This window comes from Somniosus microcephalus, chromosome 11, assembly GCF_052327205.1.
Source record: "Somniosus microcephalus isolate GS21.2 chromosome 11, FLI_Smic_1.0, whole genome shotgun sequence".
Taxonomy (NCBI): domain Eukaryota; kingdom Metazoa; phylum Chordata; class Chondrichthyes; order Squaliformes; family Somniosidae; genus Somniosus; species Somniosus microcephalus.
The window spans coordinates 106,837,927-106,910,015 of record NC_140997.1 but is presented as its reverse complement, the minus strand read 5'-3'; positions in this window follow the sequence as shown (position 1 = coordinate 106,910,015).

Sequence of the window (72,089 nt, the reverse complement as noted above, 5' to 3'; positions counted from 1 at the left end):
AATGAGAGGAGAGAGCGAATGTGGGATAGAATGAGAGGAGAGTGGGAACGTGGGATAGAATGAGAGGAGAGAGGGAACGTGGGATTGAATGAGCAGAGAGAGGGAACGTGGGATAGAATGAGAGGAGAGAGGGAACATGGGATAGAATGAGAGGAGAGAGGGAATGTGGGATAGAATGAGAAGAGAGAGGGAACATGGGATAGAATGAGAGGAGAGAGCGAATGTGGAATAGAATGAGTGGAGAGTGGGAACGTGGGATAGAATGAGAGGAGAGAGGGAACATGGTTTGAATGAGAGGAGAGAGGGAACGTGGGATAGAATGAGAGGAGAGAGGGAACGTGGGATAGAATGAGAGGAGAGAGGGAGCGTGGGATACAATGAGAGGAGAGAGGGAACGTGGGATAGAATGAGAGGAGAGAGGGAACGAGGGATAGAATGAGAGGCGAGAGGGAACGTGGGATAGAATGAGAGGAGAGATGGAACGTGGCATCGAATGAGAGGAGATCGGAACGTGGGATAGAATGAGAGGAGAGAGGGAGCGCGGGATAGAATGAGAGGAGAGAGGGGACGTGGGATAGAATGAGAGGAGAGAGGGAACGTGGGATAGAATGAGAGGAGAGAGCGAATGTGGGATAGAATGAGAGGAGAGTGGGAACGTGGGATAGAATGAGAGGAGAGAGGGAACGTGGGATTGAATGAGCAGAGAGAGGGAACGTGGGATAGAATGAGAGGAGAGAGGGAACGTGGGATAGAATGAGAGGAGAGAGGGAATGTGGGATAGAATGAGAAGAGAGAGGGAACATGGGATAGAATGAGAGGAGAGAGCGAATGTGGAATAGAATGAGTGGAGAGTGGGAACGTGGGATAGAATGAGAGGAGAGAGGGAACATGGTTTGAATGAGAGGAGAGAGGGAACGTGGGATAGAATGAGAGGAGAGAGGGAACGTGGGATAGAATGAGAGGAGAGAGGGAGCGTGGGATACAATGAGAGGAGAGAGGGAACGTGGGATAGAATGAGAGGAGAGAGGGAACGAGGGATAGAATGAGAGGCGAGAGGGAACGTGGGATAGAATGAGAGGAGAGATGGAACGTGGCATCGAATGAGAGGAGATCGGAACGTGGGATAGAATGAGAGGAGAGAGGGAGCGCGGGATAGAATGAGAGGAGAGAGGGGACGTGGGATAGAATGAGAGGAGAGAGGGAACGTGGGATAGAATGAGAGGAGAGGGAACGTGGGATAGAATGAGAGGAGAGAGGGAACGTAGGATAGAATGAGAGGAGAGGGGGAACGTGGGATAGAATGAAAGGAGAGAGGGAACGTGGGATAGAATGAGAGGAGAGAGGGAAAGTGGGATAGAATGAGAGGAGAGAGGGAAAGTGGGATAGAATGAGAGGAGGGAGGGAATGTGGGATAGAATGAGTGGAGAGAGGGAATGAGGAATAGAATGAGGAGAGAATGAACGTGGGATAGAATGAGAGGAGAGAGGGTACGTAGGATAGAATGAGAGGAGAGAGGGAACGTGGGATAGAATGGGAGGAGAGAGAGAACGTGGGATAGAATGAGAGGAGAGAGGGAACGTGGAATAGAATGAGAAGAGAGAGGGAATGTGGGATAGAATGAGAGGAGAGAGGGAATGTGGGATAGAATGAGCGGAGAGAGGGAACGTGGGATAGAATGAGAGGAGAGAGGGAACGTGGGATAGAATGAGAGGTGAGAGGGAATGTGGGATTGAATGAGAGGAGAGAGGGAACGTGGGATAGAATGAGAGGAGAGAGGGAACGTGGGATATTATGTGAGGAGAGAGGGAACGCGGGATAGAATGAGAGGAGATGGAAACGTAGGAGAGAATGAGAGGAGAGAGGGAACGTGGAAACGAATGAGAGGAAAGAGGGAACGTAGATACAATGAGAGGAGAGGAGCAACGTGGGATAGAATGAGAGGAGAGAGGGAACGTGGGATAGAATGAGAGGAGAGAGTGAACTTGGGATAGAATGAGCAGAGAGAGGGGACGTGGGATAGAATGAGAGGAGAGAGGGAACGTGGGATAGAATGAGAGGAGAGAGGGAACGTGGGATAGAATGAGAAGAGAGAGGGAACGTGGGATAGAATGAGTGGAGAGTGGGAACGTGGGATAGAATGAGAGGAGAGAGGGAACGTGGGATTGAATGAGAGGAGAGAGGGGACGTGGGATAGAATGAGAGGAGAGAGGGAACGTGGGATAGAATGAGAGGAGAGAGGGAACGAGGGATAGAATGAGGCGAGAGAGAACGTGGGATAGAATGAGAGGAGAGATGGAACGTGGCATCGAATGAGAGGAGATCGGAACGTGGGATAGAATGAGAGGAGAGAGGGAACGTGGGATAGAATGAGAGGCGAGAGAGAACGTGGGATAGAATGAGAGGAGAGATGGAACGTGGCATCGAATGAGAGGAGATCGGAACGTGGGATAGAATGAGAGGAGAGAGGGAACGTGGGATAGAATGAGAGGAGAGAGGGGACGTGGGATAGGATGAGAAGTGAGGAGGAACATGGGAAAGAATGAGAGGAGAGAGGGAACGTGGGATAGAATGAGAGGAGAGAGGGAACGTGGGATCGAATGAGAGGAAAGAGGAAACGTAGCATAGAATGAGAGGAGAGAGGGAACGTGGGATAGAATGAGAGGAGAGAGGGGACGTGATATAGAATGACAGGAGAGAGGGAATGTAGGATAGAATGAGAGGAGAGAGGGAACGTGGGATAGAATGAGAGGAGAGTGGGAACGTGGGATAGAATGAGAGGAGATAGGGAAAGTGGGATAGAATGAGAGGAGAGAGGGAACGTAGGATAGAATGAGAGGAGAGAGGGAACGTGGGATAGAATGAGAGGAGAGAGGGAACGTGGGATAGAATGTGAGGAGCAAGGGAACGTGGGATAGAATGAGAGGAGAGGGGGAACGTGGGATAGAATGAGAGGAGAGAGGGAATGTGGGATAGAATGAGAGGAGAGAGGGAAAGTGGGATAGAATGAGAGGAGAGAGGGGAATGTGGGATAGAATGAGAGGAGAGAGGGGAATGTGGGATAGAATGAGTGGAGAGAGGGAACGTGGGATAGAATGAGAGGAGAGGAGGAACGTGGGATAGAATGAGAGGAGAGAGGGAACGTGGGATAGAATGAGAGGAGAGAGCGAACGTGGGATAGAATGAGTGGAGAGAGGGAACGTGGGATAGAATGAGAGGAGAGAGGGAACGTGGGATTGAATGAGAGGAGAGAGGGAACGTGGGATAGATTGAGAGGAGAGAGGGAACATGGGATAGAATGAGAGGAGAGAGGGAACGTGGAATAGAATGAGAGGAGAGAGAGAACGTGGGATATAATGAGAGGAGCGAGGGAACGTGGGATAGAATGAGAGGAGAGAGGGAACGTGGGATAGAATGAGAGGAGAGAGGGAACGTGGGATAGAATGAGTGGAGAGAGGGAACGTGGGATAGAATGAGAGGGAATGTGGGATAGAATGAGAGGAGAGAGGGAACGTGGAATAGAATGAGAGGAGAGTGGGAACGTGGGATAGAATGAGAGGAGATAGGGAAAGTGGGATAGAATGAGAGGAGAGAGGGAACATGGGATAGAATGAGGAGAGGAAGAACTTGGGATAGAATGAGAGGAGAAAGGGAACGTGGGATAGAATGAGAGGAGAGAGGGAACGTGGGATATTATGAGAGGAGAGAGGGAATGTAGAATAGAATGAGAGGAGAGAGGGAACGTGGGATAGAATGAGAGGAGAGTGGGAACGTGGGATAGAATGAGAGGAGAGAGGGAACGTAGGATAGAATGAGAGTAGAGAGGGAACGTGGGATAGAATGAGAGGAGAGAGGGGACGTGGGATAGAATGAGAAGAGAGAGGGAATGTGGGATAGAATGAGAGGAGAGAGGGAACGTGGGATAGAATGAGAGGAGATCGGGAAAGTGGGATAGAATGAGAGGAGAGAGGGAACGTGGGATAGAATGAGGAGAGGAGGAACTTGGGATAGAATGAGAGGAGAAAGGGAACGTGGGATAGAATGAGAGGAGAGAGGGAACGTGGGATAGAATGAGGAGAGTGGGAACGTGGGAAAGAATGAGAAGAGAGTGGGAATGTGGGATAGAATGAGAGGAGATGGAAACGTAGGATAGAATGAGAGGAGAGAGGGAACGTGGAAACGAATGAGAGGAAAGAGGGAACGTAGATTGAATGAGAGGAGAGAGGGAACGTGGGAAAGAATGAGAGGTGAGGGAAACGTAGGATAGAATGAGAGGAGAGAGGGAACGTGGAAAGGAATGAGAGGAGAGAGGGAACTTAGATAGAATGAGAGGAGAGAGGGAACATGGGAAAAAATGAGAGGAGAGGTGGAACGTGGAATACAATGAGAGGAGAGTGGGAACGTGACATATTTGAGTGGAGAGAGGGAACGTGAGATAAAATGAGGAGAGGAGGAACTTGGGATAGAATGAGAGGAGAAAGGGAACGTGGGATAGGATGAGAAGTGAGGAGGAACATGGGAAAGAATGAGAGGAGAGAGGGAACGTGGGATAGAATGAGAGGAGAGAGGGAACGTGGGATCGAATGAGAGGAGAGAGGAAACGGAGCATAGAATGAGAGGAGAGAGGGAATGTGGGATAGAATGAGAGGAGAGGGGGAACGTGGGATAGAATGAGAGGCGAGAGGGAACGTGGGATAGAATGAGAGGAGAGAGGGAACGTAGGATAGAATGAGAGGAGAGAGGGAACGTGGATAAGAATGAGAGGAGAGAGGGAACGTAGCATAGAATGAGAGGAGAGAGGGAACGTGGGATAGAATGAGAGGAGAGAGGGACCGTGGGATAGAATGAGAGGCGAGAGGGAACGTGGGATAGAATGAGAGGAGAGAGGGAACGTAGGATGGAATGAGAGGAGAGAGGGAACGTGGATAAGAATGAGAGGAGAGAGGGAACGTGGGATAGAATGAGAGGAGAGATGGAACGTGGCATCGAATGAGAGGAGATCGGAACGTGGGATAGAATGAGAGGAGAGAGGGAACGTACGATAGAATGAGAGGAGAGAGGGAACGTAGGATAGAATGAGAGGAGAGAGGGAACGTGGGATAGAATGAGGGAAGAGAGGGGACGTGGGATAGAATGACAGGAGAGAGGGAATGTAGGATAGGATGAGAGGAGAGAGGGAACGTGGGATAGAATGAGAGAAGAGTGGGAACGTGGGATAGAATGAGAGGAGATAGGGAAAGTGGGATAGAATGAGAGGAGAGAGGGAACGGTGGATAGAATGAGAGGAGAGAGGGAACGTGGGATAGAATGAGAAGAGAGAGGTAACGTGGGATAGAATGAGTGGAGAGTGGGAACGTGGGATAGAATGAGAGGAGAGAGGGAACGTGGGATTGAATGAGAGGAGAGAGGGAACGTGGGATAGAATGAGAGGAGAGAGGGAACGTGGGATAGAATGAGAGGAGAGAGGGAACGAGGGATAGAATGAGAGGCGAGAGAGAACGTGGGATAGAATGAGAGGAGAGATGGAACGTGGCATCGAATGAGAGGAGATCGGAACGTGGGATAGAATGAGAGGCGAGAGAGAACGTGGGATAGAATGAGAGGAGAGATGGAACGTGGCATCGAATGAGAGGAGATCGGAACGTGGGATAGAATGAGAGGAGAGAGGGAACGTGGGATAGAATGAGAGGAGAGAGGGGACGTGGGATAGGGTGAGGAGGAACATGGGAAAGAATGAGAGGAGAGAGGGAACGTGGGATAGAATGAGAGGAGAGAGGGAACGTGGGATCGAATGAGAGGAAAGAGGAAACGTAGCATAGAATGAGAGGAGAGAGGGAACGTGGGATAGAATGAGAGGAGAGAGGGGACGTGATATAGAATGACAGGAGAGAGGGAATGTAGGATAGAATGACAGGAGAGAGGGAACGTGGGATAGAATGAGAGGAGAGTGGGAACGTGGGATAGAATGAGAGGAGATAGGGAAAGTGGGATAGAATGAGAGGAGAGAGGGAACGTAGGATAGAATGAGAGGAGAGAGGGAATGTGGGATAGAATGAGAGGAGAGAGGGAACGTGGGATAGAATGTGAGGAGCAAGGGAACGTGGGATAGAATGAGAGGAGAGGGGGAACGTGGGATAGAATGAGAGGAGAGAGGGAATGTGGGATAGAATGAGAGGAGAGAGGGAAAGTGGGATAGAATGAGAGGAGAGAGGGGAATGTGGGATAGAATGAGAGGAGAGAGGGGAATGTGGGATAGAATGAGTGGAGAGAGGGAATGTGGGATAGAATGAGAGGAGAGAGTGAACGTGGGATAGAATGAGAGGAGAGAGGGAACGCGGGATAGAATGAGAGGAGAGGGAACGTGGGATAGAATGGGAGGAGAGAGGAAACGTGGGATAGAATGAGAGGAGAGAGGGAACGTGGGATTGAATGAGAGGAGAGAGGGAACGTGGGATAGATTGAGAGGAGAGAGGGAACATGGGATAGAATGAGAGGAGAGAGGGAACGTGGAATAGAATGAGAGGAGAGAGAGAACGTGGGATATAATGAGAGGAGCGAGGGAACGTGGGATAGAATGAGAGGAGAGAGGGAACGTGGGATAGAATGAGAGGAGAGAGGGAACGTGGGATAGAATGAGTGGAGAGAGGGAACGTGGGATAGAATGAGAGGGAATGTGGGATAGAATGAGAGGAGATAGGGAAAGTGGGATAGAATGAGAGGAGAGAGGGAACATGGGATAGAATGAGGAGAGGAAGAACTTGGGATAGAATGAGAGGAGAAAGGGAACGTGGGATAGAATGAGAGGAGAGAGGGAACGTGGGATATTATGAGAGGAGAGAGGGAATGTAGAATAGAATGAGAGGAGAGAGGGAACGTGGGATAGAATGAGAGGAGAGTGGGAACGTGGGATAGAATGAGAGGAGAGAGGGAACGTAGGATAGAATGAGAGTAGAGAGGGAACGTGGGATAGAATGAGAGGAGAGAGGGGACGTGGGATAGAATGAGAAGAGAGAGGGAATGTGGGATAGAATGAGAGGAGAGAGGGAACGTGGGATAGAATGAGAGGAGAGAGGGAACGTGGGATAGAATGAGATGAGATCGGGAAAGTGGGATAGAATGAGAGGAGAGAGGGAACGTGGGATAGAATGAGGAGAGGAGGAACTTGGGATAGAATGAGAGGAGAAAGGGAACGTGGGATAGAATGAGAGGAGAGAGGGAACGTGGGATATTATGAGAGGAGAGAGGGAATGTAGAATAGAATGAGGAGAGAGGGAACGTGGGATAGAATGAGAGGAGAGTGGGAATGTGGGAAAGAATGAGAAGAGAGTGGGAATGTGGGATAGAATGAGAGGAGATGGAAACGTAGGATAGAATGAGAGGAGAGAGGGAACGTGGAAACGAATGAGAGGAAAGAGGGAACGTAGATTGAATGAGAGGAGAGAGGGAACGTGGGAAAGAATGAGAGGTGAGGGAAACGTAGGATAGAATGAGAGGAGAGAGGGAACGTGGAAAGGAATGAGAGGAGAGAGGGAACTTAGATAGAATGAGAGGAGAGAGGGAACATGGGAAAAAATGAGAGGAGAGGTGGAACGTGGAATACAATGAGAGGAGAGTGGGAACGTGACATATTTGAGTGGAGAGAGGGAACGTGAGATAAAATGAGGAGAGGAGGAACTTGGGATAGAATGAGAGGAGAAAGGGAACGTGGGATAGGATGAGAAGTGAGGAGGAACATGGGAAAGAATGAGAGGAGAGAGGGAACGTGGGATAGAATGAGAGGAGAGAGGGAACGTGGGATCGAATGAGAGGAGAGAGGAAACGGAGCATAGAATGAGAGGAGAGAGGGAATGTGGGATAGAATGAGAGGAGAGGGGGAACGTGGGATAGAATGAGAGGCGAGAGGGAACGTGGGATAGAATGAGAGGAGAGAGGGAACGTAGGATAGAATGAGAGGAGAGAGGGAACGTAGCATAGAATGAGAGGAGAGAGGGAACGTGGGATAGAATGAGAGGAGAGAGGGACCGTGGGATAGAATGAGAGGCGAGAGGGAACGTGGGATAGAATGAGAGGAGAGAGGGAACGTAGGATGGAATGAGAGGAGAGAGGGAACGTGGATAAGAATGAGAGGAGAGGGGGAACGTGGGATAGAATGAGAGGAGAGATGGAACGTGGCATCGAATGAGAGGAGATCGGAACGTGGGATAGAATGAGAGGAGAGAGGGAACGTACGATAGAATGAGAGGAGAGAGGGAACGTAGGATAGAATGAGAGGAGAGAGGGAACATGGGATAGAATGACAGGAGAGAGGGAATGTAGGATAGGATGAGAGGAGAGAGGGAACGTGGGATAGAATGAGAGGAGAGTGGGAACGTGGGATAGAATGAGAGGAGATAGGGAAAGTGGGATAGAATGAGAGGAGAGAGGGAACGGTGGATAGAATGAGAGGAGAGTGGGAATGTGGGATAGAATGAGAGGAGAGAGGGAACGTGGGATAGAATGAGAGGAGCAAGGGAACGTGGGATAGAATGAGAGGAGAGAGGGAACGTGGGATAGAATGAGAGGAGAGAGGGAACGTGGGATAGAATGAGAGGAGAGGGAACGTAGGATAGAATGAGAGGAGAGAGGGAACATGGGATAGAATGAGAGAGAGGGAACGTGGGATAGAATGAGAGGAGAGAGGGGAATGTGGGATAGAATGAGTGGAGAGAGGGAATGTGGGATAGAATGAGAGGAGAGAGTGAACGTGGGATAGAATGAGAGGAGCGAGGGAACGTAGGATAGAATGAGAGGAGAGGGAACGTGGAATAGAATGGGAGGAGAGAGGAAACGTGGGATAGAATGAGAGCAGAGAGGGGACGTAGGATAGAATGAGGAGAGGGGGAACGTGGGATAGAATGAGAGGAGAGAGGGAACGTGGGATAGAATGAGAGGAGAGGAGGAACGTGGGATAGAATGAGAGGAGAGAGGGTACGTGGGAGAGAATGAGAGGAGAGAGGGAACGTGGGACAGAATGAGAAGAGAGAGGGAACGTGGGATAGAATGAGAGGAGAGAGCGAACGTGGGATAGAATGAGTGGAGAGAGGGAACGTGGGATAGAATGAGAGGAGAGGAGGAACGTGGGATAGAATGAGAGGAGAGAGGGTACGTGGGAGAGAATGAGAGGAGAGAGGGAACGTGGGACAGAATGAGAAGAGAGAGGGAACGTGGGATAGAATGAGAGGAGAGAGCGAACGTGGGATAGAATGAGTGGAGAGAGGGAACGTGGGATAGAATGAGAGGAGAGAGGGAACGTGGGATTGAATGAGAGGAGAGAGGGAACGTGGGATAGATTGAGAGGAGAGAGGGAACATGGGATAGAATGAGAGGAGAGAGGGAACGTGGAATAGAATGAGAGGAGAGAGGGAACGTGGGATATAATGAGAGGAACGAGGGAACGTGGGAAAGAATGAGAGGTGAGGGAAACGTAGGATAGAATGAGAGGAGAGAGGGAACATGGAAAGGAATGAGAGGAGAGAGGGAACTTAGATAGAATGAGAGGAGAGAGGGAACATGGGAAAAAATGAGAGGAGAGGTGGAACGTGGAATACAATGAGAGGAGAGTGGGAACGTGACATATTCTGAGTGGAGAGAGGGAACGTGAGATAAAATGAGGAGAGGAGGAACTTGGGATAGAATGAGAGGAGAAAGGGAACGTGGGATAGGATGAGAAGTGAGGAGGAACATGGGAAAGAATGAGAGGAGAGAGGGAACGTGGGATAGAATGAGAGGAGAGGGGGAACGTGGGATCGAATGAGAGGAGAGAGGAAACGGAGCATAGAATGAGAGGAGAGAGGGAATGTGGGATAGAATGAGAGGAGAGGGGGAACGTGGGATAGAATGAGAGGCGAGAGGGAACGTGGGATAGAATGAGAGGAGAGAGGGAACGTAGGATAGAATGAGAGGAGAGAGGGAACGTGGATAAGAATGAGAGGAGAGAGGGAACGTAGCATAGAATGAGAGGAGAGAGGGAACGTGGGATAGAATGAGAGGAGAGAGGGACCGTGGGATAGAATGAGAGGCGAGAGGGAACGTGGGATAGAATGAGAGGAGAGAGGGAACGTAGGATGGAATGAGAGGAGAGAGGGAACGTGGATAAGAATGAGAGGAGAGAGGGAACGTGGGATAGAATGAGAGGAGAGATGGAACGTGGCATCGAATGAGAGGAGATCGGAACGTGGGATAGAATGAGAGGAGAGAGGGAACGTACGATAGAATGAGAGGAGAGAGGGAACGTAGGATAGAATGAGAGGAGAGAGGGAACATGGGATAGAATGAGAGAAGAGAGGGGACGTGGGATAGAATGACAGGAGAGAGGGAATGTAGGATAGGATGAGAGGAGAGAGGGAACGTGGGATAGAATGAGAGGAGAGTGGGAACGTGGGATAGAATGAGAGGAGATAGGGAAAGTGGGATAGAATGAGAGGAGAGAGGGAACGGTGGATAGAATGAGAGGAGAGTGGGAATGTGGGATAGAATGAGAGGAGAGAGGGAACGTGGGATAGAATGAGAGGAGAGAGGGAACGTGGGATAGAATGAGAGGAGCAAGGGAACGTGGGATAGAATGAGAGGAGAGAGGGAACGTGGGATAGAATGAGAGGAGAGGGAACGTAGGATAGAATGAGAGGAGAGAGGGAACATGGGATAGAATGAGAGAGAGGGAACGTGGGATAGAATGAGAGGAGAGAGGGGAATGTGGGATAGAATGAGTGGAGAGAGGGAATGTGGGATAGAATGAGAGGAGAGAGTGAACGTGGGATAGAATGAGAGGAGCGAGGGAACGTAGGATAGAATGAGAGGAGAGGGAACGTGGAATAGAATGGGAGGAGAGAGGAAACGTGGGATAGAATGAGAGCAGAGAGGGGACGTAGGATAGAATGAGGAGAGAGGGAACGTGGGATAGAATGAGAGGAGAGAGGGAACGTGGGATAGAATGAGAGGAGAGGAGGAACGTGGGATAGAATGAGAGGAGAGAGGGTACGTGGGAGAGAATGAGAGGAGAGAGGGAACGTGGGACAGAATGAGAAGAGAGAGGGAACGTGGGATAGAATGAGAGGAGAGAGCGAACGTGGGATAGAATGAGTGGAGAGAGGGAACGTGGGATAGAATGAGAGGAGAGGAGGAACGTGGGATAGAATGAGAGGAGAGAGGGTACGTGGGAGAGAATGAGAGGAGAGAGGGAACGTGGGACAGAATGAGAAGAGAGAGGGAACGTGGGATAGAATGAGAGGAGAGAGCGAACGTGGGATAGAATGAGTGGAGAGAGGGAACGTGGGATAGAATGAGAGGAGAGAGGGAACGTGGGATTGAATGAGAGGAGAGAGGGAACGTGGGATAGATTGAGAGGAGAGAGGGAACATGGGATAGAATGAGAGGAGAGAGGGAACGTGGAATAGAATGAGAGGAGAGAGGGAACGTGGGATATAATGAGAGGAACGAGGGAACGTGGGAAAGAATGAGAGGTGAGGGAAACGTAGGATAGAATGAGAGGAGAGAGGGAACATGGAAAGGAATGAGAGGAGAGAGGGAACTTAGATAGAATGAGAGGAGAGAGGGAACATGGGAAAAAATGAGAGGAGAGGTGGAACGTGGAATACAATGAGAGGAGAGTGGGAACGTGACATATTCTGAGTGGAGAGAGGGAACGTGAGATAAAATGAGGAGAGGAGGAACTTGGGATAGAATGAGAGGAGAAAGGGAACGTGGGATAGGATGAGAAGTGAGGAGGAACATGGGAAAGAATGAGAGGAGAGAGGGAACGTGGGATAGAATGAGAGGAGAGAGGGAACGTGGGATCGAATGAGAGGAGAGAGGAAACGTAGCATAGAATGAGAGGAGAGAGGGAACGTGGGATAGAATGAGAGGAGAGAGGGGACGTGGGATAGAATGACAGGAGAGAGGGAATGTAGGATAGAATGAGAGGAGAGAGGGAACGTGGGATAGAATGAGAGGAGAGTGGGAACGTGGGATAGAATGAGAGGAGATAGGGAAAGTGGGATAGAATGAGAGGAGAGAGGGAACGTAGGATAGAATGAGAGGAGAGAGGGAACGTGGGATAGAATGGGAGGAGAGAGGGAACGTGGGATAGAATGAGAGGAGCGAGGGAACGTGGGATAGAATGAGAGGAGGGAGGGAACGTGGGATAGAATGAGAGGAGAGAGGGAACGTGGGATAGAATGAGAGGAGAGGGAACGTGGGATAGAATGAGAGGAGAGAGGGAACGTAGGATAGAATGAGAGGAGAGAGGGAACGTGGGATAGAATGAGAGGAGAGAGGGAACGTAGGATAGAATGAGAGGAGAGAGGGAACATTGAATAGAATGAGAGGAGAGAGGGAACGTGGGATAGAATGAGAGGAGAGAGGGGAATGTGGGATAGAATGAGTGGAGAGAGGGAATGTGGGATAGAATGAGAGGAGAGAGTGAACGTGGGATAGAATGAGAGGAGAGAGGGAACGTAGGATAGAATGAGAGGAGAGGGAACGTGGGATAGAATGGGAGGAGAGAGGAAACGTGGGATAGAATGAGAGGAGAGAGGGGACGTAGGATAGAATGAGGAGAGAGGGAACGTGGGATAGAATGAGAGGAGAGAGGGAACGTGGGATAGAATGAGAGGAGAGGAGGAACCTGGGATAGAATGAGAGGAGAGAGGGAACGTGGGATAGAATGAGAGGAGAGAGCGAACGTGGGATAGAATGAGTGGAGAGAGGGAACGTGGGATAGAATGAGAGGAGAGAGGGAACGTGGGATTGAATGAGAGGAGAGAGGGAACGTGGGATAGAATGAGAGGAGAGAGGGAACGTGGGATTGAATGAGAGGAGAGAGGGAACGTGGGATAGATTGAGAGGAGAGAGGGAACGTGGGATAGAATGAGAGGAGAAAGGGAACGTGGGATAGAATGAGAGGAGAGAGGGAACGTGGGATATTATGAGAGGAGAGAGGGAATGTAGAATAGAATGAGAGGAGAGTGGGAACGTGGGATAGAATGAGAGGAGATAGGGAAAGTGGGATAGAATGAGAGGAGAGAGGGAACGTGGGATAGAATGAGGAGAGGAGGAACTTGGGATAGAATGAGAGGAGAAAGGGAACGTGGGATAGAATGAGAGGAGAGAGGGAACGTGGGATATTATGAGAGGATAGAGGGAATGTCGAATAGAATGAGAGGAGAGAGGGAACGTGGGATAGAATGAGAGGAGAGTGGGAACGTGGGATAGAATGAGAGGAGAGAGGGAATGTGGGATAGAATGAGAGGTGAGAGGGAATGTGGGATTGAATGAGAGGAGAGAGGGAACGTGGGATAGAATGAGAGGAGAGAGGGAACGTGGGAAAGAATGAGAAGAGAGTGGGAATGTGGGATAGAATGAGAGGAGATGGAAACGTAGGATAGAATGAGAGGAGAGAGGGAACGTGGAAACGAATGAGAGGAAAGAGGGAACGTAGATAGAATGAGAGGAGTGAGGGAACGTGGGACAGAATGAGAGGTGAGGGAAACGTAGGATAGAATGAGAGGAGAGAGGGAACGTGGAAAGGAATGAGAGGAGAGAGGGAACTTAGATAGAATGAGAGGAGAGAGGGAACATGGGAAAAAATGAGAGGAGAGGTGGAACGTGGAATACAATGAGAGGAGAGAGGGACCGTGGGATAGAATGAGAGGTGAGAGGGAACGTGGGATAGAATGAGAGGAGAGAGGGAACGTGGGATAGAATGAGAGGAGAGAGGGAACGAGGGATAGAATGAGAGGAGAGATGGAACGTGGCATCGAATGAGAGGAGATCGGAACGTGGGATAGAATGAGAGGAGAGAGGGAACGTACGATAGAATGAGAGGAGAGAGGGAACGTAGGATAGAATGAGAGGAGAGAGGGAACATGGGATAGAATGAGAGGAGAGAGGGGACGTGGGATAGAATGACAGGAGAGAGGGAATGTAGGATAGAATGAGAGGAGAGAGAACGTGGGATAGAATGAGAGGAGAGTGGGAACGTGGGATAGAATGAGAGGAGATAGGGAAAGTGGGATAGAATGAGAGGAGAGAGGGAACGTAGGATAGAATGAGAGGAGAGAGGGAATGTGGGATAGAATGAGAGGAGAGAGGGAACGTGGGATAGAATGAGAGGAGCGAGGGAACGTGGGATAGAATGAGAGGAGAGAGGGAACGTGGGATAGAATGAGAGGAGAGGGAACGTAGGATAGAATGAGAGGAGAGAGGGAACATGGGATAGAATGAGAGGAGAGAGGGAACGTGGGATAGAATGAGTGGAGAGAGGGAATGTGGGATAGAATGAGAGGAGAGAGTGAACGTGGGATAGAATGAGAGGAGAGAGGGAACGTAGGATAGAATGAGAGGAGAGAGGGAACATGGGATAGAATGAGAGGAGAGAGGGGAATGTGGGATAGAATGAGTGGAGAGAGGGAATGTGGGATAGAATGAGAGGAGAGAGTGAACGTGGGATAGAATGAGAGGAGAGAGGGAACGTAGGATAGAATGAGAGGAGAGGGAACGTGGAATAGAATGGGAGGAGAGAGGAAACGTGGGATAGAATGAGAGGAGAGGGGGGACGTTGGATAGAATGAGGAGAGAGGGAACGTGGGATAGAATGAGAGGAGAGAGGGAACGTGGGATAGAATGAGAGGAGAGGAGGAACGTGGGATAGAATGAGAGGAGAGAGGGTACGTGGGACAGAATGAGAAGAGAGAGGGAACGTGGGATAGAATGAGAGAAGAGAGCGAACGTGGGATAGAATGAGTGGAGAGAGGGAACGTGGGATAGAATGAGAGGAGAGAGGGAACGTGGGATAGAATGAGAGGGAACGTGGGATTGAATGAGAGGAGAGAGGGAACGTGGGATAGATTGAGAGGAGAGAGGGAACATGGGATAGAATGAGAGGAGAGAGGGAACGTGGAATAGAATGGGAGGAGAGAGGGAACGTGGGATATAATGAGAGGAACGAGGGAACGTGGGATAGAATGAGAGGAGAGAGGGAACGTGGGATAGAATGAGAGGAGAGAGGGAACTTGGGATAGAATGAGAGGAGAGAGGGAACGTGGGATAGAATGAGAGGAGGGAGGGAATGTGGGATAGAATGAGAGGAGAGAGGGAACGTGGGATAGAATGAGAGGAGAGTGGGAACGTGGGATAGAATGAGAGGAGATAGGGAAAGTGGGATAGAATGAGAGGAGAGAGGGAACGTGGGATAGAATGAGGAGAGGAGGAACTTGGGATAGAATGAGAGGAGAAAGGGAACGTGGGATAGAATGAGAGGAGAGGGGGAACGTGGGATATTATGAGAGGAGAGAGGGAATGTAGAATAGAATGAGAGGAGAGAGGGAACGTGGGATAGAATGAGAGGAGAGTGGGAACGTGGGATCGAATGAGAGGAGAGAGGGAACGTAGGATAGAATGAGAGGAGAGAGGGAACGTGGGATAGAATGAGAGGAGAGGGGGACGTGGGATAGAATGAGAGGAGAGAGGGAATGTGGGATTGAATGAGAGGAGAGAGGGAACGTGGGATAGAATGAGAGGAGAGAGGGAACGTGGGAAAGAATGAGAAGAGAGTGGGAATGTGGGATAGAATGAGAGGAGATGGAAACGTAGGATAGAATGAGAGGAGAGAGGGAACGTGGAAACGAATGAGAGGAAAGAGGGAACGGAGATAGAATGAGAGGAGGAAGGGAACGTGTGAAAGAATGAGAGGTGAGGGAAACGTAGGATAGAATGAGAGGAGAGAGGGAACGTGGAAAGGAATGAGAGGAGAGAGGGAACATGGGAAAAAATGAGAGGAGTGGTGGAACGTGGAATACAATGAGAGGAGAGTGGGAACGTGACACATTCTGAGTGGAGAGAGGGAACGTGAGATAAAATGAGGAGAGGAGGAACTTGGGATAGAATGAGAGGAGAAAGGGAACGTGGGCTAGGATGAGAAGTGAGGAGGAACATGGGAAAGAATGAGAGGAGAGAGGGAACGTGGGATCGAATGAGAGGAGAGAGGAAACGTAGCATAGAATGAGAGGAGAGAGGGAATGTGGGATAGAATGAGAGGAGAGAGGGAACGTGGGATAGAATGAGAGGCGAGAGGGAAAGTGGGATAGAATGAGAGGAGAGAGGGAACGTAGCATAGAATGAGAGGAGAGAGGGACCGTGGGATAGAATGAGAGAAGGGAGGGACCGTGGGATAGAATGAGAGGTGAGAGGGAACGTGGTATAGAATGAGAGGAGAGAGGGAACGTAGGATAGAATGAGAGGAGAGAGGGAACGTTGATAAGAATGAGAGGAGAGAGGGAACGTGGGATAGAATGAGAGGAGAGATGGAACGTGGCATCGAATGAGAGGAGATCGGAACATGGGATAGAATGAGAGGAGAGAGGGAACGTACGATAGAATGAGAGGAGAGAGGGAACGTAGGATAGAATGAGAGGAGAGAGGGAACATGGGATAGAATGAGAGGAGAGAGGGGACGTGGGATAGAATGACAGGAGAGAGGGAATGTAGGATAGAATGAGAGGAGAGAGGGAACGTGGGATAGAATGAGAGGAGAGTGGGAACGTGGGATAGAATGAGAGGAGATAGGGAAAGTGGGATAGAATGAGAGGAGAGAGGGAACGTAGGATAGAATGAGAGGAGAGAGGGAACGTGGGATAGAATGAGAGGAGCAAGGGAACATGGGATAGAATGAGAGGAGAGAGGGAACGTGGGATAGAATGAGAGGAGAGAGGGAATGTGGGATAGAATGAGAGGAGAGGGAACGTAGGATAGAATGAGAGGAGAGAGGGAACATGGGATAGAATGAGAGGAGAGAGGGAACGTGGGATAGAATGAGAGGAGAGAGGGGAATGTGGGATAGAATAAGTGGAGAGAGGGAATGTGGGATAGAATGAGAGGAGAGAGGAGTGAACGTGGGATAGAATGAGAGGAGAGAGGGAACGTAGGATAGAATGAGAGGAGAGGGAACGTGGAATAGAATGGGAGGAGAGAGGAAACGTGGGATAGAATGAGAGGAGAGAGCGAACGTGGGATAGAATGAGTGGAGAGAGGGAACGTGGGATAGAATGAGAGGAGAGAAGGAACGTGGGATTGAATGAGAGGAGAGAGGGAACGTGGGATAGATTGAGAGGAGAGAGGGAACATGGGATAGAATGAGAGGAGAGAGGGAACGTGGAATAGAATGAGAGGAGAGAGGGAACGTGGGATATAATGAGAGGAGCGAGGGAACGTGGGATAGAATGAGAGGAGAGAGGGAACGTGGGATAGAATGAGAGGAGAGAGGGAACGTGGGATAGAATGAGAGGAGTGGGAACGTGGGATAGAATGAGAGGAGAGAGGGAACGTAGGATAGAATGAGAGGAGAGAGGGAACGTGGAATAGAATGAAAGGAGAGAGGGAATGTGGGATAGAATGAGTGGAGAGAATGAACGTGGAACAGAATGAGAGGAGAGAGTGAACGTGGGATAGAATGAGAGGAGAGAGGGAACGTAGGATAGAATGAGAGGAGAGAGGGAACGTGGGATAGAATGGGAGGAGTGAGGAAACGTGGGATAGAATGAGAGGAGTGAGGGGACGTAGGATAGAATGAGGAGTGAGGGAACGTGGGATAGAATGAGAGGAGAGGGGGAACGTGGGATAGAATGAGAGGAGAGGAGGAACGTGGGATAGAATGAAAGGAGAGAGGGAACGTGGGATAGAATGAGAGGAGAGAGTGATCGTGGGATAGAATGAGCGGAGAGTGGGAACGTGGGATAGAATGAGAGGAGAGAGGGAACGTGGGATGGAATGAGAGGAGAGAGGGAATGTGGGATAGAATAAGAGAGAGGGAACGTGGGATAGAATGAGAGGAGAGTGGGAACGTGGGATAGAATGAGAGGAGAGATGGAACGTGAGATTGAATGAGAGGAGAGAGGGAACGTGGGATAGAATGAGAGGAGTGAGGGAACGTGGGATAGAATGAGAGGAGAGAGGGAACGTGGGATACAATGAGAGGAGAGAGGGAACGTGGGATAGAATGAGAGGAGAGTGGGAACGTGGGATAGAATGAGAGGAGATAGGGAAAGTGGGATAGAATGAGAGGAGAGAGGGAACGTGGGATAGAATGAGGAGAGGAGGAACTTGGGATAGAACGAGAGGAGAAAGGGAACATGGGGTAGGATGAGAGGTGAGGAGGAACATGGGAAAGAATGAGAGGAGAGAGGGAACGTGGGATAGAATGAGAGGAGAGACGGAACGTGGGATAGAATGAGAGGCGAGAGGGAACGTGGGATAGAATGAGAGGAGAGTGGGAATGTGGGATAGAATGAGAGGAGAGATGGAACGTGGCATCGAATGAGAGGAGATCAGAACGTGGGATAGAATGAGAGGAGAGAGGGAACGTAGGATAGAATGAGAGGAGAGAGGGAACGTGGGATAGAATGAGAGGAGAGGGGACGTGGGATAGAATGAGAGGAGAGGGGGAATGTAGGATAGAATGAGAGGAGAGAGGGAACCTGGGATAGAACGAGAGGAGAGTGGGAACGTGGGATAGAATGAGAGGAGAGAGGGAACGTGGGAAAGAATGAGAAGAGAGTGGGAATGTGGGATAGAATGAGAGGAGATGGAAACGTAGGATAGAATGAGAGGAGAGAGGGAACGTGGAAAGGAATGAGAGGAGAGAGGGAACATGGGAAAAAATGAGAGGAGTGGTGGAACGTGGAATACAATGAGAGGAGAGTGGGAACGTGACACATTCTGAGTGGAGAGAGGGAACGTGAGATAAAATGAGGAGAGGAGGAACTTGGGATAGAATGAGAGGAGAAAGGGAACGTGGGCTAGGATGAGAAGTTAGGAGGAACATGGGAAAGAATGAGAGGAGAGAGGGAACGTGGGATAGAATGAGAGGAGAGAGGGAACGTGGGATCGAATGAGAGGAGAGAGGAAACGTAGCATAGAATGAGAGGAGAGAGGGAATGTGGGATAGAATGAGAGGAGAGAGGGAACGTGGGATAGAATGAGAGGCGAGAGGGAAAGTGGGATAGAATGAGAGGAGAGAGGGAACGTAGCATAGAATGAGAGGAGAGAGGGAACGTGGGATAGAATGAGAGAAGGGAGGGACCGTGGGATAGAATGAGAGGAGAGAGCGAACGTAGGATAGAATGAGAGGAGAGAGGGAACGTTGATAAGAATGAGAGGAGAGAGGGAACGTGGGATAGAATGAGAGGAGAGATGGAACGTGGCATCGAATGAGAGGAGATCGGAACATGGGATAGAATGAGAGGAGAGAGGGAACGTACGATAGAATGAGAGGAGAGAGGGAACGTAGGATAGAATGAGAGGAGAGAGGGAACGTGGGATAGAATGAGAGGAGAGAGGGGACGTGGGATAGAATGACAGGAGAGAGGGAATGTAGGATAGAATGAGAGGAGAGAGGGAACGTGGGATAGAATGAGAGGAGAGTGGGAACGTGGGATAGAATGAGAGGAGATAGGGAAAGTGGGATAGAATGAGAGGAGAGAGGGAACGTGGGATAGAATGAGAGGAGCAAGGGAACATGGGATAGAATGAGAGGAGAGAGGGAACGTGGGATAGAATGAGAGGAGAGAGGGAATGTGGGATAGAATGAGAGGAGAGGGAACGTAGGATAGAATGAGAGGAGAGAGGGAACATGGGATAGAATGAGAGGAGAGGGAACGTGGGATAGAATGAGAGGAGAGAGGGGAATGTGGGATAGAATAAGTGGAGAGAGGGAATGTGGGATAGAATGAGAGGAGAGAGTGAACGTGGGATAGAATGAGAGGAGAGAGGGAACGTAGGATAGAATGAGAGGAGAGGGAACGTGGAATAGAATGGGAGGAGAGAGGAAACGTGGGATAGAATGAGAGGAGGGGACGTAGGATAGAATGAGGAGAGAGGGAACGTGGGATAGAATGATAGGAGAGAGCGAACGTGGGATAGAATGAGTGGAGAGAGGGAACGTGGGATAGAATGAGAGGAGAGAGGGAACGTGGGATTGAATGAGAGGAGAGAGGGAACGTGGGATAGATTGAGAGGAGAGGGGGAACATGGGATAGAATGAGAGGAGAGAGGGAACGTGGAATAGAATGAGAGGAGAGAGGGAACGTGGGATATAATGAGAGGAGCGAGGGAACGTGGGATAGAATGAGAGGAGAGGAGAGAGAACGTGGGATAGAATGAGAGGAGAGAGGGAACGTGGGATAGAATGAGAGGAGTGGGAACGTGGGATAGAATGAGAGGAGAGAGGGAACGTAGGATAGAATGAGAGGAGAGAGGGAATGTGGAATAGAATGAAAGGAGAGAGGGAATGTGGGATAGAATGAGTGGAGAGAATGAATGTGGAACAGAATGAGAGGAGAGAGTGAACGTGGGATAGAATGAGAGGAGAGAGGGAACGTAGGATAGAATGAGAGGAGAGAGGGAACGTGGGATAGAATGAGAGGAGGAGGAACGTGGGATAGAATGAAAGGAGAGAGGGAACGTGGGATAGAATGAGAGGAGAGAGTGATCGTGGGATAGAATGAGAGGAGAGAGGGAACGTGGGATGGAATGAGAGGAGAGAGGGAATGTGGGATAGAATGAGTGGAGAGTGGGAACGTGGGATAGAATGAGAGGAGAGAGGGAACGTGGATAAGAATGAGGAGAGGGAACGTGGGATAGAATGAGAGGAGAGAGCGAACGTGGGATAGAATGAGTGGAGAGTGGGAACGTGGGATAGAATGAGAGGAGAGAGGGAACGTGGATAAGAATGAGGAGAGGGAACGTGGGATAGAATGAGAGGAGAGATGGAACGCGGCATCGAATGAGAGGAGATCGGAACATGGGATAGAATGAGAGGAGAGAGGGAACGTGGGATAGAATGACAGGAGAGAGGGAATGTAGGATAGAATGAGAGGAGAGAGAACGTGGGATAGAATGAGAGGAGAGTGGGAACGTGGGATAGAATGAGAGGAGATAGGGAAAGTGGGATAGAATGAGAGGAGAGAGGGAACGTAGGATAGAATGAGAGGAGAGAGGGAATGTGGGATAGAATGAGAGGAGAGAGGGAACGTGGGATAGAATGAGAGGAGCGAGGGAACGTGGGATAGAATGAGAGGAGAGAGGGAACGTGGGATAGAATGAGAGGAGAGGGAACGTAGGATAGAATGAGAGGAGAGAGGGAACATGGGATAGAATGAGAGGAGAGAGGGAACGTGGGATAGAATGAGTGGAGAGAGGGAATGTGGGATAGAATGAGAGGAGAGAGTGAACGTGGGATAGAATGAGAGGAGAGAGGGAACGTAGGATAGAATGAGAGGAGAGAGGGAACATGGGATAGAATGAGAGGAGAGAGGGGAATGTGGGATAGAATGAGTGGAGAGAGGGAATGTGGGATAGAATGAGAGGAGAGAGTGAACGTGGGATAGAATGAGAGGAGAGAGGGAACGTAGGATAGAATGAGAGGAGAGGGAACGTGGAATAGAATGGGAGGAGAGAGGAAACGTGGGATAGAATGAGAGGAGAGGGGGGACGTTGGATAGAATGAGGAGAGAGGGAACGTGGGATAGAATGAGAGGAGAGAGGGAACGTGGGATAGAATGAGAGGAGAGGAGGAACGTGGGATAGAATGAGAGGAGAGAGGGTACGTGGGACAGAATGAGAAGAGAGAGGGAACGTGGGATAGAATGAGAGAAGAGAGCGAACGTGGGATAGAATGAGTGGAGAGAGGGAACGTGGGATAGAATGAGAGGAGAGAGGGAACGTGGGATAGAATGAGAGGAGAGAGGGAACGTGGGATTGAATGAGAGGAGAGAGGGAACGTGGGATAGATTGAGAGGAGAGAGGGAACATGGGATAGAATGAGAGGAGAGAGGGAACGTGGAATAGAATGGGAGGAGAGAGGGAACGTGGGATATAATGAGAGGAACGAGGGAACGTGGGATAGAATGAGAGGAGAGAGGGAACGTGGGATAGAATGAGAGGAGAGAGGGAACTTGGGATAGAATGAGAGGAGAGAGGGAACGTGGGATAGAATGAGAGGAGGGAGGGAATGTGGGATAGAATGAGAGGAGAGAGGGAACGTGGGATAGAATGAGAGGAGAGTGGGAACGTGGGATAGAATGAGAGGAGATAGGGAAAGTGGGATAGAATGAGAGGAGAGAGGGAACGTGGGATAGAATGAGGAGAGGAGGAACTTGGGATAGAATGAGAGGAGAAAGGGAACGTGGGATAGAATGAGAGGAGAGGGGGAACGTGGGATATTATGAGAGGAGAGAGGGAATGTAGAATAGAATGAGAGGAGAGAGGGAACGTGGGATAGAATGAGAGGAGAGTGGGAACGTGGGATCGAATGAGAGGAGAGAGGGAACGTAGGATAGAATAAGAGGAGAGAGGGAACGTGGGATAGAATGAGAGGAGAGGGGGACGTGGGATAGAATGAGAGGAGAGAGGGAATGTGGGATTGAATGAGAGGAGAGAGGGAACGTGGGATAGAATGAGAGGAGAGAGGGAACGTGGGAAAGAATGAGAAGAGAGTGGGAATGTGGGATAGAATGAGAGGAGATGGAAACGTAGGATAGAATGAGAGGAGAGAGGGAACGTGGAAACGAATGAGAGGAAAGAGGGAACGGAGATAGAATGAGAGGAGGGAGGGAACGTGTGAAAGAATGAGAGGTGAGGGAAACGTAGGATAGAATGAGAGGAGAGAGGGAACGTGGAAAGGAATGAGAGGAGAGAGGGAACATGGGAAAAAATGAGAGGAGTGGTGGAACGTGGAATACAATGAGAGGAGAGTGGGAACGTGACACATTCTGAGTGGAGAGAGGGAACGTGAGATAAAATGAGGAGAGGAGGAACTTGGGATAGAATGAGAGGAGAAAGGGAACGTGGGCTAGGATGAGAAGTGAGGAGGAACATGGGAAAGAATGAGAGGAGAGAGGGAACGTGGGATCGAATGAGAGGAGAGAGGAAACGTAGCATAGAATGAGAGGAGAGAGGGAATGTGGGATAGAATGAGAGGAGAGAGGGAACGTGGGATAGAATGAGAGGCGAGAGGGAAAGTGGGATAGAATGAGAGGAGAGAGGGAACGTAGCATAGAATGAGAGGAGAGAGGGACCGTGGGATAGAATGAGAGAAGGGAGGGACCGTGGGATAGAATGAGAGGTGAGAGGGAACGTGGTATAGAATGAGAGGAGAGAGGGAACGTAGGATAGAATGAGAGGAGAGAGGGAACGTTGATAAGAATGAGAGGAGAGAGGGAACGTGGGATAGAATGAGAGGAGAGATGGAACGTGGCATCGAATGAGAGGAGATCGGAACATGGGATAGAATGAGAGGAGAGAGGGAACGTACGATAGAATGAGAGGAGAGAGGGAACGTAGGATAGAATGAGAGGAGAGAGGGAACATGGGATAGAATGAGAGGAGAGAGGGGACGTGGGATAGAATGACAGGAGAGAGGGAATGTAGGATAGAATGAGAGGAGAGAGGGAACGTGGGATAGAATGAGAGGAGAGTGGGAACGTGGGATAGAATGAGAGGAGATAGGGAAAGTGGGATAGAATGAGAGGAGAGAGGGAACGTAGGATAGAATGAGAGGAGAGAGGGAACGTGGGATAGAATGAGAGGAGCAAGGGAACATGGGATAGAATGAGAGGAGAGAGGGAACGTGGGATAGAATGAGAGGAGAGAGGGAATGTGGGATAGAATGAGAGGAGAGGGAACGTAGGATAGAATGAGAGGAGAGAGGGAACATGGGATAGAATGAGAGGAGAGAGGGAACGTGGGATAGAATGAGAGGAGAGAGGGGAATGTGGGATAGAATAAGTGGAGAGAGGGAATGTGGGATAGAATGAGAGGAGAGAGGAGTGAACGTGGGATAGAATGAGAGGAGAGAGGGAACGTAGGATAGAATGAGAGGAGAGGGAACGTGGAATAGAATGGGAGGAGAGAGGAAACGTGGGATAGAATGAGAGGAGAGAGCGAACGTGGGATAGAATGAGTGGAGAGAGGGAACGTGGGATAGAATGAGAGGAGAGAAGGAACGTGGGATTGAATGAGAGGAGAGAGGGAACGTGGGATAGATTGAGAGGAGAGAGGGAACATGGGATAGAATGAGAGGAGAGAGGGAACGTGGGATAGAATGATAGGAGAGAGCGAACGTGGGATAGAATGAGTGGAGAGAGGGAACGTGGGATAGAATGAGAGGAGAGAGGGAACGTGGGATTGAATGAGAGGAGAGAGGGAACGTGGGATAGATTGAGAGGAGAGGGGGAACATGGGATAGAATGAGAGGAGAGAGGGAACGTGGAATAGAATGAGAGGAGAGAGGGAACGTGGGATATAATGAGAGGAGCGAGGGAACGTGGGATAGAATGAGAGGAGAGGAGAGAGAACGTGGGATAGAATGAGAGGAGAGAGGGAACGTGGGATAGAATGAGAGGAGTGGGAACGTGGGATAGAATGAGAGGAGAGAGGGAACGTAGGATAGAATGAGAGGAGAGAGGGAATGTGGAATAGAATGAAAGGAGAGAGGGAATGTGGGATAGAATGAGTGGAGAGAATGAATGTGGAACAGAATGAGAGGAGAGAGTGAACGTGGGATAGAATGAGAGGAGAGAGGGAACGTAGGATAGAATGAGAGGAGAGAGGGAACGTGGGATAGAATGAGAGGAGGAGGAACGTGGGATAGAATGAAAGGAGAGAGGGAACGTGGGATAGAATGAGAGGAGAGAGTGATCGTGGGATAGAATGAGAGGAGAGAGGGAACGTGGGATGGAATGAGAGGAGAGAGGGAATGTGGGATAGAATGAGTGGAGAGTGGGAACGTGGGATAGAATGAGAGGAGAGAGGGAACGTGGATAAGAATGAGGAGAGGGAACGTGGGATAGAATGAGAGGAGAGAGCGAACGTGGGATAGAATGAGTGGAGAGTGGGAACGTGGGATAGAATGAGAGGAGAGAGGGAACGTGGATAAGAATGAGGAGAGGGAACGTGGGATAGAATGAGAGGAGAGATGGAACGCGGCATCGAATGAGAGGAGATCGGAACATGGGATAGAATGAGAGGAGAGAGGGAACGTGGGATAGAATGACAGGAGAGAGGGAATGTAGGATAGAATGAGAGGAGAGAGAACGTGGGATAGAATGAGAGGAGAGTGGGAACGTGGGATAGAATGAGAGGAGATAGGGAAAGTGGGATAGAATGAGAGGAGAGAGGGAACGTAGGATAGAATGAGAGGAGAGAGGGAATGTGGGATAGAATGAGAGGAGAGAGGGAACGTGGGATAGAATGAGAGGAGCGAGGGAACGTGGGATAGAATGAGAGGAGAGAGGGAACGTGGGATAGAATGAGAGGAGAGGGAACGTAGGATAGAATGAGAGGAGAGAGGGAACATGGGATAGAATGAGAGGAGAGAGGGAACGTGGGATAGAATGAGTGGAGAGAGGGAATGTGGGATAGAATGAGAGGAGAGAGTGAACGTGGGATAGAATGAGAGGAGAGAGGGAACGTAGGATAGAATGAGAGGAGAGAGGGAACATGGGATAGAATGAGAGGAGAGAGGGGAATGTGGGATAGAATGAGTGGAGAGAGGGAATGTGGGATAGAATGAGAGGAGAGAGTGAACGTGGGATAGAATGAGAGGAGAGAGGGAACGTAGGATAGAATGAGAGGAGAGGGAACGTGGAATAGAATGGGAGGAGAGAGGAAACGTGGGATAGAATGAGAGGAGAGGGGGGACGTTGGATAGAATGAGGAGAGAGGGAACGTGGGATAGAATGAGAGGAGAGAGGGAACGTGGGATAGAATGAGAGGAGAGGAGGAACGTGGGATAGAATGAGAGGAGAGAGGGTACGTGGGACAGAATGAGAAGAGAGAGGGAACGTGGGATAGAATGAGAGAAGAGAGCGAACGTGGGATAGAATGAGTGGAGAGAGGGAACGTGGGATAGAATGAGAGGAGAGAGGGAACGTGGGATAGAATGAGAGGAGAGAGGGAACGTGGGATTGAATGAGAGGAGAGAGGGAACGTGGGATAGATTGAGAGGAGAGAGGGAACATGGGATAGAATGAGAGGAGAGAGGGAACGTGGAATAGAATGGGAGGAGAGAGGGAACGTGGGATATAATGAGAGGAACGAGGGAACGTGGGATAGAATGAGAGGAGAGAGGGAACGTGGGATAGAATGAGAGGAGAGAGGGAACTTGGGATAGAATGAGAGGAGAGAGGGAACGTGGGATAGAATGAGAGGAGGGAGGGAATGTGGGATAGAATGAGAGGAGAGAGGGAACGTGGGATAGAATGAGAGGAGAGTGGGAACGTGGGATAGAATGAGAGGAGATAGGGAAAGTGGGATAGAATGAGAGGAGAGAGGGAACGTGGGATAGAATGAGGAGAGGAGGAACTTGGGATAGAATGAGAGGAGAAAGGGAACGTGGGATAGAATGAGAGGAGAGGGGGAACGTGGGATATTATGAGAGGAGAGAGGGAATGTAGAATAGAATGAGAGGAGAGAGGGAACGTGGGATAGAATGAGAGGAGAGTGGGAACGTGGGATCGAATGAGAGGAGAGAGGGAACGTAGGATAGAATGAGAGGAGAGAGGGAACGTGGGATAGAATGAGAGGAGAGGGGGACGTGGGATAGAATGAGAGGAGAGAGGGAATGTGGGATTGAATGAGAGGAGAGAGGGAACGTGGGATAGAATGAGAGGAGAGAGGGAACGTGGGAAAGAATGAGAAGAGAGTGGGAATGTGGGATAGAATGAGAGGAGATGGAAACGTAGGATAGAATGAGAGGAGAGAGGGAACGTGGAAACGAATGAGAGGAAAGAGGGAACGGAGATAGAATGAGAGGAGGGAGGGAACGTGTGAAAGAATGAGAGGTGAGGGAAACGTAGGATAGAATGAGAGGAGAGAGGGAACGTGGAAAGGAATGAGAGGAGAGAGGGAACATGGGAAAAAATGAGAGGAGTGGTGGAACGTGGAATACAATGAGAGGAGAGTGGGAACGTGACACATTCTGAGTGGAGAGAGGGAACGTGAGATAAAATGAGGAGAGGAGGAACTTGGGATAGAATGAGAGGAGAAAGGGAACGTGGGCTAGGATGAGAAGTGAGGAGGAACATGGGAAAGAATGAGAGGAGAGAGGGAACGTGGGATCGAATGAGAGGAGAGAGGAAACGTAGCATAGAATGAGAGGAGAGAGGGAATGTGGGATAGAATGAGAGGAGAGAGGGAACGTGGGATAGAATGAGAGGCGAGAGGGAAAGTGGGATAGAATGAGAGGAGAGAGGGAACGTAGCATAGAATGAGAGGAGAGAGGGACCGTGGGATAGAATGAGAGAAGGGAGGGACCGTGGGATAGAATGAGAGGTGAGAGGGAACGTGGTATAGAATGAGAGGAGAGAGGGAACGTAGGATAGAATGAGAGGAGAGAGGGAACGTTGATAAGAATGAGAGGAGAGAGGGAACGTGGGATAGAATGAGAGGAGAGATGGAACGTGGCATCGAATGAGAGGAGATCGGAACATGGGATAGAATGAGAGGAGAGAGGGAACGTACGATAGAATGAGAGGAGAGAGGGAACGTAGGATAGAATGAGAGGAGAGAGGGAACATGGGATAGAATGAGAGGAGAGAGGGGACGTGGGATAGAATGACAGGAGAGAGGGAATGTAGGATAGAATGAGAGGAGAGAGGGAACGTGGGATAGAATGAGAGGAGAGTGGGAACGTGGGATAGAATGAGAGGAGATAGGGAAAGTGGGATAGAATGAGAGGAGAGAGGGAACGTAGGATAGAATGAGAGGAGAGAGGGAACGTGGGATAGAATGAGAGGAGCAAGGGAACATGGGATAGAATGAGAGGAGAGAGGGAACGTGGGATAGAATGAGAGGAGAGAGGGAATGTGGGATAGAATGAGAGGAGAGGGAACGTAGGATAGAATGAGAGGAGAGAGGGAACATGGGATAGAATGAGAGGAGAGAGGGAACGTGGGATAGAATGAGAGGAGAGAGGGGAATGTGGGATAGAATAAGTGGAGAGAGGGAATGTGGGATAGAATGAGAGGAGAGAGGAGTGAACGTGGGATAGAATGAGAGGAGAGAGGGAACGTAGGATAGAATGAGAGGAGAGGGAACGTGGAATAGAATGGGAGGAGAGAGGAAACGTGGGATAGAATGAGAGGAGAGAGCGAACGTGGGATAGAATGAGTGGAGAGAGGGAACGTGGGATAGAATGAGAGGAGAGAAGGAACGTGGGATTGAATGAGAGGAGAGAGGGAACGTGGGATAGATTGAGAGGAGAGAGGGAACATGGGATAGAATGAGAGGAGAGAGGGAACGTGGAATAGAATGAGAGGAGAGAGGGAACGTGGGATATAATGAGAGGAGCGAGGGAACGTGGGATAGAATGAGAGGAGAGAGGGAACGTGGGATAGAATGAGAGGAGAGAGGGAACGTGGGATAGAATGAGAGGAGTGGGAACGTGGGATAGAATGAGAGGAGAGAGGGAACGTAGGATAGAATGAGAGGAGAGAGGGAACGTGGAATAGAATGAAAGGAGAGAGGGAATGTGGGATAGAATGAGTGGAGAGAATGAACGTGGAACAGAATGAGAGGAGAGAGTGAACGTGGGATAGAATGAGAGGAGAGAGGGAACGTAGGATAGAATGAGAGGAGAGAGGGAACGTGGGATAGAATGGGAGGAGTGAGGAAACGTGGGATAGAATGAGAGGAGTGAGGGGACGTAGGATAGAATGAGGAGTGAGGGAACGTGGGATAGAATGAGAGGAGAGGGGGAACGTGGGATAGAATGAGAGGAGAGGAGGAACGTGGGATAGAATGAAAGGAGAGAGGGAACGTGGGATAGAATGAGAGGAGAGAGTGATCGTGGGATAGAATGAGCGGAGAGTGGGAACGTGGGATAGAATGAGAGGAGAGAGGGAACGTGGGATGGAATGAGAGGAGAGAGGGAATGTGGGATAGAATAAGAGAGAGGGAACGTGGGATAGAATGAGAGGAGAGTGGGAACGTGGGATAGAATGAGAGGAGAGATGGAACGTGAGATTGAATGAGAGGAGAGAGGGAACGTGGGATAGAATGAGAGGAGTGAGGGAACGTGGGATAGAATGAGAGGAGAGAGGGAACGTGGGATACAATGAGAGGAGAGAGGGAACGTGGGATAGAATGAGAGGAGAGTGGGAACGTGGGATAGAATGAGAGGAGATAGGGAAAGTGGGATAGAATGAGAGGAGAGAGGGAACGTGGGATAGAATGAGGAGAGGAGGAACTTGGGATAGAACGAGAGGAGAAAGGGAACATGGGGTAGGATGAGAGGTGAGGAGGAACATGGGAAAGAATGAGAGGAGAGAGGGAACGTGGGATAGAATGAGAGGAGAGACGGAACGTGGGATAGAATGAGAGGCGAGAGGGAACGTGGGATAGAATGAGAGGAGAGTGGGAATGTGGGATAGAATGAGAGGAGAGATGGAACGTGGCATCGAATGAGAGGAGATCAGAACGTGGGATAGAATGAGAGGAGAGAGGGAACGTAGGATAGAATGAGAGGAGAGAGGGAACGTGGGATAGAATGAGAGGAGAGGGGACGTGGGATAGAATGAGAGGAGAGGGGGAATGTAGGATAGAATGAGAGGAGAGAGGGAACCTGGGATAGAACGAGAGGAGAGTGGGAACGTGGGATAGAATGAGAGGAGAGAGGGAACGTGGGAAAGAATGAGAAGAGAGTGGGAATGTGGGATAGAATGAGAGGAGATGGAAACGTAGGATAGAATGAGAGGAGAGAGGGAACGTGGAAAGGAATGAGAGGAGAGAGGGAACATGGGAAAAAATGAGAGGAGTGGTGGAACGTGGAATACAATGAGAGGAGAGTGGGAACGTGACACATTCTGAGTGGAGAGAGGGAACGTGAGATAAAATGAGGAGAGGAGGAACTTGGGATAGAATGAGAGGAGAAAGGGAACGTGGGCTAGGATGAGAAGTTAGGAGGAACATGGGAAAGAATGAGAGGAGAGAGGGAACGTGGGATAGAATGAGAGGAGAGAGGGAACGTGGGATCGAATGAGAGGAGAGAGGAAACGTAGCATAGAATGAGAGGAGAGAGGGAATGTGGGATAGAATGAGAGGAGAGAGGGAACGTGGGATAGAATGAGAGGCGAGAGGGAAAGTGGGATAGAATGAGAGGAGAGAGGGAACGTAGCATAGAATGAGAGGAGAGAGGGAACGTGGGATAGAATGAGAGAAGGGAGGGACCGTGGGATAGAATGAGAGGAGAGAGCGAACGTAGGATAGAATGAGAGGAGAGAGGGAACGTTGATAAGAATGAGAGGAGAGAGGGAACGTGGGATAGAATGAGAGGAGAGATGGAACGTGGCATCGAATGAGAGGAGATCGGAACATGGGATAGAATGAGAGGAGAGAGGGAACGTACGATAGAATGAGAGGAGAGAGGGAACGTAGGATAGAATGAGAGGAGAGAGGGAACGTGGGATAGAATGAGAGGAGAGAGGGGACGTGGGATAGAATGACAGGAGAGAGGGAATGTAGGATAGAATGAGAGGAGAGAGGGAACGTGGGATAGAATGAGAGGAGAGTGGGAACGTGGGATAGAATGAGAGGAGATAGGGAAAGTGGGATAGAATGAGAGGAGAGAGGGAACGTGGGATAGAATGAGAGGAGCAAGGGAACGTGGGATAGAATGAGAGGAGAGAGGGAACGTGGGATAGAATGAGAGGAGAGAGGGAATGTGGGATAGAATGAGAGGAGAGGGAACGTAGGATAGAATGAGAGGAGAGAGGGAACATGGGATAGAATGAGAGGAGAGGGAACGTGGGATAGAATGAGAGGAGAGAGGGGAATGTGGGATAGAATAAGTGGAGAGAGGGAATGTGGGATAGAATGAGAGGAGAGAGTGAACGTGGGATAGAATGAGAGGAGAGAGGGAACGTAGGATAGAATGAGAGGAGAGGGAACGTGGAATAGAATGGGAGGAGAGAGGAAACGTGGGATAGAATGAGAGGAGGGGACGTAGGATAGAATGAGGAGAGAGGGAACGTGGGATAGAATGATAGGAGAGAGCGAACGTGGGATAGAATGAGTGGAGAGAGGGAACGTGGGATAGAATGAGAGGAGAGAGGGAACGTGGGATTGAATGAGAGGAGAGAGGGAACGTGGGATAGATTGAGAGGAGAGGGGGAACATGGGATAGAATGAGAGGAGAGAGGGAACGTGGAATAGAATGAGAGGAGAGAGGGAACGTGGGATATAATGAGAGGAGCGAGGGAACGTGGGATAGAATGAGAGGAGAGGAGAGAGAACGTGGGATAGAATGAGAGGAGAGAGGGAACGTGGGATAGAATGAGAGGAGTGGGAACGTGGGATAGAATGAGAGGAGAGAGGGAACGTAGGATAGAATGAGAGGAGAGAGGGAATGTGGAATAGAATGAAAGGAGAGAGGGAATGTGGGATAGAATGAGTGGAGAGAATGAATGTGGAACAGAATGAGAGGAGAGAGTGAACGTGGGATAGAATGAGAGGAGAGAGGGAACGTAGGATAGAATGAGAGGAGGAGGAACGTGGGATAGAATGAAAGGAGAGAGGGAACGTGGGATAGAATGAGAGGAGAGAGTGATCGTGGGATAGAATGAGAGGAGAGAGGGAACGTGGGATGGAATGAGAGGAGAGAGGGAATGTGGGATAGAATGAGTGGAGAGTGGGAACGTGGGATAGAATGAGAGGAGAGAGGGAACGTGGATAAGAATGAGGAGAGGGAACGTGGGATAGAATGAGAGGAGAGAGCGAACGTGGGATAGAATGAGTGGAGAGTGGGAACGTGGGATAGAATGAGAGGAGAGAGGGAACGTGGATAAGAATGAGGAGAGGGAACGTGGGATAGAATGAGAGGAGAGATGGAACGCGGCATCGAATGAGAGGAGATCGGAACATGGGATAGAATGAGAGGAGAGAGGGAACGTACGATAGAATGAGAGGAGAGAGGGCACGTAGGATAGAATGAGAGGAGAGAGGCAACATGGGATAGAATGAGAGGAGAGAGGGGACGTGGGATAGAATGACAGGAGAGAGGGAATGTAGGATAGATTGAGAGGAGAGAGGGAACGTGGGATAGAATGAGAGGAGAGTGGGAACGTGGGATAGAATGAGAGGAGATAGGGAAAGTGGGATAGAATGAGAGGAGAGAGGGAACGTAGGATAGAATGAGAGGAGAGGGAACGTGGGATAGAATGAGAGGAGAGAGGGAACGTGGGATAGAATGAGAGGAGAGAGGGAATGTGGGATAGAATGAGAGGAGAGACGGAACGTGAGATTGAATGAGAGGAGAGAGGGAACGTGGGATAGAATGAGAGGAGTGAGAAAACGTGGGATAGAATGAGAGGAGTGAGGGGACGTAGGATAGAATGAGGAGTGAGGGAACGTGGGATAGAATGAGAGGAGAGAGGGAACGTGGGATAGAATGAGAGGAGAGGAGGAACGTGGGATAGAATGAAAGGAGAGAGGGAACGTGGGATAGAATGAGAGGAGAAAGTGATCGTGGGATAGAATGAGCGGAGAGTGGGAACGTGGGATAGAATGAGAGGAGAGAGGGAACGTGGGATGGAATGAGAGGAGAGAGGGAATGTGGGATAGAATGAGAGGAGAGAGCGAACGTGGGATGGAATGAGAGGAGAGGGGGAACGTGGGATAGAATGAGAGGAGTGAGGGAACGTGGGATAGAATGAGAGGAGAGAGGGATAGTGGGATACAATGAGAGGAGAGAGGGAACGTACGATAGAATGAGAGGAGAGAGGGAACGTAGGATAGAATGAGAGGAGAGAGGGAACGTGGGATAGAATGAGAGGAGAGAGGGAATGTAGGATAGAATGAGAGGAGAGAGGGAACGTGGGATAGAATGAGAGGAGAGTGGGAACGTGGGATAGAATGAGAGGAGATAGGGAAAGTGGGATAGAATGAGGAGAGGAGGAACTTGGGATAGAACGAGAGGAGAAAGGGAACATGGGGTAGGATGAGAGGTGAGGAGGAACATGGGAAAGAATGAGAGGAGAGAGGGAACGTGGGATAGAATGAGAGGAGAGAGGGAACGTGGGATAGAATGAGAGGCGAGAGGGAACGTGGGATAGAATGAGAGGAGAGTGGGAATGTGGGATAGAATGAGAGGAGAGATGGAACGTGGCATCGAATGAGAGGAGATCGGAACGTGGGATAGAATGAGAGGAGAGAGGGAACGTAGGATAGAATGAGAGGAGAGAGGGAACGTGGGATAGAATGAGAGGAGAGAGGGAATGTAGGATAGAATGAGAGGAGAGAGGGAACCTGGGATAGAACGAGAGGAGAGTGGGAACGTGGGATAGAATGAGAGGAGATAGGGAAAGTGGGATAGAATGAGAGGAGAGAGGGAACGGAGGATAGAATGAGAGGAGAGAGGGAATGTGGGATAGAATGAGAGGAGAGAGGGAACGTGGGATAGAATGAGAGGAGCAAGGGAACGTGGGATAGAATGAGAGGAGAGAGGGAACGTGGGATAGAATGAGAGGAGAGAGGGAACGTGGGATAGAATGAGAGGAGAGGGAACGTGGGATAGAATGAGAGGAGAGAGGGAACGTGGGATAGAATGAGAGGAGAGAGGGAACGTAGGATATAATGAGAGGAGAGAGGGAACGTGGGATAGAATGAGAGGAGAGAGGGAATGTGGGATAGAATGAGAGGAGAGAGGGAACGTGGGATAGAATGAGTGGAGAGAGGGAACGTGGGATAGAATGAGAGGAGAGAGGGAACGTGGGATTGAATGAGAGGAGAGAGGGAACGTGGGATAGATTGAGAGGAGAGAGGGAACGTGGGATAGAATGAGAGGAGAGAGGGAACGTGGGATAGAATGAGAGTAGCAAGGTAACGTGGGATAGAATGAGAGGAGAGAGGGAACGTGGGATAGAATGAGAGGAGAGAGGGAACGTGGGATAGAATGAGAGGAGAGGGAACGTGGGATAGAATGAGAGGAGAGAGGGAACGTGGGATAGAATGAAAGGAGAGAGGGAACGTGGGATAGAATGAGAGGAGAGAGGGAAAGTGGGATTGAATGAGAGGAGAGAGGGAACGTGGGATAGAATGAGAGGAGAGAGGGAACGTGGGATAGAATGAGAGGAGAGAGGGAACGTGGGATAGAATAAGAGAGAGGGAACGTGGGATAGAATGAGAGGAGAGAGCGAACGTGGGATAGAATGAGTGGAGAGAGGGAACGTGGGATAGAATGAGAGGAGAGAGGGAACGTGGGATAGAATGAGAGTAGCAAGGTAACGTGGGATAGAATGAGAGGAGAGAGGGAACGTGGGATAGAATGAGAGGAGAGGGAACGTGGGATAGAATGAGAGGAGAGGGAACGTGGGATAGAATGAGAGGAGAGAGGGAACGTAGGATAGAATGAGAGGAGAGAGGGAACGTGGGATAGAATGAAAGGAGAGAGGGAACGTGGGATAGAATGAGAGGAGAGAGGGAAAGTGGGATTGAATGAGAGGAGAGGGGGAATGTGGGATAGAATGAGAGGAGAGAGGGAACGTGGGATAGAATGAGAGGAGAGAGGGAACGTGGGATAGAATGAGAGGAGTGGGAACGTGGGATAGAATGAGAGGAGAGAGGGAACGTAGGATAGAATGAGAGGAGAGAGGGAACGTGGAATAGAATCAAAGGAGAGAGGGAACGTGGGATAGAATGAGAGGAGAGAGGGAAAGTGGGATAGAATGAGAAGAGAGAGGGAACGTGGGATAGAATGAGAGGAGAGAGGGAACGTGGGATAGAATGAGAGTAGCAAGGGAACGTGGGATAGAATGAAAGGAGAGAGGGAATGTGGGATAGAATGAGAGGAGAGAGGGAAAGTGGGATTGAATGAGAGGAGAGGGAATGTGGGATAGAATGAGTCGAGAGAGGGAATGTGGGATAGAATGAGGAGAGTGAACGTGGGATAGAATGAGAGGAGAGAGGGGACGTGGGATAGAATGAGGAGAGAGGGAACGTGGGATAGAATGAGAGGAGAGAGGAGGAACGTGGGATAGAATGAGAGGAGAGAGGGAACGTGGGATAGAATGAGAGGAGAGAGTGAACGTGGGATAGAATGAGCGGAGAGAGGGAACGTGGGATAGAATGAGAGGAGAGAGGGAACGTGGGATAGAATGAGAGGAGAGAGGGAACGTGGGATAGAATGAGTGGAGAGTGGGAACGTGGGATAGAATGAGAGGAGAGAGGGAACGTGGGATTGAATGAGAGGAGAGAGGGAACGTGTGATAGAATGAGAGGAGAGAGGGAACGTGGGATAGAATGAGAGGAGAGAGGGAACGTGGGATAGAATGAGAGGCGAGAGGGAACGTGGGATAGAATGAGAGGAGAGATGGAACGTGGCATCGAATGAGAGGAGATCGGAACGTGGGATAGAATGAGAGGAGAGAGGGAATGTAGGATAGAATGAGAGGAGAGAGGGAACGTGGGATAGAATGAGAGGAGAGAGGGGACGTGGGATAGAATGAGAGGAGAGAGGGAATGTAGGATAGAATGAGAGGAGAGAGGGAACGTAGGATAGAATGAGAGGAGAGAGGGAACGTGGGATAGAATGAGAGGAGAGAGGGAACGTGGGATAGAATGAGAGGAGCAAGGGAACATGGGATAGAATGAGAGGAGAGAGGGAACGTGGGATAGAATGAGAGGAGAGAGGGAACGTGGGATAGAATGAGAGGAGAGGGAACGTGGGATAGAATGAGAGGAGAGAGGGAACGTGGGATAGAATGAGAGGAGAGAGGGAATGTGGGATAGAATGAGAGGAGATGGAAACGTAGGATAGAATGAGAGGAGAGAAGGAACGTGGAAACGAATGAGAGGAAAGAGGGAACGTAGATAGAATGAGAGGAGAGAGGGAACGTGGGAAAGAATGAGAGGTGAGGGAAACGTAGGATAGAATGAGAGGAGAGAGGGAACGTGGAAAGGAATGAGAGGAGAGAGGGAACATTGGAAAAAATGAGAGGAGAGGTGAAACGTGGAATACAATGAGAGGAGAGTGGGAACGTGACATATTCTGAGTGGAGAGAGGGAACGTGAGATAAAATGAGGAGAGGAGGAACTTGGGATAGAATGAGAGGAGAAAGGGAACGTGGGATAGGATGAGAAGTGAGGAGGAACATGGGAAAGAATGAGAGGAGAGAGGGAACGTGGGATAGAATGAGAGGAGAGAGGGAACGTGGGATCGAATGAGAGGAGAGAGGAAACGTAGGATAGAATGGGAGGAGAGAGGGAACGTGGGATAGAATGAGAGGAGAGAGGGAATGTGGGATAGAATGAGAGGCGAGAGGGAACGTAGGATAGAATGAGAGGAGAGAGGGAACGTGGATAAGAATGAGACGAGAGAGGGAACGTGGGATAGAATGAGAGGAGAGATGGAACGTGGCATCGAATGAGAGGAGATCGGAACGTGGGATAGAATGAGAGGAGAGAGGGAACGTACGATAGAATGAGAGGAGAGAGGGAACGTAGGATAGAATGAGAGGAGAGAGGGAACGTGGGATAGAATGAGAGGAGAGAGGGGACGTGGGATAGAATGACAGGAGAGAGGGATGGTAGGATAGAATGAGAGGAGAGAGGGAACGTGGGATAGAACGAGAGGAGAGTGGGAACGTGGGATAGAATGAGAGGAGATAGGGAAAGTGGGATAGAATGAGAGGAGAGGGGGAACGTGGGATAGAATGAGAGGAGAGAGGGAATGTGGGATAGAATGAGAGGAGAGGAGGAACGTGGGATAGAATGAGAGGAGAGAGGGAACGTGGGATAGAATGAGAGGAGAGAGTGAACGTGGGATAGAATGAGCAGAGAGAGGGAACGTGGGATAGAATGAGAGGAGAGAGGGAACGTGGGATAGAATGAGAGGAGAGGGGGAATGTGGGATAGAATGAGAAGAGAGAGGGAACGTGGGATAGAATGAGAGGAGAGAGCGAACGTGGGATAGAATGAGTGGAGAGAGGGAACGTGGGATAGAATGAGAGGAGAGAGGGAACGTGGGATAGAATGAGAGGAGAGAGTGAACGTGGGATAGAATGAGAGGAGAGGGAACGTGGGATAGAATGAGAGGAGAGAGGGAACGTGGGATAGAATGAAAGGAGAGAGGGAACGTGGGATAGAATGAGAGGAGAGAGGGAAAGTGGGATTGAATGAGGAGAGAGGGAATGTGGGATAGAATGAGTGGAGAGAGGGTACGTAGGATAGAATGAGAGGAGAGAGGGAACGTGGGATATAATGGGAGGAGAGAGGAAACGTGGGATAGAATGAGAGGAGAGAGGGGACGTAGGATAGAGTGAGGAGAGAGGGAACGTGGGATAGAATGAGAGGAGAGAGGGGACGTGGGTTAGAATGAGAGGAGAGGAGGAACGTGGGATAGAATGAGAGGAGAGAGGGAACGTGGGATAGAATGAGAGGAGAGAGTGAACGTGGGATAGAATGAGCGGAGAGAGGGAACGTGGGATAGAATGAGAGGAGAGAGGGAACGTGGGATAGAATGAGAGGAGAGAGCGAACGTGGGATAGAATGAGTGGAGAGTGGGAACGTGGGATAGAATGAGGAGAGGGAACGTGGGATTGAATGAGAGGAGAGAGGGAACGTGGGATAGAATGAGAGGAGAGAGGGAACGTGGGATACAATGAGAGGCGAGAGGGAACGTGGGATAGAATGAGAGGAGAGAGGGAACGAGGGATAGAATGAGAGGCGAGAGGGAACGTGGGATAGAATGAGAGGAGAGATGGAACGTGGCATCGAATGAGAGGAGATCGGAACGTGGGATAGAATGAGAGGAGAGAGGGAACGTAGGATAGAATGAGAGGAGAGAGGGAACGTGGGATAGAATGAGAGGAGAGAGGGGACGTGGGATAGAATGAGAGGAGAGAGGGAATGTGGGATAGAATGAGAGGAGAGAGGGAACGTGGGATAGAATGAGAGGAGAGTGGGAACGTGGGATAGAATGAGAGGAGAGTGGGAACGTGGGATAGAATGAGCGGTGATAGGGAAAGTGGGATAGAATGAGGAGAGGAGGAACTTGGGATAGAATGAGAGGAGAAAGGGAACGTGGGATAGAATGAGATGAGAGAGGGAACGTGGGATATTATGAGAGGAGAGAGGGAATGTAGGATAGAATGAGAGGAGAGAGGGAACGTGGGATAGAATGAGAGGAGAGTGGGACCGTGGGATAGAATGAGAGGTTAGAGGGAACGTGGGATAGAATGAGAGGAGAGAGGGAACGTGGGATAGAATGAGAGGAGAGAAGGACCGTGGGATAGAATGAGAGGCGAGAGGGAACGTGGGATAGAATGAGAGGAGAGAGGGAACATGGGATAGAATGAGAGGAGAGAGGGAACATGGGATAGAATGAGAGGAGAGAGGGAACGTGGGATAGAATGAGAGGAGAGAGTGAACGTGGGATAGAATGAGAGGAGAGGGAACGTGGGATAGAATGAGAGGAGAGAGGGAACGTAGGATAGAATGAGAGGAGAGAGGGAACGTGGGATAGAATGAAAGGAGAGAGGGAACGTGGGATAGAATGAGAGGAGAGTGGGGACGTGGGATAGAATGAGAGGAGAGAGGGAATGTAGGATAGAATGAGAGGAGAGAGGGAACGTGGGATAGAATGAGAGGAGAGTGGGAACGTGGGATAGAATGAGAGGAGATAGGGAAAGTGGGATAGAATGAGAGGAGAGAGGGAACGTAGGATAGAATGAGAGGAGAGAGGGAATGTGGGATAGAATGAGAGGAGAGAGGGAACGTGGGATAGAATGAGAGGAGCAAGGGAACATGGGATAGAATGAGAGGAGAGAGGGAACGTGGGATAGAATGAGAGGAGAGAGGGAACGTGGGATAGAATGAGAGGAGAGGGAACGTGGGATAGAATGAGAGGAGAGAGGGAACGTAGGATAGAATGAGAGGAGAGAGGGAACGTGGGATAGAATGAGAGGAGAGAGGGGAATGTGGGATAGAATGAGTGGAGAGAGGGAATGTGGGATAGAATGAGAGGAGAGAGTGAACGTGCGATAGAATGAGAGGAGAGAGGGAACGTAGGATCGAATGAGAGGAGAGAGGAAACGTGGGATAGAATGAGAGGAGAGAGGGGACGTAGGATAGAATGAGGAGAGAGGGAACGTGGGATAGAATGAGAGGAGAGTGGGAACCTGGGATAGAATGAGAGGAGAGGAGGAACGTGGGATAGAATGAGAGGAGAGAGGGTACGTGGGATAGAATGAGAGGAGAGAGGGAACGTGGGACAGAATGAGAAGAGAGAGGGAACGTGGGATAGAATGAGAGGAGAGAGCGAACGTGGGATAGAATGAGAGGAGAGAGGGAACGTGGGATTGAATGAGAGGAGAGAGGGAACGTGGGATAGATTGAGAGGAGAGAGGGAACATGGGAAAGAATGAGAGGAGAGAGGGAACGTGGAATAGAATGAGAGGAGAGAGGGAACGTGGGATATAATGAGAGGAGCGAGGGAACGTGGGATAGAATGAGAGGAGAGGGAACGTGGGATAGAATGAGAGGAGAGAGGGAACGTAGGATAGAATGAGAGGAGAGAGGGAACATGGGATAGAATGAGAGGAGAGAGGGAACGTGGGATAGAATGAGAGGAGAGAGGGGAATGTGGGATAGAATGAGTGGAGAGAGGGAATGTGGGATAGAACGAGAGGAGAGAGTGAACGGGCGATAGAATGAGAGGAGAGAGGGAACGTAGGATAGAATGAGAGGAGAGGGAACGTGGGATAGAATGAGAGGAGAGAGGGGACGTAGGATAGAATGAGGAGAGAGGGAACGTGGGATAGAATGAGAGGAGAGAGGGAACGTGGGATAGAATGAGAGGAGAGTGGGAACCTGGGATAGAATGAGAGGAGAGGAGGAACGTGGGATAGAATGAGAGGAGAGAGGGTACGTGGGGTAGAATGAGAGGAGAGAGGGAACGTGAGACAGAATGAGAAGAGAGAGGGAACGTGGGATAAAATGAGAGGAGAGAGCGAACGTGGGATAGAATGAGTGGAGAGAGGGAACGTGGGATAGAATGAGAGGAGAGAGGGAACGTGGGATTGAATGAGAGGAGAGAGGGAACGTGGGATAGATTGAGAGGAGAGAGGGAACATGGGAAAGAATGAGAGGAGAGAGGGAACGTGGAATAGAATGAGAGGAGAGAGGGAACGTGGGATATAATGAGAGGAGCGAGGGAACGTGGGATAGAATGAGAGGAGAGAGGGAACGTGGGATAGAATGAGCGGAGAGAGGGAACGTGGGATAGAATGAGGAGAGAGGGAACGTAGGATAGAATGAGAGGAGAGAGGGAACGTGGGATAGAATGAAAGGAGAGAGGGAACGTGGGATAGAATGAGAGGAGAGAGGGATCGTGGGATAGAATGAGAGGAGAGAGGAAATGTGGGATAGAATGAGTGGAGAGGGGGAATGTGGAATAGAATGAGAGGAGAGAGTGAACGTGGGATAGAATGAGAGGAGAGTGGGAACGTAGGATAGAATGAGAGGAGAGAGGGAACGTGGGATAGAATGGGAGGAGTGAGGAAACGTGGGATAGAATGAGAGGAGTGAAGGGACGTAGGATAGAATGAGGAGTGAGGGAACGTGGGACAGAATGAAAGGAGAGAGGGAACATGGGATAGAATGAGAGGAGAGGAGGAACGTGGGATAGAATGAGAGGAGAGAGGGAACGTGGGATAGAATGAGAGGAGAGAGTGATCGTGGGATAGAATGAGCGGAGAGTGGGAACGTGGGATAGAATGAGAGGAGAGAGGGAACGTGGGATGGAATTAGAAGAGAGAGGGAACGTGGGATAGAATGAGAAGAGAGAGGGAACGTGGGATAGAATGAGACGAGAGAGCGAACGTGGGATAGAATGAGTGAAGAGTGGGAACGTGGGATAGAATGAGAGGAGAGAGGGAACGTGAGATTGAATGAGAGGAGAGAGGGAACGTGGGATAGAATGAGAGGAGAGAGGGAACGTGGGATAGAATGAGAGGAGAGAGGGAACGTGGGTTACAATGAGAGGAGAGAGGGAACGTACGATAGAATGAGAGGAGAGAGGGAACGTAGGATAGAATGAGAGGAGAGAGGGGACGTGGGATAGAATGAGAGGAGAGAGGGAATGTAGGATAGAATGAGAGGAGAGAGGAAACGTGGGATAGAATGAGAGGAGAGTGGGAACGTGGGATAGAATGAGAGGAGATTGGGAAAGTGGGATAGAATGAGAGGAGAGAGGGAACGTGGGATAGAATGAGGAGAGGAGGAACTTGGGATAGAATGAGAGGAGAAAGGGAACATGGGGTAGGATGAGAGGTGAGGAGGAACATGGGATAGAATGAGAGGAGAGAGGGAACGTGGCATCGAATGAGGGGAGATCGGAACGTGGGATAGAATGAGAGGAGAGAGGGAACGTAGGATAGAATGAGAGGAGAGAGGGAACGTGGGATAGAATGAGAGGAGAGAGGGAACCTGGGATAGAATGAGAGGAGAGTGGGAACGTGGGATAGAATGAGAGGAGATAGGGAAAGTGGGATAGAATGAGAGGAGAGAGGGAACGTAGGATAGAATGAGAGGAGAGAGGGAACGTGGGATAGAATGAGAGGAGAGAGGGAATGTAGGATAGAATGAGAGGAGAGGGGGAACCTGGGATAGAATGAGAGGAGAGTGGGAACGTGGGATAGAATGAGAGGAGATAGGGAAAGTGGGATAGAATGAGAGGAGAGAGGGAACGTAGGATAGAATGAGAGGAGAGAGGGAACGTGGGATAGAATGAGAGGAGAGAGGGAACGTGGGATAGAATGAGAGGAGCAAGGGAACGTGGGATAGAATGAGAGGAGTGAGGGAATTTGGGATAGAATGAGAGGAGAGAGGGAACGTGGGATAGAATGAGAGGAGAGGGAACGTGGGATAGAATGAGAGGAGAGAGGGAACGTAGGATATAATGAGAGGAGAGAGGGAACGTGGGATAGAATGAGAGGAGAGAGGGAACGTGGGATAGAATGAGAGGAGAGAGGGAACCTGGGATAGAACGAGAGGAGAGTGGGAACGTGGGATAGAATGAGAGGAGATAGGGAAAGTGGGATAGAATGAGAGGAGAGAGGGAACGGAGGATAGAATGAGAGGAGAGAGGGAATGTGGGATAGAATGAGAGGAGAGAGGGAACGTGGGATAGAATGAGAGGAGCAAGGGAACGTGGGATAGAATGAGAGGAGAGAGGGAACGTGGGATAGAATGAGAGGAGAGAGGGAACGTGGGATAGAATGAGAGGAGAGGGAACGTGGGATAGAATGAGAGGAGAGAGGGAACGTGGGATAGAATGAGAGGAGAGAGGGAACGTAGGATATAATGAGAGGAGAGAGGGAACGTGGGATAGAATGAGAGGAGAGAGGGAATGTGGGATAGAATGAGAGGAGAGAGGGAACGTGGGATAGAATGAGTGGAGAGAGGGAACGTGGGATAGAATGAGAGGAGAGAGGGAACGTGGGATTGAATGAGAGGAGAGAGGGAACGTGGGATAGATTGAGAGGAGAGAGGGAACGTGGGATAGAATGAGAGGAGAGAGGGAACGTGGGATAGAATGAGAGTAGCAAGGTAACGTGGGATAGAATGAGAGGAGAGAGGGAACGTGGGATAGAATGAGAGGAGAGAGGGAACGTGGGATAGAATGAGAGGAGAGGGAACGTGGGATAGAATGAGAGGAGAGAGGGAACGTGGGATAGAATGAAAGGAGAGAGGGAACGTGGGATAGAATGAGAGGAGAGAGGGAAAGTGGGATTGAATGAGAGGAGAGAGGGAACGTGGGATAGAATGAGAGGAGAGAGGGAACGTGGGATAGAATGAGAGGAGAGAGGGAACGTGGGATAGAATAAGAGAGAGGGAACGTGGGATAGAATGAGAGGAGAGAGCGAACGTGGGATAGAATGAGTGGAGAGAGGGAACGTGGGATAGAATGAGAGGAGAGAGGGAACGTGGGATAGAATGAGAGTAGCAAGGTAACGTGGGATAGAATGAGAGGAGAGAGGGAACGTGGGATAGAATGAGAGGAGAGGGAACGTGGGATAGAATGAGAGGAGAGGGAACGTGGGATAGAATGAGAGGAGAGAGGGAACGTAGGATAGAATGAGAGGAGAGAGGGAACGTGGGATAGAATGAAAGGAGAGAGGGAACGTGGGATAGAATGAGAGGAGAGAGGGAAAGTGGGATTGAATGAGAGGAGAGGGGGAATGTGGGATAGAATGAGAGGAGAGAGGGAACGTGGGATAGAATGAGAGGAGAGAGGGAACGTGGGATAGAATGAGAGGAGTGGGAACGTGGGATAGAATGAGAGGAGAGAGGGAACGTAGGATAGAATGAGAGGAGAGAGGGAACGTGGAATAGAATCAAAGGAGAGAGGGAACGTGGGATAGAATGAGAGGAGAGAGGGAAAGTGGGATAGAATGAGAAGAGAGAGGGAACGTGGGATAGAATGAGAGGAGAGAGGGAACGTGGGATAGAATGAGAGTAGCAAGGGAACGTGGGATAGAATGAAAGGAGAGAGGGAATGTGGGATAGAATGAGAGGAGAGAGGGAAAGTGGGATTGAATGAGAGGAGAGGGAATGTGGGATAGAATGAGTCGAGAGAGGGAATGTGGGATAGAATGAGGAGAGTGAACGTGGGATAGAATGAGAGGAGAGAGGGGACGTGGGATAGAATGAGGAGAGAGGGAACGTGGGATAGAATGAGAGGAGAGAGGAGGAACGTGGGATAGAATGAGAGGAGAGAGGGAACGTGGGATAGAATGAGAGGAGAGAGTGAACGTGGGATAGAATGAGCGGAGAGAGGGAACGTGGGATAGAATGAGAGGAGAGAGGGAACGTGGGATAGAATGAGAGGAGAGAGGGAACGTGGGATAGAATGAGTGGAGAGTGGGAACGTGGGATAGAATGAGAGGAGAGAGGGAACGTGGGATTGAATGAGAGGAGAGAGGGAACGTGTGATAGAATGAGAGGAGAGAGGGAACGTGGGATAGAATGAGAGGAGAGAGGGAACGTGGGATAGAATGAGAGGCGAGAGGGAACGTGGGATAGAATGAGAGGAGAGATGGAACGTGGCATCGAATGAGAGGAGATCGGAACGTGGGATAGAATGAGAGGAGAGAGGGAATGTAGGATAGAATGAGAGGAGAGAGGGAACGTGGGATAGAATGAGAGGAGAGAGGGGACGTGGGATAGAATGAGAGGAGAGAGGGAATGTAGGATAGAATGAGAGGAGAGAGGGAACGTAGGATAGAATGAGAGGAGAGAGGGAACGTGGGATAGAATGAGAGGAGAGAGGGAACGTGGGATAGAATGAGAGGAGCAAGGGAACATGGGATAGAATGAGAGGAGAGAGGGAACGTGGGATAGAATGAGAGGAGAGAGGGAACGTGGGATAGAATGAGAGGAGAGGGAACGTGGGATAGAATGAGAGGAGAGAGGGAACGTGGGATAGAATGAGAGGAGAGAGGGAATGTGGGATAGAATGAGAGGAGATGGAAACGTAGGATAGAATGAGAGGAGAGAAGGAACGTGGAAACGAATGAGAGGAAAGAGGGAACGTAGATAGAATGAGAGGAGAGAGGGAACGTGGGAAAGAATGAGAGGTGAGGGAAACGTAGGATAGAATGAGAGGAGAGAGGGAACGTGGAAAGGAATGAGAGGAGAGAGGGAACATTGGAAAAAATGAGAGGAGAGGTGAAACGTGGAATACAATGAGAGGAGAGTGGGAACGTGACATATTCTGAGTGGAGAGAGGGAACGTGAGATAAAATGAGGAGAGGAGGAACTTGGGATAGAATGAGAGGAGAAAGGGAACGTGGGATAGGATGAGAAGTGAGGAGGAACATGGGAAAGAATGAGAGGAGAGAGGGAACGTGGGATAGAATGAGAGGAGAGAGGGAACGTGGGATCGAATGAGAGGAGAGAGGAAACGTAGGATAGAATGGGAGGAGAGAGGGAACGTGGGATAGAATGAGAGGAGAGAGGGAATGTGGGATAGAATGAGAGGCGAGAGGGAACGTAGGATAGAATGAGAGGAGAGAGGGAACGTGGATAAGAATGAGACGAGAGAGGGAACGTGGGATAGAATGAGAGGAGAGATGGAACGTGGCATCGAATGAGAGGAGATCGGAACGTGGGATAGAATGAGAGGAGAGAGGGAACGTACGATAGAATGAGAGGAGAGAGGGAACGTAGGATAGAATGAGAGGAGAGAGGGAACGTGGGATAGAATGAGAGGAGAGAGGGGACGTGGGATAGAATGACAGGAGAGAGGGATGGTAGGATAGAATGAGAGGAGAGAGGGAACGTGGGATAGAACGAGAGGAGAGTGGGAACGTGGGATAGAATGAGAGGAGATAGGGAAAGTGGGATAGAATGAGAGGAGAGGGGGAACGTGGGATAGAATGAGAGGAGAGAGGGAATGTGGGATAGAATGAGAGGAGAGGAGGAACGTGGGATAGAATGAGAGGAGAGAGGGAACGTGGGATAGAATGAGAGGAGAGAGTGAACGTGGGATAGAATGAGCAGAGAGAGGGAACGTGGGATAGAATGAGAGGAGAGAGGGAACGTGGGATAGAATGAGAGGAGAGGGGGAATGTGGGATAGAATGAGAAGAGAGAGGGAACGTGGGATAGAATGAGAGGAGAGAGCGAACGTGGGATAGAATGAGTGGAGAGAGGGAACGTGGGATAGAATGAGAGGAGAGAGGGAACGTGGGATAGAATGAGAGGAGAGAGTGAACGTGGGATAGAATGAGAGGAGAGGGAACGTGGGATAGAATGAGAGGAGAGAGGGAACGTGGGATAGAATGAAAGGAGAGAGGGAACGTGGGATAGAATGAGAGGAGAGAGGGAAAGTGGGATTGAATGAGGAGAGAGGGAATGTGGGATAGAATGAGTGGAGAGAGGGTACGTAGGATAGAATGAGAGGAGAGAGGGAACGTGGGATATAATGGGAGGAGAGAGGAAACGTGGGATAGAATGAGAGGAGAGAGGGGACGTGGGTTAGAATGAGAGGAGAGGAGGAACGTGGGATAGAATGAGAGGAGAGAGGGAACGTGGGATAGAATGAGAGGAGAGAGTGAACGTGGGATAGAATGAGCGGAGAGAGGGAACGTGGGATAGAATGAGAGGAGAGAGGGAACGTGGGATAGAATGAGAGGAGAGAGCGAACGTGGGATAGAATGAGTGGAGAGTGGGAACGTGGGATAGAATGAGGAGAGGGAACGTGGGATTGAATGAGAGGAGAGAGGGAACGTGGGATAGAATGAGAGGAGAGAGGGAACGTGGGATACAATGAGAGGCGAGAGGGAACGTGGGATAGAATGAGAGGAGAGAGGGAACGAGGGATAGAATGAGAGGCGAGAGGGAACGTGGGATAGAATGAGAGGAGAGATGGAACGTGGCATCGAATGAGAGGAGATCGGAACGTGGGATAGAATGAGAGGAGAGAGGGAACGTAGGATAGAATGAGAGGAGAGAGGGAACGTGGGATAGAATGAGAGGAGAGAGGGGACGTGGGATAGAATGAGAGGAGAGAGGGAATGTGGGATAGAATGAGAGGAGAGAGGGAACGTGGGATAGAATGAGAGGAGAGTGGGAACGTGGGATAGAATGAGAGGAGAGTGGGAACGTGGGATAGAATGAGAGGAGAGTGGGAACGTGGGATAGAATGAGCGGTGATAGGGAAAGTGGGATAGAATGAGGAGAGGAGGAACTTGGGATAGAATGAGAGGAGAAAGGGAACGTGGGATAGAATGAGATGAGAGAGGGAACGTGGGATATTATGAGAGGAGAGAGGGAATGTAGGATAGAATGAGAGGAGAGAGGGAACGTGGGATAGAATGAGAGGAGAGTGGGACCGTGGGATAGAATGAGAGGTTAGAGGGAACGTGGGATAGAATGAGAGGAGAGAGGGAACGTGGGATAGAATGAGAGGAGAGAAGGACCGTGGGATAGAATGAGAGGCGAGAGGGAACGTGGGATAGAATGAGAGGAGAGAGGGAACATGGGATAGAATGAGAGGAGAGAGGGAACATGGGATAGAATGAGAGGAGAGAGGGAACGTGGGATAGAATGAGAGGAGAGAGTGAACGTGGGATAGAATGAGAGGAGAGGGAACGTGGGATAGAATGAGAGGAGAGAGGGAACGTAGGATAGAATGAGAGGAGAGAGGGAACGTGGGATAGAATGAAAGGAGAGAGGGAACGTGGGATAGAATGAGAGGAGAGTGGGGACGTGGGATAGAATGAGAGGAGAGAGGGAATGTAGGATAGAATGAGAGGAGAGAGGGAACGTGGGATAGAATGAGAGGAGAGTGGGAACGTGGGATAGAATGAGAGGAGATAGGGAAAGTGGGATAGAATGAGAGGAGAGAGGGAACGTAGGATAGAATGAGAGGAGAGAGGGAATGTGGGATAGAATGAGAGGAGAGAGGGAACGTGGGATAGAATGAGAGGAGCAAGGGAACATGGGATAGAATGAGAGGAGAGAGGGAACGTGGGATAGAATGAGAGGAGAGAGGGAACGTGGGATAGAATGAGAGGAGAGGGAACGTGGGATAGAATGAGAGGAGAGAGGGAACGTAGGATAGAATGAGAGGAGAGAGGGAACGTGGGATAGAATGAGAGGAGAGAGGGGAATGTGGGATAGAATGAGTGGAGAGAGGGAATGTGGGATAGAATGAGAGGAGAGAGTGAACGTGCGATAGAATGAGAGGAGAGAGGGAACGTAGGATAGAATGAGAGGAGAGGGAACGTGGGATAGAATGGGAGGAGAGAGGAAACGTGGGATAGAATGAGAGGAGAGAGGGGACGTAGGATAGAATGAGGAGAGAGGGAACGTGGGATAGAATGAGAGGAGAGTGGGAACCTGGGATAGAATGAGAGGAGAGGAGGAACGTGGGATAGAATGAGAGGAGAGAGGGTACGTGGGATAGAATGAGAGGAGAGAGGGAACGTGGGACAGAATGAGAAGAGAGAGGGAACGTGGGATAGAATGAGAGGAGAGAGCGAACGTGGGATAGAATGAGAGGAGAGAGGGAACGTGGGATTGAATGAGAGGAGAGAGGGAACGTGGGATAGATTGAGAGGAGAGAGGGAACATGGGAAAGAATGAGAGGAGAGAGGGAACGTGGAATAGAATGAGAGGAGAGAGGGAACGTGGGATATAATGAGAGGAGCGAGGGAACGTGGGATAGAATGAGAGGAGAGGGAACGTGGGATAGAATGAGAGGAGAGAGGGAACGTAGGATAGAATGAGAGGAGAGAGGGAACATGGGATAGAATGAGAGGAGAGAGGGAACGTGGGATAGAATGAGAGGAGAGAGGGGAATGTGGGATAGAATGAGTGGAGAGAGGGAATGTGGGATAGAACGAGAGGAGAGAGTGAACGGGCGATAGAATGAGAGGAGAGAGGGAACGTAGGATAGAATGAGAGGAGAGGGAACGTGGGATAGAATGAGAGGAGAGAGGGGACGTAGGATAGAATGAGGAGAGAGGGAACGTGGGATAGAATGAGAGGAGAGAGGGAACGTGGGATAGAATGAGAGGAGAGTGGGAACCTGGGATAGAATGAGAGGAGAGGAGGAACGTGGGATAGAATGAGAGGAGAGAGGGTACGTGGGGTAGAATGAGAGGAGAGAGGGAACGTGAGACAGAATGAGAAGAGAGAGGGAACGTGGGATAAAATGAGAGGAGAGAGCGAACGTGGGATAGAATGAGTGGAGAGAGGGAACGTGGGATAGAATGAGAGGAGAGAGGGAACGTGGGATTGAATGAGAGGAGAGAGGGAACGTGGGATAGATTGAGAGGAGAGAGGGAACATGGGAAAGAATGAGAGGAGAGAGGGAACGTGGAATAGAATGAGAGGAGAGAGGGAACGTGGGATATAATGAGAGGAGCGAGGGAACGTGGGATAGAATGAGAGGAGAGAGGGAACGTGGGATAGAATGAGCGGAGAGAGGGAACGTGGGATAGAATGAGGAGAGAGGGAACGTAGGATAGAATGAGAGGAGAGAGGGAACGTGGGATAGAATGAAAGGAGAGAGGGAACGTGGGATAGAATGAGAGGAGAGAGGGATCGTGGGATAGAATGAGAGGAGAGAGGAAATGTGGGATAGAATGAGTGGAGAGGGGGAATGTGGAATAGAATGAGAGGAGAGAGTGAACGTGGGATAGAATGAGAGGAGAGTGGGAACGTAGGATAGAATGAGAGGAGAGAGGGAACGTGGGATAGAATGGGAGGAGTGAGGAAACGTGGGATAGAATGAGAGGAGTGAAGGGACGTAGGATAGAATGAGGAGTGAGGGAACGTGGGACAGAATGAAAGGAGAGAGGGAACATGGGATAGAATGAGAGGAGAGGAGGAACGTGGGATAGAATGAGAGGAGAGAGGGAACGTGGGATAGAATGAGAGGAGAGAGTGATCGTGGGATAGAATGAGCGGAGAGTGGGAACGTGGGATAGAATGAGAGGAGAGAGGGAACGTGGGATGGAATTAGAAGAGAGAGGGAACGTGGGATAGAATGAGAAGAGAGAGGGAACGTGGGATAGAATGAGACGAGAGAGCGAACGTGGGATAGAATGAGTGAAGAGTGGGAACGTGGGATAGAATGAGAGGAGAGAGGGAACGTGAGATTGAATGAGAGGAGAGAGGGAACGTGGGATAGAATGAGAGGAGAGAGGGAACGTGGGATAGAATGAGAGGAGAGAGGGAACGTGGGTTACAATGAGAGGAGAGAGGGAACGTACGATAGAATGAGAGGAGAGAGGGAACGTAGGATAGAATGAGAGGAGAGAGGGGACGTGGGATAGAATGAGAGGAGAGAGGGAATGTAGGATAGAATGAGAGGAGAGAGGAAACGTGGGATAGAATGAGAGGAGAGTGGGAACGTGGGATAGAATGAGAGGAGATTGGGAAAGTGGGATAGAATGAGAGGAGAGAGGGAACGTGGGATAGAATGAGGAGAGGAGGAACTTGGGATAGAATGAGAGGAGAAAGGGAACATGGGGTAGGATGAGAGGTGAGGAGGAACATGGGATAGAATGAGAGGAGAGAGGGAACGTGGCATCGAATGAGGGGAGATCGGAACGTGGGATAGAATGAGAGGAGAGAGGGAACGTAGGATAGAATGAGAGGAGAGAGGGAACGTGGGATAGAATGAGAGGAGAGAGGGAACCTGGGATAGAATGAGAGGAGAGTGGGAACGTGGGATAGAATGAGAGGAGATAGGGAAAGTGGGATAGAATGAGAGGAGAGAGGGAACGTAGGATAGAATGAGAGGAGAGAGGGAACGTGGGATAGAATGAGAGGAGAGAGGGAATGTAGGATAGAATGAGAGGAGAGGGGGAACCTGGGATAGAATGAGAGGAGAGTGGGAACGTGGGATAGAATGAGAGGAGATAGGGAAAGTGGGATAGAATGAGAGGAGAGAGGGAACGTAGGATAGAATGAGAGGAGAGAGGGAACGTGGGATAGAATGAGAGGAGAGAGGGAACGTGGGATAGAATGAGAGGAGCAAGGGAACGTGGGATAGAATGAGAGGAGTGAGGGAATTTGGGATAGAATGAGAGGAGAGAGGGAACGTGGGATAGAATGAGAGGAGAGGGAACGTGGGATAGAATGAGAGGAGAGAGGGAACGTAGGATATAATGAGAGGAGAGAGGGAACGTGGGATAGAATGAGAGGAGAGAGGGAACGTGGGATAGAATGAGAGGAGAGAGGGAACGTGGGATAGAATGAGAGGAGAGAGTGAACTTGGGATAGAAAGAGCGGAGAGAGGGAACGTGGGATAGAATGAGAGGAGAGAGGGAACGTGGGATAGAATGAGAGGAGAGAGGGAACGTGGGATAGAATGAGAAGAGAGAGGGAACGTGGGATAGAATGAGAGGAGAGAGCGAATGTGGGATTGAATGAGAGGAGAGAGGGAATGTGGGAAAGAATGAGAAGAGAGAGGGAATGTGGGATAGAATGAGAGGAGATGGAAACGTAGGATAGAGTGAGAGGAGAGAGGGAACGTGGAAACGAATGAGAGGAAAGAGGGAACGTAGATAGAATGAGAGGAGAGAGGGAACGTGGGAAAGAATGAGGTGAGGGAAACGTAGGATAGAATGAGAGGAGAGAGGGAACGTGGAAAGGAATGAGAGGAGAGAGGGAACTTACATAGAATGAGAGGAGAGAGGGAACATGGGAAAAAATGAGAGGAGAGGTGGAACGTGGAATACAATGAGAGGAGAGAGGGAACGTGAGATAAAATGAGGAGAGGAGGAACTTGGGATAGAATGAGAGGAGACAGGGAACGTGGGATAGGATGAGAAGTGAGGAGAAACATGGGAAAGAATGAGAGGAGAGAGGGAACGTGGGATAGAATGAGAGGAGAGAGGGAACGTGGGATCGAATGAGAGAGGGGAAACGTAGGATAGAATGAGAGGAGAGAGGGAACGTGGGATAGAATGAGAGGAGAGAGGGAATGTGGGATAGAATGAGAGGCGAGAGGGAACGTGGGATAGAATGAGAGGAGAGAGGGAACGTAGGATAGAATGAGAGGAGAGAGGGAACGTGGATAAGAATGAGAGGAGAGAGGGAACGTGGGATAGAATGAGAGGAGAGAGGGATCGTGGGATAGAATGAGAGGAGAGAGGGAATGTGGGATAGAATGAGAGGAGAGAGGGAACGTGGGATAGAATGAGAGGAGAGAAGGACCGTGGGATAGAATGAGAGGCGAGAGGGAACGTGGGATAGAATGAGAGGAGAGAGGGAACATGGGATAGAATGAGAGGAGAGAGGGAACATGGGATAGAATGAGAGGAGAGAGGGAACGTGGGATAGAATGAGAGGAGAGAGTGAACGTGGGATAGAATGAGAGGAGAGGGAACGTGGGATAGAATGAGAGGAGAGAGGGAACGTAGGATAGAATGAGAGGAGAGAGGGAACGTAGGATAGAATGAGAGGAGAGAGGGAACGTGGGATAGAATGAAAGGAGAGAGGGAACGTGGGATAGAATGAGAGGAGAGTGGGGACGTGGGATAGAATGAGAGGAGAGAGGGAATGTAGGATAGAATGAGAGGAGAGAGGGAACGTGGGATAGAATGAGAGGAGAGTGGGAACGTGGGATAGAATGAGAGGAGATAGGGAAAGTGGGATAGAATGAGAGGAGAGAGGGAACGTAGGATAGAATGAGAGGAGAGAGGGAATGTGGGATAGAATGAGAGGAGAGAGGGAACGTGGGATAGAATGAGAGGAGCAAGGGAACATGGGATAGAATGAGAGGAGAGAGGGAACGTGGGATAGAATGAGAGGAGAGGGAACGTGGGATAGAATGAGAGGAGAGAGGGAACGTAGGATAGAATGAGAGGAGAGAGGGAACGTGGGATAGAATGAGAGGAGAGAGGGGAATGTGGGATAGAATGAGTGGAGAGAGGGAATGTGGGATAGAATGAGAGGAGAGAGTGAACGTGCGATAGAATGAGAGGAGAGAGGGAACGTAGGATAGAATGAGAGGAGAGGGAACGTGGGATAGAATGGGAGGAGAGAGGAAACGTGGGATAGAATGAGAGGAGAGAGGGGACGTAGGATAGAATGAGGAGAGAGGGAACGTGGGATAGAATGAGAGGAGAGTGGGAACCTGGGATAGAATGAGAGGAGAGGAGGAACGTGGGATAGAATGAGAGGAGAGAGGGTACGTGGGATAGAATGAGAGGAGAGAGGGAACGTGGGACAGAATGAGAAGAGAGAGGGAACGTGGGATAGAATGAGAGGAGAGAGCGAACGTGGGATAGAATGAGTGGAGAGAGGGAACGTGGGATAGAATGAGAGGAGAGAGGGAACGTGGGATTGAATGAGAGGAGAGAGGGAACGTGGGATAGATTGAGAGGAGAGAGGGAACATGGGAAAGAATGAGAGGAGAGAGGGAACGTGGAATAGAATGAGAGGAGAGAGGGAACGTGGGATATAATGAGAGGAGCGAGGGAACGTGGGATAGAATGAGAGGAGAGGGAACGTGGGATAGAATGAGAGGAGAGAGGGAACGTAGGATAGAATGAGAGGAGAGAGGGAACGTGGGATAGAATGAGAGGAGAGAGGGAACGTGGGATAGAATGAGAGGAGAGAGGGGAATGTGGGATAGAATGAGTGGAGAGAGGGAATGTGGGATAGAACGAGAGGAGAGAGTGAACGTGCGATAGAATGAGAGGAGAGGGAACGTGGGATAGAATGAGAGGAGAGAGGGGACGTAGGATAGAATGAGGAGAGAGGGAACGTGGGATAGAATGAGAGGAGAGAGGGAACGTGGGATAGAATGAGAGGAGAGTGGGAACCTGGGATAGAATGAGAGGAGAGGAGGAACGTGGGATAGAATGAGAGGAGAGAGGGTACGTGGGGTAGAATGAGAGGAGAGAGGGAACGTGGGACAGAATGAGAAGAGAGAGGGAACGTGGGATAAAATGAGAGGAGAGAGCGAACGTGGGATAGAATGAGTGGAGAGAGGGAACGTGGGATAGAATGAGAGGAGAGAGGGAACGTGGGATTGAATGAGAGGAGAGAGGGAACGTGGGATAGATTGAGAGGAGAGAGGGAACATGGGAAAGAATGAGCGGAGAGAGGGAACGTGGGATAGAATGAGGAGAGAGGGAACGTAGGATAGAATGAGAGGAGAGAGGGAACGTGGGATAGAATGAAAGGAGAGAGGGAACGTGGGATAGAATGAGAGGAGAGAGGGATCGTGGGATAGAATGAGAGGAGAGAGGAAATGTGTGATAGAATGAGTGGAGAGAGGGAATGTGGAATAGAATGAGAGGAGAGAGTGAACGTGGGATAGAATGAGAGGAGAGTGGGAACGTAGGATAGAATGAGAGGAGAGAGGGAACGTGGGATAGAATGGGAGGAGTGAGGAAACGTGGGATAGAATGAGAGGAGTGAGGGGACGTAGGATAGAATGAGGAGTGAGGGAACGTGGGATAGAATGAGAGGAGAGAGGGAACATGGGATAGAATGAGAGGAGAGGAGGAACGTGGGATAGAATGAGAGGAGAGAGGGAACGTGGGATAGAATGAGAGGAGAGAGTGATCGTGGGATAGAATGAGCGGAGAGTGGGAACGTGGGATAGAATGAGAGGAGAGAGGGAACGTGGGATGGAATTAGAAGAGAGAGGGAACGTGGGATAGAATGAGAAGAGAGAGGGAACGTGGGATAGAATGAGACGAGAGAGCGAACGTGGGATAGAATGAGTGAAGAGTGGGAACGTGGGATAGAATGAGAGGAGAGAGGGAACGTGAGATAGAATGAGAGGAGGAACTTGGGATAGAATGAGAGGAGAAAGGGAACATGGGGTAGGATGAGAGGTGAGGAGGAACATGGGATAGAATGAGAGGAGAGAGGGAACGTGGCATCGAATGAGGGGAGATCGGAACGTGGGATAGAATGAGAGGAGAGAGGGAACGTAGGATAGAATGAGAGGAGAGAGGGAACGTGGGATAGAATGAGAGGAGAGAGGGAACCTGGGATAGAATCAGAGGAGAGTGGGAACGTGGGATAGAATGAGAGGAGATAGGGAAAGTGGGATAGAATGAGAGGAGAGAGGGAACGTAGGATAGAATGAGAGGAGAGAGGGAACGTGGGATAGAATGAGAGGAGAGAGGGAATGTAGGATAGAATGAGAGGAGAGAGGGAATCTGGGATAGAATGAGAGGAGAGTGGGAACGTGGGATAGAATGAGAGGAGATAGGGAAAGTGGGATAGAATGAGAGGAGAGAGGGAACGTAGGATAGAATGAGAGGAGAGAGGGAACGTGGGATAGAATGAGAGGAGAGAGGGAACGTGGGATAGAATGAGAGGAGCAAGGGAACGTGGGATAGAATGAGATGAGTGAGGGAATTTGGGATAGAATGAGAGGAGAGAGGGAACGTGGGATAGAATGAGAGGAGAGGGAACGTGGGATAGAATGAGAGGAGAGAGGGAACGTGGGATAGAATGAGAGGAGAGAGGGAACGTAGGATATAATGAGAGGAGAGAGGGAACGTGGGATAGAATGAGAGGAGAGAGGGAACGTGGGATAGAATGAGAGGAGAGAGGGAACGTGGGATAGAATGAGAGGAGAGAGTGAACTTGGGATAGAAAGAGCGGAGAGAGGGAACGTGGGATAGAATGAGAGGAGAGAGGGAACGTGGGATAGAATGAGAGGAGAGAGGGAACGTGGGATAGAATGAGAAGAGAGAGGGAACGTGGGATAGAATGAGAGGAGAGAGCGAATGTGGGATTGAATGAGAGGAGAGAGGGAATGTGGGAAAGAATGAGAAGAGAGAGGGAATGTGGGATAGAATGAGAGGAGATGGAAACGTAGGATAGAGTGAGAGGAGAGAGGGAACGTGGAAACGAATGAGAGGAAAGAGGGAACGTAGATAGAATGAGAGGAGAGAGGGAACGTGGGAAAGAATGAGGTGAGGGAAACGTACGATAGAATGAGAGGAGAGAGGGAACGTGGAAAGGAATGAGAGGAGAGAGGGAACTTACATAGAATGAGAGGAGAGAGGGAACATGGGAAAAAATGAGAGGAGAGGTGGAACGTGGAATACAATGAGAGGAGACAGGGAACGTGGGATAGGATGAGAAGTGAGGAGAAACATGGGAAAGAATGAGAGGAGAGAGGGAACGTGGGATAGAATGAGAGGAGAGAGGGAACGTGGGATCGAATGAGAGAGAGGAAACGTAGGATAGAATGAGAGGAGAGAGGGAACGTGGGATAGAATGAGAGGAGAGAGGGAATGTGGGATAGAATGAGAGGCGAGAGGGAATGTGGGATAGAATGAGAGGCGAGAGGGAACGTAGGATAGAATGAGAGGAGAGAGGGAACGTGGATAAGAATGAGAGGAGAGAGGGAACGTGGGATAGAATGGGAGGAGAGATGGAACGTGGCATCGAATGAGAGGAGATCGGAACGTGGGATAGAATGAGAGGAGAGAGGGAACGTACGATAGAATGAGAGGAGAGAGGGTACGTAGGATAAAATGAGAGGAGAGAGGGAACATGGGATAGAATGAGAGGAGACAGGGGACGTGGGATAGAATGACAGGAGAGAGGGAAGGTAGGATAGAATGAGAGGAGAGAGGGAACGTGGGATAGAATGAGAGGAAAGTGGGAACGTGGGATAGAATGAGAGGAGATAGGGAAAGTGGGATAGAATGAGAGGAGAGGGAACGTGGGATAGAATGAGAGGAGAGAGGGAACGTAGGATAGAATGAGAGGAGAGAGGGAACATGGGATAGAATGAGAGGAGAGAGGGAACGTGGGATAGAATGAGAGGAAAAAGGGGAATGTGGGATAGAATGAGTGGAGAGAGGGAACGTGGGATAGAATGAGAGGAGAGGAGGAACGTGGGATAGAATGAGAGGAGAGAGGGAACGTGGGATAGAATGAGAGGAGAGAGGGAAAGTGGGATAGAATGAGAAGAGAGAGGGAACGTGGGATAGAATGAGAGGAGAGAGCGAACGTGGGATAGAATGAGTGGAGCGAGGGAACGTGGGATAGAATGAGAGGAGAGAGGGAACGTGGGATTGAATGAGAGGAGAGAGGGAACGTGGATAAGAATGAGAGGAGAGAGGGAACGTGGGATAGAATGGGAGGAGAGATGGAACGTGGCATCGAATGAGAGGAGATCGGAACGTGGGATAGAATGAGAGGAGAGAGGGAACGTACGATAGAATGAGAGGAGAGAGGGAACGTAGGATAAAATGAGAGGAGAGAGGGAACATGGGATAGAATGAGAGGAGAGAGGGATAGAATGACAGGAGAGAGGGAAGGTAGGATAGAATGAGAGGAGAGAGGGAACGTGGGATAGAATGAGAGGTGAGTGGGAACGTGGGATAGAATGAGAGGAGATAGGGAAAGTGGGATAGAATGAGAGGAGAGAGGGAATGTAGGATAGAATGAGAGGAGAGAGGGAACGTGGGATAGAATGAGAGGAGAGAGGGAACGTGGGATAGAATGAGAGGAGGAAGAGAACGTGTGATAGAATGAGAGGAGAGGGAACGTGGGATAGAATGAGAGGAGAGAGGGAACGTAGGATAGAATGAGAGGAGAGAGGGAACATGGGATAGAATGAGAGGAGAGAGGGAACGTGGGATAGAATGAGAGGAAAAAGGGGAATGTGGGATAGAATGAGTGGAGAGAGGGAACGTGGGATAGAATGAGAGGAGAGGGAAAGTGGGATAGAATGAGAAGAGAGAGGGAACGTGGGATAGAATGAGAGGAGAGAGGGAACGTGGGATATAATGAGAGGAGCAAGGGAACGTGGGATAGAATGAGAGGAGAGAGGGAACGTGGGATAGAATGAGAGGAGAGAGGGAACGTGGGATAGAATGAGAGGAGCGGGAACGTGGGATAGAATGAGAGGAGAGAGGGAAGGTAGGATAGAATGAGAGGAGAGAGGGAACGTGGGATAGAATGAAAGGAGAGAGGGAACGTGGGATAGAATGAGAGGAGAGAGGGAAAGTGGGATAGAATGAGAGGAGAGAGGGAACGTACGATAGAATGAGAGGACAGAGGGAACGTAGGATAGAATGAGAGGAGAGAGGGAACGTGGGTTAGAATGAGAGGAGAGAGGGGATGTGGGATAGAATGAGAGGCGAGAGGGAATGTAGGATAGAATGAGAGGAGAGAGGGAACGTGGGATAGAATGAGAGGAGAGAGGGGACGTGGGATAGAATAAGAGGAGAGAGGGAACGTAGGATAGAATGAGAGGAGAGAGGGAACGTAGGATAGAATGAGAGGAGAGAGGGGACGTGGGATAGAATGAGAGGAGAGAGGGGACGTGGGATAGAATGAGAGGAGAGAGGGAACGTGGGATAGAATGAGAGGAGAGAGGGAACCTGGGATAGAATGAGAGGAGAGTGGGAACGTGGGATAGAATGAGAGGAGATCGGGAAAGTGGGATAGAATGAGAGGAGAGAGGGAACGTGCGATAGAGAATGAGAGGAGCAAGGGAGCGTGGGATAGAATGAGAGGAGAGAGGGAACGTGGGATAGAATTAGAGGAGAGAGTGAACTTGGGATAGAAAGAGCGGAGAGAGGGAACGTGGGCTAGAATGAGAGGAGAGAGGGAACGTGGGATAGAATGAGAGGAGAGAGGGAACGTGGGATAGAATGAGAAGAGAGAGGGAACGTGGGATAGAATGAGGAGAGCGAATGTGGGATTGAATGAGAGGAGAGAGGGAATGTGGGAAAGAATGAGAAGAGAGAGGGAATGTGGGATAGAATGAGAGGAGATGGAAACGTAGGATAGAGTGAGAGGAGAGAGGGAACGTGGAAACGAATGAGAGGAAAGAGGGAACGTAGATAGAATGAGAGGAGAGAGGGAACGTGGGAAAGAATGAGAGGTGAGGGAAACGTAGGATAGAATGAGAGGAGAGAGGGAACGTGGAAAGGAATGAGAGGAGAGAGGGAACTTAGATAGAATGAGAGGAGAGAGGGAACATGGGAAAAAATGAGAGGAGAGGTGGAACGTGGAATACAATGAGAGGAGAGTGGGAACGTGAAATATTCTGAGTTGAGAGAGGGAACGTGAGATAAAATGAGGAGAGGAGGAACTTGGGATAGAATGAGAGGAGACAGGGAACGTGGGATAGGATGAGAAGTGAGGAGAAACATGGGAAAGAATGAGAGGAGAGAGGGAACGTGGGATAGAATGAGAGGAGAGAGGGAACGTGGGATCGAATGAGAGGAGAGAGGAAACGTAGGATAGAATGAGAGGAGAGAGGGAACGTGGGATAGAATGAGAGGAGAGAGGGAATGTGGGATAGAATGAGAGGCGAGAGGGAACGTGGGATAGAATGAGAGGAGAGAGGGAACGTAGGATAGAATGAGAGGAGAGAGGGAACGTGGATAAGAATGAGAGGAGAGAGGGAACGTGGGATAGAATGGGAGGAGAGATGGAACGTGGCATCGAATGAGAGAAGATCGGAACGTGGGATAGAATGAGAGGAGAGAGGGAACGTACGATAGAATGAGAGGAGAGAGGGTACGTAGGATAAAATGAGAGGAGAGAGGGAACATGGGATAGAATGAGAGGAGAGAGGGGACGTGGGATAGAATGACAGGAGAGTGGGAACGTGGGATAGAATGAGAGGAGATAGGGAAAGTGGGATAGAATGAGAGGAGAGAGGGAACGTAGGATAGAATGAGAGGAGAGAGGGAATGTGGGATAGAATGAGAGGAGGAAGGGAACGTGTGATAGAATGAGAGGAGAGGGAACGTGGGATAGAATGAGAGGAGAGAGGGAACGTAGGATAGAATGAGAGGAGAGAGGGAACATGGGATAGAATGAGAGGAGAGAGGGAACGTGGGATAGAATGAGAGGAAAAAGGGGAATGTGGGATAGAATGAGTGGAGAGAGGGAACGTGGGATAGAATGAGAGGAGAGGAGGAACGTGGGATAGAATGAGAGGAGAGAGGGAACGTGGGATAGAATGAGAGGAGAGAGGGAAAGTGGGATAGAATGAGAAGGGAGAGGGAACGTGGGATAGAATGAGAGGAGAGAGCGAACGTGGGATAGAATGAGTGGAGCGAGGGAACGTGGGATAGAATGAGAGGAGAGAGGGAACGTGGGATTGAATGAGAGGAGAGAGGGAACGTGGATAAGAATGAGAGGAGAGAGGGAACGTGGGATAGAATGGGCGGAGAGATGGAACGTGGCATCGAATGAGAGGAGATCGGAACGTGGGATAGAATGAGAGGAGAGAGGGAACGTACGATAGAATGAGAGGAGAGAGGGAACGTAGGATAAAATGAGAGGAGAGAGGGAACGTGGGATAGAATGAGAGGAGAGTGGGAACGTGGGATAGAATGAGAGGAGATAGGGAAAGTGGGAAAGAATGAGAGGAGAGAGGGAACGTAGGATAGAATGAGAGGAGAGAGGGAACGTGGGATAGAATGAGAGGAGAGAGGGAACGTGGGATAGAATGAGAGGAGGAAGGGAACGTGTGATAGAATGAGAGGAGAGGGAACGTGGGATAGAATGAGAGGAGAGAGGGAACATGGGATAGAATGAGAGGAGAGTGGGAACGTGGGATAGAATGAGAGGAGAGAGGGAACGTAGGATAGAATGAGAGGAGAGAGGGAACGTGGGATAGAATGAGAGGAGAGAGGGAACGTGGGATAGAATGAGAGGAGGAAGGGAACGTGTGATAGAATGAGAGGAGAGGGAACGTGGGATAGAATGAGAGGAGAGAGGGAACGTAGGATAGAATGAGAGGAGAGAGGGAACATGGGATAGAATGAGAGGAGAGAGGGAACGTGGGATAGAATGAGAGGAAAAAGGGGAATGTGGGATAGAATGAGTGGAGAGAGGGAACGTGGGATAGAATGAGAGGAGAGGAGGAACGTGGGATAGAATGAGAGGAGAGAGGGAACGTGGGATAGAATGAGAGGAGAGAGGGAAAGTGGGATAGAATGAGAAGAGAGAGGGAACGTGGGATAGAATGAGAGGAGAGAGGGAACGTGGGATATAATGAGAGGAGAAAGGGAACGTGGGATAGAATGAGAGGAGAGAGGGAACGTGGGATAGAATGAGAGGAGAGAGGGAACGTGGGATAGAATGAGAGGAGCGGGAACGTGGGATAGAATGAGAGGAGAGAGGGAAGGTAGGATAGAATGAGAGGAGAGAGGGAACGTGGGATAGAATGAAAGGAGAGAGGGAACGTGGGATAGAATGAGAGGAGAGAGGGAAAGTGGGATAGAATGAGAGGAGAGAGGGAACGTACGATAGAATGAGAGGACAGAGGGAACGTAGGATAGAATGAGAGGAGAGAGGGAACGTGTGATAGAATGAGAGGAGAGTGGGAACGTGGGATAGAATGAGAGGAGATAGGGAACGTGGGATAGAATAAGAGGAGAGAGGGAACGTAGGATAGAATGAGAGGAGAGAGGGAACGTAGGATAGAATGAGAGGAGAGAGGGAACGTGGGATAGAATGAGAGGAGAGAGGGGACGTGGGATAGAATGAGAGGAGAGAGGGAATGTGGGATAGAATGAGAGGAGAGAGGGAACCTGGGATAGAATGAGAGGAGAGTGGGAACGTGGGATAGAATGAGAGCAGATCGGGAAAGTGGGATAGAATGAGAGGAGAGAGGGAACGTGCGATAGAATGAGAGGAGCAAGGGAGCGTGGGATAGAATGAGAGGAGAGAGGGAACGTGGGATAGAATTAGAGGAGAGAGGGAACGTGGGATAGAATGAGAGGAGAGGGAACGTGGGATAGAATGAGAGGAGAGAGGGAACGTGGGATAGAATGAGAGGAGAGAGGGAACGTAGGATAGAATGAGAGGAGAGAGGGAACATGGGATAGAATGAGAGGAGTGAGGGAACGTGGGATTGAATGAGAGGAGAGAGTGAACGTGGGATAGAATGAGAGGAGAGGGAACGTAGGATAGAATGAGGAGAGAGGGAACGTGGGATAGAATGAGAGGAGTGAGGGAACGTGGGATAGAATGAGTGGAGAGGAGGAACGTGGGATAGAATGAGAGGAGAGAGTGAATGTGGGATAGAATGAGAGGAGAGAGTGAACGTGGGATAGAATGAGCGGAGAGAGGGAACGTGGGATAGAATGAGAGGAGAGAGGGAACGTGGGATAGAATGAGAGGAGAGAGGGAACGTGGGATAGAATGAGTAGAGAGAGGGAACGTGGGATAGAATGAGAGGAGAGAGCGAACGTGGGATAGAATGAGTGGAGAGAGGGAACGTGGGATAGAATGAGAGGAGAGAGGGAACGTGGGATAGAATGAGAGGAAAGAGGGAACGTGGGATACAATGAGAGGAGAGAGGGAACGTAGGATAGAATGAGAGGAGAGAGGGAACGTGGGATAGAATGAGAGGAGAGACGGAACGTGGAATAGAATGAGAGGAGAGAGGGAACGTAGGATAGAATGAGAGGAGAGAGGGAACGTGGGATAGAATGAGAGGAAAGAGGGAACGTGGGATAGAAAGAGAGGAGAGAGGGTACGTGGGATACAATGAGAGCAGAGAGGGAACGTGGGATAGAATGAGAGGAGAGAGGAACGTAGGATGGAAGGAGAGGAGAGAGGGAACTTGGGATAGAATGAGAGGAGAGAGGGAATGTGGGATAGAATGAGAGGAGAGAGGGATGTGGGATTGGATGAGAGGAGAGGAGGAACATGGGAAAGAATGAGAGGAGAGAGGGAACTTGGGATAGAATGAGAGGAGAGAGGGAACGTGGGATAGAATGAGAGTCGAGAGGGAACGTGGGATAGAATGAGAGGAGAGAGGGAACGTAGGAAAAAATGAGAGGAGAGAGGGAGCGTGGGATAGAATGAGAGGGGAGATGGAACGTGGCATCGAATGAGAGGAGAGAGGGAACGTGGGATAGAATGAGAGGAGAGAGGGAATGCAGGATAGAATGAGAGGAGAGAGGGAACGTGGGATAGAATAAGAGAGAGGGAACGTAGGATAGAATGAGAGGAGAGAGGGAACGTTGGATAGAATGAGAGGAGAGAGTGAACGTGGGATAGAATGAGAGGAGAGAGGGAACGTGGGATAGAATGAGAGGAGAGAGGGAACTTGGGATAGAATGAGAGGAGAGGGAACGTGGGATAGAATGAGAGGAGAGAGGGAACGTGGGGCAGAATGAGAGGAGAGAGGGAACGTAGGATAGAATGAGAGGAGAGAGGGAACGTGGGATAGAATGAGAGGAGAGAGGGAAAGTGGGATAGAATGAGAGGAGAGAGGGAAAGTGGGATAGAATGAGAGGAGAGAGGGAATGTGGGATAGAATGAGTGGAGAGAGGGAATGTGGGATAGAATGAGAGGAGAGAGTGAACGTGGGATAGAATGAGAGGGGAGAGGGTACGTAGGGCAGAATGAGAGGAGAGAGGGAACGTGGGATAGAATGAGAGGAGAGAGGGGACGTAGGATAGAATGAGGAGAGAGGGAACGTGGGATAGAATGAGAGGAGAGAGGGGACGTAGGATAGAATGAGGAGAGAGGGAACGTGGGATAGAATGAGAGGAGAGAGGGAACGTGATATAGAATGAGAGGGGAGATGGAACGTGGCATCGAATGAGAGGAGAGAGGGAACGTGGGATAGAATGAGAGGAGAGAGGGAACGTGATATAGAATGAGAGGAGAGAGTGAACGTGGGATAGAATGAGAGGAGCAAGGGAACGTGGAATAGAATGAGAGGAGAGAGGGAACGTGGGATAGAATGAGAGGGGAGAGGGAACGTGGGATAGAATGAGAGGAGAGAGGGAAAGTGGGATAGAATGAGAGGAGAGAGGGAAAGTGGGATAGAATGAGAGGAGAGAGGGAAAGTGGGATAGAATGAGAGGAGAGAGGGAATGTGGGATAGAATGAGAGGAGAGAGTGAACGTGGGATAGAATGAGAGGGGAGTGGGTACGCAGGACAGAATGAGAGGAGAGAGGGAACGTGGGATAGAATGGGAGGAGAGAGGAAACGTGGGATAGAATGAGAGGAGAGAGGGGACGTAGGATAGAATGAGGAGAGAGGGAACGTGGGATAGAATGAGAGGGGAGAGGGAACGTGGGAGAGAATGAGAGGAGAGGAGGAACGTGGGATAGAATGAGAGGAGAGAGGGAACGTGGGATAGAATGAGAGGAGAGAGGGAACGTGGGATAGAATGAGAAGAGAGAGGGAACGTGGGATAGAATGAGAGGAGAGAGCGAATGTGGGATAGAATGAGTGGAGAGAGGGAACGTGGGATAGAATGAGAGGAGAGAGGGAACGTGGGATAGAATGAGAGGAGAGATGGAACGTGGCATCGAATGAGAGGAGATCAGAACGTGGGATAGAATGAGAGGAGAGAGGGAACGTGGGATAGAATGAGAGGAGAGAGGGAACGTGGGATACAATGAGAGGAGAGAGGGAAGGTAGGATAGAATGAGAGGAGAGAGGGAACGTGGGATAGAATGAGAGGAAAGAGGGAAAGTGGGATAGAATGAGAGGAGAGAGGGAACGTAGGATAGAATGAGAGGAGAGAGGGAACGTGGGATAGAATGAGAGGAAAGAGGGAAAGTGGGATAGAATGAGAGGAGATAGGGAACGTGGGGTAGAATGAGAGGAGAGAGGGAACGTGGGATAGAATGAGAGGAGAGGGAACGTGGGATAGAATGAGAGGAGAGAGGGAATGTGGGATAGAATGAGAGGAGAGGGGGAACGTGGAAAGGAAAGAGAGGAGAGAGGGAACGTGGGAAAGAATGAGAGGAGAGGTGGAACGTGGAATAGAATGAGAGGAGAGAGGGTACGTGGGACAGAATGAGAGGAGAGAGGGAACGTAGGATGGAATGAGAGGAGAGAGGGAACGTGGGATAGAATGAGAGGAGTGGGGGAGCATGGGATAGAATGAGAGGAGAGAGGAACGTAGGATAGAAGGAGAGGAGAGAGGGAACATGGGAAAAAATGAGAGGAGAGGTGAAACGTGGAATACAATGAGAGGAGAGTGGGAACGTGACATAATCTGAGTGGAGAGAGGGAACGTGAGATAAAATGAGGAGAGGAGGAACTTGGGATAGAATGAGAGGAGAAAGGGAACGTGGGATAGGATGAGAAGTGAGGAGGAACATGGGATAGAATGAGGAGAGGGAACGTAGGATAGAATGAGAGGAGAGAGGGAACATGGGATAGAATGAGAGGAGAGAGGGAAGGTGGATAAGAATGAGAGGAGAGAGGGAACGTGGGATAGAATGAGAGGAGAGATGGAACGTGGCATCGAATGAGAGGAGATCAGAACGTGGGATAGAATGAGAGGAGAGAGGGAACGTACGATAGAATGAGGAGAGGGAACGTAGGATAGAATGAGAGGAGAGAGGGAACATGGGATAGAATGAGAGGAGAGAGGGGACGTGGGATAGAATGACAGGAGAGAGGGAAGGTAGGATAGAATGAGAGGAGAGAGGGAACGTGGGATAGAACGAGAGGAGAGTGGGAACGTGGGATAGAATGAGAGGAGATAGGGAAAGTGGGATAGAATGAGAGGAGAGAGGGAACGTGGGATAGAATGAGACGAGAGAGGGAATGTGGGATAGAATGAGAGGAGAGAGTGAACGTGGGATAGAATGAGCGGAGAGAGGGAACGTGGGATAGAATGAGAGGAGAGAGGTAACGTGGGATAGAATGAGAGGAGAGAGGGAATGTGGGATAGAATGAGAAGAGAGAGGGAACGTGGGATAGAATGAGAAGAGAGAGGGAACGTGGGATAGAATGAGAGGAGAGAGCGAACGTGGGATAGAATGAGTGGAGAGAGGGAACGTGGGATAGAATGAGAGGAGAGAGGGAACGTGGGATTGAATGAGAGGAGAGAGGGAACGTGGGATAAATTGAGAGGAGAGAGGGAACGTGGGATAGAATGAGGAGAGAGGGAACGTGGGATAGAATGAGAGTAGCAAGGGAACGTGGGATAGAATGAGAGGAGAGAGGGAACGTGGGATAGAATGAGAGGAGAGAGGGAACGTGGGATAGAATGAGAGGAGAGCGGGAACGTAGGATAGAATGAATGAGAGGAGAGAGGGAACGTGGGATAGAATGAAAGGAGAGAGGGAACGTGGGATAGAATGAGAGGAGAGAGGGAAAGTGGGATTGAATGAGAGGAGAGAGGGAATGTGGGATAGAATGAGTGGAGAGAGGGAATGTGGGATAGAATGAGAGGAGAGAGTGAACGTGGGATAGAATGAGAGGAGAGAGGGTACGTAGGATAGAATGAGAGGAGAGAGGGAACGTGGGATAGAATGGGAGAAGAGAGGAAACGTGGGATAGAATGAGAGGAGAGAGGGGACGTAGGATAGAATGAGGAGAGAGGGAACGTGGGATAGAATGAGAGGAGAGAGGGGACGTGGGTTAGAATGAGAGGAGAGGAGGAACGTGGGATAGAATGAGAGGAGAGAGGGAACGTGGGATAGAATGAGAGGAGAGAGTGAACGTGGGATAGAATGAGCGGAGAGAGGGAACGTGGGATAGAATGAGAGGAGAGAGGGAACGTGGGATAGAATGAGAGGAGAGGGGGAACGTGGGATTGAATGAGAGGAGAGAGGGAACGTAGGATAGAATGAGAGGAGAGAGGGAACGTGGGATAGAATGAGAGGAGAGAGGGAACGTGGGATACAATGAGAGGAGAGAGGGAACGTGGGATAGAATGAGAGGAGAGAGGGAACGAGGGATAGAATGAGAGTAGAGAGCGAATGTGGGATAGAATGAGTGGAGAGAGGGAACGTGGGATAGAATGAGAGGAGAGAGGGAACGTGGGGTTGAATGAGAGGAGAGAGGGAACGTGGGAAAAAATGAGAGGAGAGAGGGAACGTGGGATAGAATGAGAGGAGAGAGGGAACGTGGGATACAATGAGAGGAGAGAGGGAAGGTAGGATAGAATGAGAGGAGAGAGGGAACGAAGGATAGAATGAGAGGAAAGAGGGAAAGTGGGATAGAATGAGAGGAGAGAGGGAACGTAGGATAGAATGAGAGGAGAGAGGGAACGTGGGATAGAATGAGAGGAAAGAGGGAAAGTGGGATAGAATGAGAGGAGATAGGGAACGTGGGGTAGAATGAGAGGAGAGAGGGAACGTGGGATAGAATGAGAGGAGAGGGAACGTGGGATAGAATGAGGAGAGAGGGAATGTGGGATAGAATGAGAGGAGGGAGGGAACGTGGGAAAGAATGAGAGGAGAGGGAAACGTAGGATAGAATGAGAGGAGAGGGGGAACGTGGAAAGGAAAGAGAGGAGAGAGGGAACGTGGGAAAGAATGAGAGGAGAGGTGGAACGTGGAATAGAATGAGAGGAGAGAGGGTACGTGGGACAGAATGAGAGGAGAGAGGGAACGTAGGATGGAATGAGAGGAGAGAGGGAACGTGGGATAGAATGAGAGGAGTGGGGGAGCATGGGATAGAATGAGAGGAGAGAGGAACGTAGGATAGGAGAGGAGAGAGGGAACATGGAAAAAATGAGAGGAGAGGTGAAACGTGGAATACAATGAGAGGAGAGTGGGAACGTGACATATTCTGAGTGGAGAGAGGGAACGTGAGATAAAATGAGGAGAGGAGGAACTTGGGATAGAATGAGAGGAGAAAGGGAACGTGGGATAGGATGAGAAGTGAGGAGGAACATGGGAAAGAATGAGAGGAGAGAGGGAACGTGGGATAGAATGAGAGGAGAGTGGGAACGTGGGATCGAATGAGAGGAGAGAGGAAACGTAGGATAGAATGAGAGGAGAGAGGGATCATGGGATAGAATGAGAGGAGAGAGGGAATGTGGGATAGAATGAGAGGTGAGAGGGAACGTGGGATAGAATGAGAGGAGAGAGGGAACGTAGGATAGAATGAGAGGAGAGAGGGAACGTGGATAAGAATGAGAGGAGAGATGGAACGTGGCATCGAATGAGAGGAGATCGGAACGTGGGATAGAATGAGAGGAGGGAACGTGGGATAGAATGAGAGGAGAGAGTGAACGTGGGATAGAATGAGCGGAGAGAGGGAACGTGGGATAGAATGAGAGGAGAGAGGGAACGTGGGATAGAATGAGAGGAGAGAGGGAACGTGGGATAGAATGAGAAGAGAGAGGGAACGTGGGATAGAATGAGAGGAGAGAGCGAACGTGGGATAGAGTGAGTGGAGAGAGGGAATGTGGGATAGAATGAGAGGAGAGAGGGAATGTGGGATAGAATGAGAGGAGAGAGGGAACGTGGGATTGAATGAGAGGAGAGAGGGAACGTGGGATAGATTGAGAGGAGAGAGGGAACGTGGGATAGAATGAGAGTAGCAAGGGAACGTGGGATAGAATGGGAGGAGAGAGGGAACGTGGGATAGAATGAGAGGAGAGAGGGAACGTGGGATAGAATGAGAGGAGAGAGCGAACGTGGGATAGAATGAGTGGAGAGAGGGAACGTGGGATAGAATGAGAGGAGAGAGGGAACGTGGGATTGAATGAGAGGAGAGAGGGAACGTGGTATAAATTGAGAGGAGAGAGGGAACGTGTGATAGAATGAGAGGAGAGAGGGAACGTGGGATAGAATGAGAGTAGCAAGGGAACGTGGGATAGAATGAGAGGAGAGGGGGAACGTGGGATAGAATGAGAGGAGAGAGGGAACGTGGGATAGAATGAGAGGAGAGAGGGAACATAGGATAGAATGAGAGGAGAGAGGGAACGTGGGATAGAATGAAAGGAGAGGGAACGTGGGATAGAATGAGAGGAGAGAGGGAAAGTGGGATTGAATGAGAGGAGAGAGGGAATGTGGGATAGAATGAGTGGAGAGAGGGAATGTGGGATAGAATGAGAGGAGAGAGTGAACGTGGGATAGAATGAGAGGAGAGAGGGTATGTAGGATAGAATGAGAGGAGAGAGGGAACGTGGGATAGAATGGGAGGAGAGAGGAAACGTGGGATAGAATGAGAGGAGAGGAGGAACGTGGAATAGAATGAGAGGAGAGAGGGAACGTGGGATAGAATGAGAGGAGAGAGTGAACGTGGGATAGAATGAGCGGAGAGAGGGAACGTGGGATAGAATGAGAGGAGAGAGGGAACGTGGGATAGAATGAGAGGAGAGAGGGTATGTGGGATAGCATAAGAGAGAGGGAACGTGGGATAGAATGAGAGGAGAGAGCGAACGGGGGATAGAATGAGTGGAGAGTGGGAACGTGGGATAGAATGAGAGAGAGGGAACGTGGGATTGAATGAGAGGAGAGAGGGAACGTGGGATAGAATGAGAGGAGAGAGGGAACGTGGGATAGAATGAGAGGAGAGAGGGAACGTGGGATAGAATGAGAGGAGAGAGGGAACGTGGGATAGAATGAGAGGAGAGAGGGAACGAGGGATAGAATGAGAGGCGAGAGGGAACGTGGGATAGAATGAGAGGAGAGATGGAACGTGGCATCGAATGAGAGGAGATCGGAACGTGGGATAGAATGAGAGGAGAGAGGGAACGTAGGATAGAATGAGAGGAGAGAGGGAACGTGGGATAGAATGAGAGGAGAGAGGGGACGTGGGATAGAATGAGAGGAGAGAGGGAATGTGGGATAGAATGAGAGGAGAGAGGGAACGTGGGATAGAATGAGAGGAGAGTGGGAACGTGGGATAGAATGAGAGGAGATAGGGAAAGTGGGATAGAATGAGAGGAGAGAGGGAACGTGGGATAGAATGAGGAGAGGAGGAACTTGGGATAGAATGAGAGGAGAAAGGGAACGTGGGATAGAATGAGAGGAGAGAGGGAACGTGGGATATTATGAGAGGAGAGAGGGAACGTGGGATATTATGAGAGGAGAGAGGGAATGTAGGATAGAATGAGAGGAGAGAGGGAACGTGGGATAGAATGAGAGGAGAATGGGACCGTGGGATAGAATGAGAGGAGAGAGGGAACGTGGGATAGAATGAGAGGTCAGAGGGAATGTGGGAAAGAATGAGAAGAGAGTGGGAATGTGGGATAGAATGAGAGGAGATGGAAACGTAGGATAGAATGAGAGGAGAGAGGGAACGTGGGAAAGAATGAGAGGTGAGGGAAACGTAGGATAGAATGAGAGGAGAGAGGGAACGTGGAAAGGAATGAGAGGAGAGAGGGAACTTAGATAGAATGAGAGGAGAGAGGGAACATGGGGAAAAAATGAGAGGAGAGGTGGAACGTGGAATACAATGAGAGGAGAGTGGGAACGTGACATATTCTGAGTGGAGAGAGGGAACGTGAGATAAAATGAGGAGAGGAGGAACTTGGGATAGAATGAGAGGAGAAAGGGAACGTGGGATAGGATGAGAGGAGAGTGGGAACGTGGGATAGAATGAGAGGAGATAGGGAAAGTGGGATAGAATGAGAGGAGAGAGGGAACGTGGGATAGAATGAGGAGAGGAGGAACTTGGGATAGAATGAGAGGAGAAAGGGAACGTGGGATAGAATGAGAGGAGAGAGGGAACGTAGGATAGAATGAGAGGAGAGAGGGAACGTGGATAAGAATGAGAGGAGAGATGGAACGTGGCATCGAATGAGAGGAGATCGGAACGTGGGATAGAATGAGAGGAGGGAACGTGGGATAGAATGAGAGGAGAGAGTGAACGTGGGATAGAATGAGCGGAGAGAGGGAACGTGGGATAGAATGAGAGGAGAGAGGGAACGTGGGATAGAATGAGAGGAGAGAGGGAACGTGGGATAGAATGAGAAGAGAGAGGGAACGTGGGATAGAATGAGAGGAGAGAGCGAACGTGGGATAGAGTGAGTGGAGAGAGGGAATGTGGGATAGAATGAGAGGAGAGAGGGAATGTGGGATAGAATGAGAGGAGAGAGGGAACGTGGGATTGAATGAGAGGAGAGAGGGAACGTGGGATAGATTGAGAGGAGAGAGGGAACGTGGGATAGAATGAGAGGAGAGAGGGAACGTGGGATAGAATGAGAGTAGCAAGGGAACGTGGGATAGAATGGGAGGAGAGAGGGAACGTGGGATAGAATGAGAGGAGAGAGGGAACGTGGGATAGAATGAGAGGAGAGAGCGAACGTGGGATAGAATGAGTGGAGAGAGGGAACGTGGGATAGAATGAGAGGAGAGAGGGAACGTGGGATTGAATGAGAGGAGAGAGGGAACGTGGTATAAATTGAGAGGAGAGAGGGAACGTGTGATAGAATGAGAGGAGAGAGGGAACGTGGGATAGAATGAGAGTAGCAAGGGAACGTGGGATAGAATGAGAGGAGAGGGGGAACGTGGGATAGAATGAGAGGAGAGAGGGAACGTGGGATAGAATGAGAGGAGAGAGGGAACATAGGATAGAATGAGAGGAGAGAGGGAACGTGGGATAGAATGAAAGGAGAGGGAACGTGGGATAGAATGAGAGGAGAGAGGGAAAGTGGGATTGAATGAGAGGAGAGAGGGAATGTGGGATAGAATGAGTGGAGAGAGGGAATGTGGGATAGAATGAGAGGAGAGAGTGAACGTGGGATAGAATGAGAGGAGAGAGGGTATGTAGGATAGAATGAGAGGAGAGAGGGAACGTGGGATAGAATGGGAGGAGAGAGGAAACGTGGGATAGAATGAGAGGAGAGGAGGAACGTGGAATAGAATGAGAGGAGAGAGGGAACGTGGGATAGAATGAGAGGAGAGAGTGAACGTGGGATAGAATGAGCGGAGAGAGGGAACGTGGGATAGAATGAGAGGAGAGAGGGAACGTGGGATAGAATGAGAGGAGAGAGGGTATGTGGGATAGCATAAGAGAGAGGGAACGTGGGATAGAATGAGAGGAGAGAGCGAACGGGGGATAGAATGAGTGGAGAGTGGGAACGTGGGATAGAATGAGAGAGAGGGAACGTGGGATTGAATGAGAGGAGAGAGGGAACGTGGGATAGAATGAGAGGAGAGAGGGAACGTGGGATAGAATGAGAGGAGAGAGGGAACGTGGGATAGAATGAGAGGAGAGAGGGAACGTGGGATAGAATGAGAGGAGAGAGGGAACGTGGGATAGAATGAGAGGAGAGAGGGAACGAGGGATAGAATGAGAGGCGAGAGGGAACGTGGGATAGAATGAGAGGAGAGATGGAACGTGGCATCGAATGAGAGGAGATCGGAACGTGGGATAGAATGAGAGGAGAGAGGGAACGTAGGATAGAATGAGAGGAGAGAGGGAACGTGGGATAGAATGAGAGGAGAGAGGGGACGTGGGATAGAATGAGAGGAGAGAGGGAATGTGGGATAGAATGAGAGGAGAGAGGGAACGTGGGATAGAATGAGAGGAGAGTGGGAACGTGGGATAGAATGAGAGGAGATAGGGAAAGTGGGATAGAATGAGAGGAGAGAGGGAACGTGGGATAGAATGAGGAGAGGAGGAACTTGGGATAGAATGAGAGGAGAAAGGGAACGTGGGATAGAATGAGAGGAGAGAGGGAACGTGGGATATTATGAGAGGAGAGAGGGAACGTGGGATATTATGAGAGGAGAGAGGGAATGTAGGATAGAATGAGAGGAGAGAGGGAACGTGGGATAGAATGAGAGGAGAATGGGACCGTGGGATAGAATGAGAGGAGAGAGGGAACGTGGGATAGAATGAGAGGTCAGAGGGAATGTGGGAAA